General features: G+C 39.0%; 3 protein-coding genes across 4 annotated transcripts in view; 2 read left to right on the top strand and 1 right to left on the bottom strand.

The window, feature by feature from the left end:
* Positions 1-13,903, top strand: part of LOC109411191 (putative uncharacterized protein DDB_G0277255) — a 229,964-nt gene extending 216,061 nt beyond the window's left edge. The window contains exon 4 of one of the 2 annotated variants that reach the window (XM_062855853.1): positions 12,214-13,903. In XM_062855853.1, the coding sequence (XP_062711837.1) occupies positions 12,214-12,786 (573 nt within the window). In that variant the 3' untranslated portion in view covers positions 12,787-13,903. The remainder of the gene's footprint in view (positions 1-12,213) is intronic. The other variant, XM_062855854.1, reaches the window with a different exon arrangement.
* A 29,217-nt stretch (positions 13,904-43,120) lies between these two features.
* LOC109399629 (WW domain-binding protein 4) lies at positions 43,121-44,696 on the bottom strand. The gene is made up of 5 exons (XM_062860116.1): positions 44,629-44,696; positions 44,440-44,483; positions 44,298-44,370; positions 43,422-44,233; positions 43,121-43,362 (listed from the first exon to the last, which is right to left on the bottom strand). Coding segments are annotated over exons 2-5 (1,092 nt in total). The 5' UTR covers positions 44,442-44,483; positions 44,629-44,696; the 3' UTR covers positions 43,121-43,157.
* A 5,668-nt stretch (positions 44,697-50,364) lies between these two features.
* LOC109399625 (uncharacterized) lies at positions 50,365-51,947 on the top strand. Its single transcript, XM_019672122.3, has 2 exons — positions 50,365-50,573; positions 50,651-51,947. The coding sequence occupies exons 1-2, from the start codon at positions 50,481-50,483 to the stop codon at positions 51,626-51,628; spliced, it is 1,071 nt and encodes a 356-aa protein (XP_019527667.2). The 5' UTR covers positions 50,365-50,480; the 3' UTR covers positions 51,629-51,947.
* The last annotated feature ends 20,142 nt before the right edge of the window (positions 51,948-72,089 follow it).

The raw sequence follows: 72,089 nt of genomic DNA on the forward strand, positions 1-72,089 counted from the left end.
ATTAAAATATGTTAATTGTAGCGATTCAATACAAAATAAACAATGACTTCTAAAAGGTGACCAAAACATCAATTTTTCAATGATTTTTAAAAAATGTAAATACGCTTTAAAATACATCAAAAACCATTTTGAGATATACAAAACAGTTCTAAATATCAACCAAAAATATAAAAAAAAATATTTTCCACGAAACAAAAATTACAAAAATGCTCAAACTATACCCCGTCTAAAGGCGGGATTCGGTATTAGAGGGTTAAACAACTTAAGTTTAACATCTTTTCCGAGCATCCTGGATGATAATGTCAGTTGACGCAAGCATCCATAAATTTTACAACAAGTGTGATTAATTTGGTGATCCCACTCAAGGTCACTCGTAATAACAAATCCCAGATTTACAGTTTTTTCTACATATTCTACAGATTCCCCGTTTAGGAAAATTAGTGGTTTATCACCAATCAATCGTGAACGCTTGATACACATTGCCTTGGTCTTATCAACATTTATTGGAAGAAGATTTCTATTAGACCATTCTGAAATCCTTTCTAAATCTTCATTCATCAACCGGGCTAATTCATCAATACACATGCTAGAAGAAGAGATGTAAAGCTGAACATCGTCTGCAAACATGTGTATAGAACAATGTGTTAACACTGACGGAAGATCATTTATGAATAATGAAAAAAGCAGCGGTCCAAGGACTGAGCCTTGAGGAACACCACTCAAAATATTTATCGGTTGGGACAAAATTTCACCTAATGCCACATGCTGTGTACGGTTTGACAAGTATGATTGAATGAGCCTAACCGCAGTACTAGAAAAACTGTAATTAAGAGAAAGTTTACGAAGCAGCCTGTTATGAGGCACACGGTCAAAAGCTTTGGAAAAATCAATTAATAACAGTAACGCGATTCCTTTTCTATCTACTTCCTTATGAATATCATCGTGTATTTTCAAAAAAGCTGTAGTTGTGTTATGACCTGATCTGAACCCAGATTGACAATCATGCAAAAAGCCATAAAATTGTATAAAATCCAAAATTTGTTGTTTCATCAGCTTCTCAAAAACTTTTGAGAGTGCACATAAGATACTAATAGGACGTAAATTTGTAATATCAGAATTTCGAGGTTTTTTCTTAATTGGAATTACTTTCACAAGTTTCCATGATTTAGGAAATTTTGCCGTGTTTATACACAAATTAAAAACATAACAAACTTGAGACTTCAACAATGGAAAAATGATTTTTAAGAAACGTAAGGGAATGTTATCTAGTCCTATTGCATCCGACTTGATTGAATTCATAGCTATCCAAACTTGAGCTTCTGTAACGTTTGAGAAACTAAAACCTTCATGGTTTGGAGGTGGTAAAGGCAGGGAATAATGGTCTACAGTAAAATTAGATCCAAAGGAAGCATTGATTTCATCAGCTGTGTTATTGAATTGGCTATCGCGATTTGTAGAATTGTGAACACCAATGGATTTTAATTTATTCCAGAGAATTTTACTAGAACTCGACAAATTTATGCTATTGGACAGATAGTTTTTCTTAGATATATTAATAAAATTAGTTACCCTATTACGCAGTCTTTTATACTGATTTAAGTTTTCTGTCGATTTATTACCTTTCCATAATTGATAAGCTATATTTCTTTCTATAATAGCTCTAGAAATAGATTCATTAAACCACGGATTAGTTTTAGGTCTAGAAACGCGTACCGGAATAGCATAGTCGAATAATTCAAGAATACAAATATTTAAAAAATCTAATGCCAAATCACAATCAGTGATACTATACAAATAAGACCAATCAATAGATTCAACTGCTCTCTGGAGAGCATACAAATCAACTCTATTATAATCTCTATAAAAAGCAGGAGATGGCGCATTCCAATTTCGAGAGATATTCAGCGAGCCAAAAATAAAGTCGTGCCTTGAAAAACCAGGTGCAGAAACTTGATTGAATTTAAGTACAAAATCAGGAGCACTGGTAAACATTAAATCAATGAGAGAGCACCCTTCACTATAAAAGTGTGTTGGTTCAGTACTAACACAGTTGAGACCAAGGACATCAATAACACAATTTAGCTTTGATGCCAAAGAGCTACTTTCTCGCACATCTACATTGAAATCTCCAACTATTAAAGTTTGAGAATAGTTTAAATAAATATTTCGTAGTTCATCATAAATTACTTGAGAGCAATCATTTCGCGGAGGATTGTAGACAGTTCCAAGTAAAAATGATTCAGTTGGATGGCAAACTTCAACAAATAGAAATTCAACGCGGTTATTGATTCCGGTCTCCACTGAACACGCTGATTTTATGATAGTTTTACACCTCAAATCGTTTCTATAGTAGATACACACTCCTCCTCCCTGGCTATAAGTCCGATCATTCCTTATGAGGTTGTAGCCATCAATTGCAATAACTTCATCCGAAATTGAAGAGTTCAGCCATGTTTCAGAAATACAAACGATATCAAGTTTGCTATTCATAATCATATTTTTCAATTCATGAAATTTACTCAATTGCCGCGCACATAGACTTTGAACGTTTAGATCAGTGGTTTTCAACCGGTGGGGAATTCCCCCCTAGGGGGGAACTTTATCCTTCCAGGGGGGGAATTCTCCGCCCAAGAATATTATCTAATGCTCTTTGCTAAACACCAAAGAAACAATTTTCAACACTGAAATTTGTCAGTGTATTCATTGTCAAGCACTTGCTACCAAGACGCTACCGAAATCTTTGAGCATCGCTTTGGGCTAAATGATTAAAATTGTTAATTTTTTTAAATCCAGCGCTATGAATTCAATACTTTGTGCCAACAACGATTCCAATCAGCAAATACCTTTGCAGTTGAGAATAGTCCAGATCAATTCCCAGGATGAGCTAATCGAACTACAGGTCTATTGAATCGCAAAAGACTTCTTCGATCAAACTCCAATATGAGTTCTTGGTTCTCAGACATACACCCCAACATTTCTCCAGTGACCTAATGAGTTTTATTACCATTTGTGACTACATATCTGTAGGAAACGGGGTTTTCAACGATGCTGCAGATAAAGTTAAAGCATCAGAAAAGAGTGGACAACGAAGATAATAGAGTTATGCTTTATCAACGTCAGCTCTAGGGATCAACTTACTAGCGAATAATGTACATGTACAAGTTTTGCATTGATTTTTAGATCAGAAAACTTTTTTTAGCTGCTCGATGATAAAAAAATAAGATCATTATCTTCCATTGCTATAGGGTAGTGGACGTATTTTGGCCCGGGCATATATTTTGGCCCACCTTAGGAATTTTAATACATTATCATGTAATCTCTACAAAATCTTGGCAAATTATTATTGGAACTTCCAATAAAAATTGACCAAAATTTTGTAGAGATTGTATGATAAATGTATTAAAATTCCTAAGGTGAGCCAAAATATATACCCGGGCCAAAATACGTCCACTACCCTACTACAGTGTATTTTTATGAAATTGTTCGATGAAGGGGGGGGAATGCGTTCAGGAAAAATCCCAAAAGGGTCCACGGACTGAAAAAGGTTGAAAACCACTGGTTTAGATGACATACATTCAATTTGTCTTCAAGCAAAGCACAATTCATCACAATGCGTGGTATACTTGTGTTTGTAGGAGCATTAGGCGTATTAGCCAACATCTATCACGAGCACAAAACGTAGAACAGAACGAGAAAGCATTACCCAACCCCAAGAAGAATCAGCAGGCAAAAAGAATAGTGAGCAAATTTTCAAATTACATTTACAATAATAATTAAGCATTTCTATCATTATATCTGATCAGTACATTTAGTTGAAGAAAGATAAAGCGTTAGCAGGAATACCATCCAGTCTTAAACGCAGCCATCTCCACCATCAACAGCAGCAACAGAACAGCAACAGCAGGGCCAACAGCAGCAGCAGCAGCAGCAGCATAACGTGATTTAACTTTTAGGATGGAAGAAATCATGGGAAATATTCGGGATGGAATCATGGAAACAAGTGAAGGATAACAGTAGCTTAAACGGATAGGTTTCTTTGTGAGCATTGACTTTCAGGACGGAAGAAATCATGGACATTGCAGGAATGGAATCATGGAACTATCAGGTAGGAATAATAGAAAAACTAGTAGGGAAAGAGGTTTAATGATGCAGCTCCAGTTGTTCCAGAGAGTAGATCATCTGAGGGTCATCATTCTCATCAGTTTTCACGAACACAGCACCATCTCTTGTGTAGACAGAATGCAGCTTCCCGGACTTCTTGAGGTTGATTGCTTGCGACTTGATTTTGCGACCCAGCTCCGTCAAATTTTCGTTGAGATATATCCTCTTGTTGACATTGAAACCGACATGTTGCAACGTAAGATTGCGAGTCTTCAAATATCGCACATAGGAATCATCTCGTGCAAATTTGAAGGCGAACTGAAGTGCAATTGGTGGTGACGAACCAGGCTTGATAGGATTGCGTGCTAGTCGTTTGGCAATAACAAGTGGCGAATTTCCATCATCGTAACCCAAAGCATCAGCAACCATAGCTACCATTCGGTCCAATTTTTCAGCAGCAGTGAATGGCACCCCAGACAACAGTAGATCGTTAGATTTTTCCGTGTAAACTATTCGCTCGCGATCCAAGGAAACATCTGAGCGTAGCACATCAATCGATTCCGATAGGCGTTTGACATCTGCCGAGCACTTTGCTTTGAAGTCCTGGATATCGGTCCTTAGCGTAATGATTTCATTCTGCAGTCTGTTGACATTTTGGTCGATATTTTTATCGGTTTCATCAAATCTGGACTGCAAGCGAACAAGCAGATCGTCCAACGACTCAACTCGTCCTTCCCCTCCAGCAGGTAACGATTGTGATGATGCTGATTTAGTCTTGTCCATTGCTTTTCCAATCGTGTGCGTGAGTGGCTGTTGTTTACCACTCCCCGAACGAGTGAACATCGCTTCTGTCACAATAGAGATAAGTGACGTTTTGACGCACGCACACACTATACAGGTAAAAGATGAACGTCTAGTTGCTGTCTAAGCAGATGGCTGATTTGGGATGTTATGATTTCCAATTTTGATGAAAATTAGGAACTAATTGGATATCGGGCTTCAGAACTTCAATCGTTGCCGATGCGTGATAATTAGGCCGTCCTCAAAAATCCCGAACAAGCGATGAAAACGGTCGAAAACGGAGTATTCTTCAACTAAAACGCCGAGCTAATAACTTCACTCGCTATTCACGCACATCCCTTCAGAAACTGTCACTATGCCCAAAACGCAATTCACGATTGTGAACGTTTTTAAAAACATGAAATTTTACCATGTTTATAACTTTTTTCGGAATTTTATCGATTAGTTTTTGTCAGTTAAGGTTCAAATGACGATTATACGTTGAAATAACACATTAACTTCGCTTAATTTACTGGATTTGGTGACAATATGCTTGACAATATTTGCTTTATACTTCAGCGAAAACATTCACGATTCTAATGCATTTTCATTTACTTTTAGCCTTTTTGAAAGTTGATTCGTAAAACAGAATTCTGTTTTACGAACCAACTTTCAAAAAGGCTTAAGTGTCGCAAGCAGGCCATCTGTTTACTTTTCAATCAAAGTCTTTGAAAAATCTTCAAGCATCTTCGAAGACATCATTTCAATCCAACAAACCGTTTTCGTGCGCTCTATACAAAAGTTAGGTGAATATTGTAAAACCAACAATATGAAAAACATTTTCGAATAGATGCTCATAAACGAGCCAAATTTCATTTGAATTGAAGAAGGTTGCGTCTACGCGACTCGTGCGATGAACTAGAAATGCTCTATATGTATTGATCACCAAATAACATTCAGGAAAAAAATGCATTGGGCCGTTACACACCACCAGTGCATTCTTTACCATGTTACCCTAAACCCCAATTGCCCAAAAAGAAACGAACCAGCCAAGGGCTGAAAGTCTCTAGAATAAAGATAAATCAATCAAAACAATTTCCCAAATCCTCCATTTTCGCTGTCTTCCCGTTTTAATTATCATAATGTTCTTGTTCGAAAATATTCCAAAGCATGTATCTATGACGCACTAAACTGGGAGCAACAAAGCCAGTAACGGAAAGGCACACTTATCGCAACACAATCGCCAGAACAATTCTCAAAAAAGTACTTGAAGAAACCCCTTAAGGAATTCCTGGACCAATCTCTGGACATACTCCTGGATAAATTAATTAAAGAATCTCTGAAGATGAACCAATACAAACATTTTTTGAGAAATCCCTACGTTAATTCCTGAAACCCTGGAGGAATGTATGGTATCATGCCTGAAAATAAATGTTTCATTATATCTCTGAACGAATTCCAGGGAATTTTGGGAAGAATTCCAGCATTCCCGGAATTACAAGAGAAAGTTCTGGAGAAATACCATGAGATTCCGAAGCACTGGAAGAATATCAAGACGAATTCCAAGACGATGGAGACATCGCTAACGGAATTTCTGGAAGAATCCCGTAGGAATTCCTGAAGGAATTCCTTAATAAAATTCCCGGTTGGGAATTTTTGGAAGAATTCCAACTGGAATAACAGCAGGAATTTCTTGAGGAATCATAGCAGAAACTTGCAAAAAGGGATTCGTGCAAGAATTACAAAAGAAATTTCTAAAAATTCATGGAAATGATCTTGGAGAAAAATTCTCTGCAGGAATAACAGGACTATATTCTGTAGGAATCTCAATTGTATGAGTAATCCCAGAGAGAATTTTTAAATGAAAGTCCAGCATTAGGTTCTGGAGGAACCAAATCAAAAACAGCTGGCTTAAACAATCCTACAAGAGCCTAAAGAAATCGCTAGAGAAATATATGGAACAATTTTATATTTTCCGGCCTTTGCAGCTTTCAGAGCAGCAAGAACAATTTGCTCTGAAAGACTACAAAGACCAGAAAATATTACGTTTCCTTAGCTGCAATATTCAGTCGTTAAGGTGAAACATCAACAAGTCCCATTGCAATTTTGTATACAAACTTTAGAGGCACAAATATGACGAACGAAGCATCGAATTAAGCCGCACTTGTTTATCCCGGCATTGCTCACTTGCAAAAAGAGGCAGCTTTTCCAAATCGAGAGCATTTGTTTATGAATTTTCAAGATTTGTGCTATTGAAAACGTGAGTAGGGGACCAAATCGGCCATTGTGGCAGACATGTTTGTATTTTCTGAAGTTTCTCCTTAAGGCGAAACTGGATCCATTTCCTCACTTTTTGGTTTTTGATTTTTTTATAAAATAACGAAGCAATATTTTCAAAATCGGTTTTCGTGCACATGTAGAGTATGGATCAAGGTATCTCCTGATTTTTTTCCAGATGGAAAATGTTTTTAGTTTTTGCAGAAACCATTTTTAAACAAAATATCATAAAAAATGGTTTCTGCAAAAACGAAAAACATTGTCCACCTGGAAAAAAATTAGGAGATACCTTGATCCATACTCTACATGTGCACGAAAACCGATTTTGAAAATATTGCTTCGTTATTTAATAAAAATTGATTGATTTGTCTTTATTAAAGAGACTTTCAGCCCTTGGCTGGTTCGTCTCTATCCTAAACAAGAGGTGAGCCAGAAGGGCTCACCCGGGAAAATACAATATACGATACAATATCTGTCAATGGATTTAATAAAAAATCAAAAACCAAAAAAATGGAAAAATGCTTCCAGTTTCGCCTTAAGCAATCCTTCTTTCTTGCCGAATGTCTGCAAGAATCCCTGGTTAATCCCATTCATAGGAATAACCCTGCAGTAGTATCTGGAGGAATTCTTGTAGAAATTCCCGAAGGAATTTCTGTAATAGTTACCAGAGCTGCGTAGTATCAGTCATGTCAGTTGACTACTGATATTACAATATCAATACGATAATAATAGGCAACGGCAGGCTAACAAAGCTATCATTGCAACTGAGGTGATATTATGGTGTTTTAATCAAAAGCCAAGCTTTATTTGTTTGTATTAGATTACCCTAGGCTGGTTCATCTCGGAAACATTTCAATGACTAACATACAATAGTTAATATTTTGTACTACATATCCAAATATTATACTGGAAGGTCTTTATTTCGATGTTTATACGAATTTTAAAGATGACCTATTAGTAATATCCATACACCATCACAATCAATTCAGTTGTGATGAAAAAAGTAATATCTGTAGGAATCCCAAGAAGAATTCCTAAAAGAATCTCAAAACAAATTGGGGAATCCTGACAGCCACAAAGTCTAGCATGAATTAAAAACCGTAATGCTACTCCCTCATAAAAATCAAGAAAAATGAAATAAAAACCGTAACGCGCCATTCCCTCAAGCAATAGGACATTTCTTAACTCTCCTATCCACGCTAAGCGAGATGTACTTTATGGATGCTCCTAAAGTGATTGGTTCATCCATCAGTTAGAATTTTGCTGCATGGAATTACGCAAATGCCAAATTTCTCTTCCTTTTTGTTGCAATATTAAAATCGGCTTCTTTACCTATAAAAACTATGGCAAAATGCTCCGAATTTGACCAAAACAGGTGTATCGCTATATCTTTTGTTACGGCGAAAAGGGGGCTCCGAAAGGGGTATTGTGAAGCTCAAACCCGAATTCTTCTGAGCAGATCGCAAACTCCAATCTGTAGGTGTGACTACAGCTAAAAGCTGGAATTTATTATTTTTCAGTTAAATAATAACTTATGTTACTTACATAACTCGGTCTAATGAGATCTATGATACTGCTTTTCGTAAGTTATCCGTAACAATACATTATTGGCCTCACCTGTGATAATAGTTATCAAGATTAGAATTGCAAATTTATACAAGCTAGTCTAACTTACTGTGATAGATTCTGCTATATTAAAAGTTTCACAAGTATTTCTGCATGAACATAGTTAAAGTAAGTAATGACTGTAAATTGATTTAAGTATTACACTAATTTTACTATAAATTATCATCATATTTATTACAGGCGTGAAGGCTTTTAACGTCACTCAACTGATTTATTTTGACATATCTCTTTCCATGTCATTTGGCTTCGTATATTGGCCTGTGCGAATTGGAGCTTTGACAGTGTTACCAGTGGCAACATTTTTTTTTAACTAGCTGTCCCGGCAAACGTCGTACTGCCTGCCAATTGTGTTTTTTGACATACAGCTCCATAGGGACGTCCACCGCAAACTTATCTGCGTTTATTATACTAGATTATCTGTATAATTTATTATACTAAAACTATTTGCTGTAAAGTTTCAACTTCGTTGACTTATGATATTCATGGTTGAACTTATTTTAAAACATTGAGTTTGATAATTTCGGAAACTATTCAAAAAATGAACGGCGAAAACTGTGAAAAGTGATCAAATTAATCCCGACATCGCGATACTTTCATGCGAATAGAAAAATTTTTCTTGAAGTTTCCTAGATTTCATTGTATTTAAAATTCTTCAAGATTTCTATGAGTAATTCTTTCGGAGGTTTATCAATAAAATTTTCAATCAATATAATTTTTCCCTGGGAATTCCAAGCAAAATTTTCGTAGAAGAGAGACGAACCAGCCAAGGGCTGAAAGTCTCTTTAATAAAGACAAATCAATCAATTTCATAGAAACTCCACCTGTATTTCGTTCAAAAAAATTCCTTTGAGTACTATGAGGAGTTCCTACAGAGTACACTCCAGGAAAAGTTCTTTTAGAGATTACTCCAAGAAGACTTCCTTCAAAAATATATCTATAAATAGTTCCTCCAACGATTCTTTTCGGGGAAGTTCCTTACGAATTACTTCAGGGCGAGCTATTTTTTAATGAATTCATCTAGGATTTTTTTTTTCAGCAAGTGTTTGGAGATTACACCTGAAGAATTCTGTCGGGATTCCTTCAGTATTTATTTCAGGAAAATGTAAAAAATGGAAAAACTGCAACTCCTGTATACTTTTTGAGTTCCATTTTGGTCCCATATCAACTGTGCAAAATTTCAGATCGATCAAAGAAACTATATTTTAGCGCCAGCCATTCTTAGTTTTTTCATACAATTTACTATGGGGAAAATTTACTTCTTCAAAGAAAAATCGCTTGAGGTTACCCATTGATCCCTAAAAATAAGCCGTTGAATGATTTCTGTAGAAAACTTCACGAGGAATCAGACCTCCGAAGACCACAAAGCGATGCGACATTTGTGAAAAAAGTTATTAAGCTTTACCCGATCGATAAAATGACGAGATTTTATTATTTATTGTTATTCCTTACGTGTTACACAGCGTTTGCATGCCATTCGGTTTTAAGTCAATAACATTTTCCACGTGCCTTAGATCGCTTTGCGGTCTTCGAAGGGTTTGTTCCTCGTAAAATTCCCAAAAGAAATCATTCATCGATATATTTTAAGGGGTTAAGGGGCAACCTGGGGCGATTTTTTTTTTGAAAAAGTGATGTTCCCCATAGTAAATCGTATGGAAACTTAAAACGGCTTAAAATATAGTTTCTCCGATCGAGCTGAAATTTTGCACAGTTGGTATGGGGCCAAAATGGAACTCAAAAAGTGTACAGGAGTAAAAGATTTTTTTTTGTGTGTGTGTGTGTGTGTGTGTGTGTTTTTTTTTTTAATTTCTTTGTATTTGTGAATTTTAACTTAATGCTAATTCTTCACACGCTAATCTACAGTCTCTGTTGTGTGCAATGTAAATACAGGAATGCCAGAGCGGGACAGGAATTATTTTCGAAAATTGTCGTGAGCTTCGGGCACAGTCATCGGATAGATATTCATCTAATTCCACCTAAAGGAGATTTGGATTGTGAAAACGAACAAGCCATGTGCTTTAGTGCAATCGAGTTCAGATCTGTGTCTTCAGGGGACGGACATAGGGCCCATATAGCCGAGGCGGTAAACGCACGGGTATTCAACATGACCATGCTGAGGGTGACGGGTTCGATTCCCGGTCGGTCCAGGATCTTTTCGTAAAGGAAATTTCCTTGACTTCCTTGAGCATAGAGTATCTTCGTGCCTGCCACACGATATACTCATGCAAAATGGTCATTGGCAGAGGAAGCTCTCAGTTAATAACTGTGGAAGTGCTCATAGAACACTAAGCTGAGAAGCAGGCTTTGTCCCAATGAGGACGTTACGCCAAGAAGAGAGAGAGAGACATGTGGCTCCGTAGCTCGGATGAAAGAAGCACCCGTCTAACAAATTTGAAGTCGTAGGTTCGATTGCCACCGGAGCACGTGGCTTTCTTTTCATAATCCAAATCTCAATTTGATCATCAAACACTTGTTTCTATTGCGTGTATGAATGTCAGTGTAATCAAACGTTGTAACTTCCACTTGACTTGGTAAGCCTAAGTAAAAATCGAGAAAGTGACATGATCTTTATGTTGGGCACTCGCTGCGTTTGATTGGTGTTGATTGAAATCCATGCTCACTTCCTTCAGGGGTTCAAATTCAACCATACCCTGAAACTTGCCCTTCTAAGTATTTATGGTTTGATATCGTTGCACTAAAAATAGATGTTATCAGTCATTGAGCTTTTTTTCGTTCAGACGCCTTTGAGCTGGATTTGTACTGATTCAGCTGTTTCTAGAAAGTGATAGTTGAGGATGCTCAAAGGCATCGTTCTGGCTGTTAAGACGTTTAACTTGATATGCAACGCAAGTAGGCTCAGTGTACCAGTTATGGCTATAGTACCTCAAATTCGCCATAGTCAATGTGTAACCTTTAATGATGCAAATCAACAAGAAAAAAATTGTGAACAACAGATCGCGTTCACAAAAGATGGTTGCAATCATTTAAACTTCACAATTTGCTCAAATTACGATAGAAATAAATCGTTTTCCTTAATTTTTCGGCTCCCTTGCACTCTATTTCGCCATAGTGTACCAGTTATGGCTAATCCCATAAGGAATGCATGTAAATAGTGCGAAGTGGAACCCAAATTAACAGTCCATAACTGGTGCAGGGTTCCTATCATTGGCACACGCCGTAATAAATACTAAAAGTAGTTTTGTACCCGTTTCTTTATTTTTTCTGTAAAGTATGAAAACTAATCAATCATTTGACATATCGATGACATTCAACGGTCTTCTTCTTATTTTTGTAGAAATAGTTCTTAGGTAGTGTGAAAACTGGAACAGGCACCCTACTTAGATTAACCTATCACATTTTTATTAAAAATAAAATTCCCATGAAACTAGCTCACCAGCTACAAGTACCGCAACTAGACTAACATTAAATCAGTCTCTCTTGTCTCCGTTTTCCCTGCAGGTGTCCCCACTCAAGTCGCTTCTCCGCGAGGATCTCAAACGGCGAATCACGGCCCGGGCCACGAACCGCGCCAACCGCAACGGGCTGCTTACCTCACCGAACCCGGCCAGCAGTCCGATTCCGAACAGCTGCAACAACGCTACCTCCTCCCCGGCCCCGGAATGTGGCACCTCGTCGAGCAGTTCCAGCAGCAGCAGTAGTAGTAGTAGCAGCAGTGGCATCGGCACCAGCGTCAACGGTACCTCCAGCAGCAGTAGCAGCTGCGGTATCAGCAATAGCGCAACGGCCGTCGCCGTGGCAACTACCTCAAACGGGACCATCACGTCGACGGGGCCGGAAACCGACATGCTGCTGTCCGGGGGACCGAAGTCCAAGCGGCACCTGCAGTGCCTGTTCTGCGGCATCGAGTTCCCCGACCAGACGCTGTACTTCCTCCACAAGGGCTGCCACAGCGAGAGCAACCCGTGGAAGTGCAACATCTGCGGCGAGCAAATGTGCAACGTCTACGAGTTCAACTCCCATCTGCTCAGCAAGAGCCATCAATGATGTTAGGCGAGGGAAAGAGAAACATGTTGCTGGTAATGTTTCTCTTTTTCTGATCGCTTAACCAAAACCTTCAGAAACCAACACTTCAACCAAGAAAAAATCCAGACATAACGAGAAGAACAACACTCACACCAAGAACCGAACAAACCAAGAACAATAGCGATTTTCTCTGACTTTCTATATGGGTTGGACTGAATCTCTTTTCTCCTCATCCGCGGAAGCGAATATGCTTTTCGATTCTTTTAGTTTCCGTAAAATCAATAGTAGAGCAGTGGTGAACAAACTCAAAGACAGGGATTAACACAAGTGATGCAAATCGTAGTCGTAACTGACTTTAAAGTGTTTGTTAGTAACAAATCGAGAATTCACCTCATTTTCGGAGATCCTAGCTTCTAACTATTACTATGTTGCTTCTAAAATCTTTTACTTATCAACTTTACTTTATTCTCCTATCCTAAAAAAAGCTAAAAACCTGCGAGGAGAAAAGTTACAAATTGTTGAAATGCAAAAACAAGAGAGAAAAGTATATTTATTGTCCGTCCAATAGAGTTAAATCAAAGGAAAAAAAGAAACAAAGATGGGAAACACGTAGAAATGGAACACACTCACACAAACACACACACACACACACACAAATAGCCAAAGGTAGAAACAAACAAGAGTTTGAACAAAACAAACGCGAGGGAGAGAGAGAGAGAGATAGTGAGAGAGAGTTGAAAAAGAGGTTCGCGTTAGCGCGCACGAACACGGTCACGACGACACGACGGTGGTGAACGATTTCCGCCTCTTTGTGCACCACATTTGGCTTTGCCTTCCTGGGTGGCCATTTGGCCGTTGCGACAGCTAGGTATTGTGAGTAGCCAGAAAACAACGACCAAAGTGTAGGAGTATCTCAAGTGAAGTATTGTTCAAACAAAATAGGAGGTTGAGCACTCACAAACACTTGTAACTAGGAACAACAACAAGAGTAACACACGAACACTGTAGCAATAGTGAATGGCCGGTAGGAAAGCAATACCAGCGAGCCGAAATGTGGACGACAACGAAAAACTGATTGACCGAGGAAGTTTGGGAGTTGAACGATAAAGTTGAGCTACAACTACAACTAAAATGTCTAAATGGTTGATATTCTGGAATGAATCATTTTTTTTTTCAACGAGAAATATATATTTGAAATTTGTTTTCTTAACATACGTTTGCAATATACTATGTTGACGAGATCATTAGCTTACCGAGTTTAAACAGCTGTGAACTAGTGTAATTTTACCATTTTTTTGTGTTTTTAACCCTCTAATACGCAAATTTTTGATTTTGATCTAAATAGCATTTTTCGTAATCTAAAATCGATTTGAACATGTTTTGGAAGATGTTTCTTTAAAATTCTCGATTTTGTGAATTTCGGTTTTTGATGTTTCTAATTTTTATTTTCGAACATCCCTATACTTTTATATTTTTCCTGGAAGCCTATTTGGGCAGCGGATTTCTTGAGACGAAAACATTTTGAGATTTTACGATATTATTGAATTATTTTATGTATGTTTTTTTCACTGAAAATTTTATTTTCCGTGTAACTTTAAGGAAAAGATGTTTTGAGTGTATTCGATTCCCTTAAACTGTTTTACTATAAAATAATGATTTGGGAAAAAATTTAAATATGTTAATTGTAGCTATTCAATTCAAAATAATCAGTGACTTCTGAAAGGTGACTAAAACATCCATTTTTCAACATTTTTTTTAAATGTAAATACGGTTTAAAAGACACCGTTTTGAGATATACAGAACAGTCCCAAATATCGGCCAAAAATATAAAAATTTTGATTGCCCACTAAACAAAAATTACAAAAATGCTCAAACTATACTCCGTCTAAAGGCGGTGTTGGGTATTAGAGGGTTAAATTAAAATATGAAATCCTTTTGCACATTGAGTTCGACTTATACAAGAAGTACAGATTCAAGAATTATCGATCACCAGATAAAAATATACATCAGCAGCAATGCTAATTGTATCCCAATTTGAGAGTCCATTACTTATAAAAAGGGATCACATATTCTCGTCGGTAAATTATTATTAGATTTAAAATACAGAAACTATTTCAGCTAGTTCAAAGTTGACACATGGAGCGTATTTTGAATCTATCTCGATGTTTTCAGGTGATATCTTTGATAATGTCTGTATAATCTGAGTAAAGTTTAAGCTTACTCATAAATTCAAGCAATCCTCTAAGGCCAATTGTGGCTATGTCTCACATGTTCTTAAATAAAAAAGGAAAATGGTTTTGGACAATTCAATGCAATTTCTTGAACAATGCTAACAGAAATTTTTAAAACAAATTTCAGTGGACGTCCGGTAGAATTTATCAAAAAATGGACTGAATTAATTTCTTTTTTTTTTTGACGAGTTATAAACAACTATTTATGTGAATTAATGCATGTGGGTCCTGCAAATCCCACACAGGAATATCTAGGTAGAGAAGTATTTCAGGGTATTTCTGTTATTTTGTTGGTACAGGTCTTTGAGAAAGGGCCCATATAGCCGAGGCGGTAAACGCACGGGTGTTCAGCATGACCATGCTGAGGGTGACGGGTTCGATTCCCGGTCGGTCCAGGATCTTTTCGTAAAGGAAATTTCCTTGACTTCCTTGGGCATAGAAGTATCTTCGTGCCTGCCACACGATATACGCATGCAAAATGGTCATTGGCAGAGGAAGCTCTCAGTTAATAACTGTGGAAGTGCTCATAGAACACTAAGCTGAGAAGCAGGCTTTGTCCCAATGAGGACGTTACGCCAAGAAGAGAGAGAGAGAGGTCTTTGAGAAAGTTCTGGTGAAATTTCATCAGTTTTTTTTTCAGTTGTAAAAAAAGTTGTGTTGGTTTTTTTTTGTTTTCTCTTTCTGACTACATTTTTTAAAAAAATCTTGTAACTTTTTTACACATTGAATCTTTTTCATGATTCACATACCTTGCACCAGTTATCGAAATGGTCGTTGGCTTTCATCAAATAGAATTCAAGAATTCATTTCTGAAACTATTCCTTAAGTTTTTGTTTAAGAAAATTCTACATTCTCCTTCTTCTTCTTATTCTTCTTTGCATAACGTTCCCACTGGAACAAAACCTGACTCTCAGTGTTCTGTGAGCAATTCCACAGTTATCTACTGAAAGCCAATGGCAGTTTTGAATGTGCAGGCACGGAGATACTCTATGCCCAGGGAAGTCAAGAAAATGTCCTTTACGAAAAGTTCCTGGACCGACCAGGAATCAAACTCGTCACCTTCAGAATGGTCATGCTCAATACCCACGCCTTTGAAAATTTCAAATTTTTTAAAGTTATATTTTTCCCTTTTTTTGAAAATATATAAAAAAACTAAAAAGATTTATGTATTATTTAGAAATAAGGATTTCAATCACGATATATCTCCCAAGTTTTCCGATTTTCTCAAAATAAAAGCGCTCTTAAAATTTCTCAAACAATTTTACCATAAAATCACTAAACAATCTTCAAGAAAATATCAAAATATTAAATTTTGAAACTATGCCACAACTGTGTTGAGCTGCTTGTTGAGCTACTTTGTATCATTTCCGAACAGAAACTAAAATTGTTACTGTGACTTTCGCATTGATATTGTTTGTCACCTACACCTAATTGAAAAATTACTTTGAATTTGATTGACGGTAAAACAAATATAAATTTCCCATGCACACAATTTGATGGTAAAAGACTTAAAATCTGCTTCGATAACATTACTTGCGGAAGTTTAAAAAAAATTAGTTTAGTTTAGTATATTGTATGATAAACTCTTACGTTCTTGTAGAATTTTCAAGAAAAAAAATAAAAAAAATATTTAAGAAGTTTCAACGTGGCTATACAATATGCATATAACTGCCATTTTTTACTGCAAATTTTTCACAAGAGAAGGAAAGAAGAAAACTGGCGAACTTTCGAAAAACTTCTGGTACTAATCCTAAAATTATTTCTGATACAAATTTTGGAGAAATTTACGGTGAAATTTCGGAGAAATTTACGGTAAAATTTCTGGAGACATTTTTGTTTTGTGTTTCTGGGAAGAATAACGCTTGTTTTGGAATATTATTCTGACAATGTTCCCTAGGAGAATTTTTAATATATAAAAAAAAGTTTACGAAGATATATTGGTAATATTCCTGAAAAAAATATGCGAATTTTAAAAAGTGTATGTTCGAAAAGTTAATCTTTTCTTCAAGTACATTAACATTATATCGTTGGTGAAATATCCAAACAAAATGATCAATTGAAAGCTTCTGTCCATTTCCTTCTGGCAAATTTCATAGCAGGTAAAAAAATGTGCAGAATGTCAGAAATAATAACAAGTAAAAGGTTATTGATCCAATTATTTATATTTTTCACAAAGGTGAATATGTTGAAAATTTTGGAAAATCTTACGAAATTCTTTAGTTATATTTATTTTTTTTATTCCTTGAAGATTTACGACTGAGATCTTTTCTAATTTCAATCATAATTCGTATCTCATGAAATTTTAAATTTTATTTTGAAAAAATCCCTTACAATTTTAAAAAGATATCCTAAAGTTATTTTATTTTAAGAAAATGCTATTTTGGCCAAAAACAAATTTTCGGAAATATTTAGCATTCAATTCTTAGATAAATTTACATTCATGCAAAACTTTTGGAGCAACATTTTTCCAAATACCTTCTGCTGAAAATTTTCTCAAAATTTCAGAACATTTTTGATGATAATGTGGTAAATTCCGCAAAAGCTGCAGAATCTGCAGAACGATTCAACAAGAAATTTCTTCGGAATTTTACAAGAATTTCTGCAAGTTTTCAACAGCAAATGGTTCAGTAGTTTATGAGGCAGTTTTTGCCTAGAATTTCTACAAAGAATGCATGAAATACTTTTAATTATTTATTTTTTTTTTTAGAAAACTTCCTCGGAACTTTACGACGGTTTATTTTTTTTAATTTCGAACGTAATTTGTGTAGTGTTCTCAGAAATAATCTATTGAGGTTTTTGAATTCGATTCTGAAAATATTCATTGAAATCTTTCAAAAAACATGAAAATATTTAGTTCAGTGATGTTAGTTTTCAAAAAAAAATCGGATATATTTGGGTGATAAATCTCAAATTTTTACTGGCTGAACTCTTTAAGAAATTTGAATTCTTGCAAAAACTTTGGAACAACATTTTCCAAATACCTAAAATACCGTTTACTAAAAATCTGCCTAAATTTTCAGTAGATTTTTGTTGAAAATGTGGTAAATTTCACAAAAATTAAATAAATTTCACATATTCAAAAAGAATTCGTTTGGAAAATTCAAGGAAATCAATAAGAATTTCCATTAAACAAAAAATACTTCAACTTATTTCCAAAGTTGTTTAGCCAGAGTCAATATTGAAGATATATAAAAAAACAGAAATTATGCCTGATATAATACAATTTTTACAAAAAGGGCTTCTTTCTGAAAGAGTCCTACCAGAAAATAACCGATTTTTTATAAAAATATTACCAGGAGTTTCTCCAAAATCTGTCATGGAATATTCGTCAGAATTTCCTTCAGATTTTGAGTTGAGAGCTGGTAATAAAATTTCCAGTAGTAATGCGTCTAGGAATTATGTAAAGAAATTATCTAGCCATTGTATTACTAAATTTGTCCAATGTTTCACACATAAAAAACTTTTGTTGGAATACCGTAAAAATAAAGGCTAGTTCCGAAGTGACAAACATTTACCTTTTTTGTGACAGCAAGGCGGTAAACATGCCATTTTACTACTGTTATCCTGAACAACTCGGAACCGCAGAGTAATTCACCTGAATAATGCCGACCTAATATCTACTCAAGGGAATAATTTGTGTTTTTTTTTGTGCCAGTGCTAGTTTCCAAAAGTTTCCAAAAGTTCTGTAGGAAAACAAAGCGCGGCGCGCAAAAAAGTCGTAGATATATGTAGAGCACAGCATAAATTAAAATAAACTATTGTAGATCATCGCAAGACAATGAATGTCGACCACAGGAGCCACTATATCGACATACAGAACCGTTTTACTAAGATTTATTTTGTTTTTTTTTGCGAATGGATAAGTTTTTCTCATACAGTTTGGGAGTACTTACATCCACAACATGGCAATAAGCGGGAATTAGTGTTGAATGTACTTGTTTTTCTTTATGTCGACTTAAGGGGCTAACCTTAGCATCGGTGTTTGAATTTTATAATTTTATCTCTCTCAACTTACTCTTAAAATTTTATAATTTTTTCACTTTTATCATATAGTTTATGCGTTCTGCAATGAAGGTCTTAACCCGCTCATACGAAACCCATCAATTCGTATTCTGCTAATTAGACTGTTGCCGAATTAAAAAGATGTTCAAAAATTTCACTGTGATGTACACATCCAATGCAAAACTATCCAATATTTCGCTTATACTCGCAGCCAGTGTGGCTTCCTTCTAGCCGCTGCTTAAGTAAATTGGAAAATCGAAACAAAGACAAAAATAGAGTTCCCATGACAGAGGAAAGGTGACCAGTTTATCGGATTAAAGCGTTACCCGGGTGGTTTGACAGCAACAAACATTGTCAAACGAGCGGGGCAAAACGGTAGTGTCAATTATTACTCAGAAATGAATGTCGACCACATAAACCACATATGGACCGTCATGCAAAGCGATTTTACTCCGATTTCTTGGTTTTCCAGACAAGCGGAACAGTTTTTCTTATACTGTTTGAGTAGCTACGTCTGCAGCCTTACAATTAATAGGAACTAATTATTGACATTCGTTTTTCATTATGTCGACTCGAGACGCTTATCTTGGCAAAACTTTTTCGAGTTTTTTGCAGATATCGTTTCATTTCATCACTTTACATTGCATGCGGCATGCGTCCTGCAAAAAAGCCTGTAGTAACCCAAGTCGATCACTTATCAGTAGGTCGGCTCCAGAGGCACGTCGAGGCAGTTGATCAATTAGCAAGGCTGTTAGTCGACATTAGGGCCCCATTCGGTCTCAATTTGATAATTTTTCGATTTTCATTTCAGGAAGTCTGTCAGTGACTATGCCCACAAACAATTTGAAGATTATTAAGACTGTAATAGCGTTCGAAAGCTAGCACCAAACCAGAAATACTTTGTACTGGTTTTATGGTTGTAGGAATCTACTTTATCGATAAGATAACACCTTAAAACTTAAAAAAATCTGAGGCGAACTTCGTGACCTCGATTACATTATTTTACTGGCTGTGAAATCCACTAGTAGGGAACAAATACCATATTGATAAGTCTGTTGTATTGATATGTATGTCGACTTGAACGACTTCATTTTTTATGGTGTGATCCAAAACTTGAGCTTGATCCAGTCTATGTCGACCCACAAAGCTTCTTGTGCTCTCACTCCTCAATTTTTGGTGATTTATAGAAAAAAACAGAGATGTATCTCACAGTAAAGCTGACACTAAATTTTTTAACATCAATCAATAATGATAGTTTATGTCGAGTTTTATGTCGACTCCATCTTCTCATACAAAACTGAGTCCACCCTCATAAAACCTTCTGATTGATTTTCCTCAAAGATTGGTGTGTGAAGAATTAGCATTAAGTTAAAATTCACAAATACAAAGAAATTAAAAAAAAAAAATCAAAGATTGGAGTATCCAGGAAAGCCTTGATATCTTAACTCATTAGATTTTTTTCGTTGTTGGGCTCACGCGTTGTGAGCATGACAGAGCCGAAACAATTTTTATCATTAATACTGCCTTTGATGCTAGCACTCCACTTCACGTAAACTTCTCAGCCCAATAAGCTAAATTGACTTAGTCTGTACATAGAATGAAGATTCCTTCTATTCCGTTCCCTAAAGAAGTTAAGGGTCTGCTCTTTGAACGATGAATGTTGATGCTTATGGGCGCCATTTTGAAAACGTGAGGAATTCCAAGAAACTAATCAACATTTCAACTCGAACACCGAGCAACTCGTCTTTGGGCTTCGCTTGAACGCCATTTGACAAATGCAGAGGTTCGTCGAAGGCTCATCTTCACCGTTCATCACCGTTCAACTCCGCGATCCTCCTCGGTCCATCCAGTTTTCGCCCCTCCGGAAGCGGTTTCCCCCCGTCGCCGCGCGTACTGTGCGTGGACCGTGACATTTTTCTGTTCATAGCTAGATCATAAGGGCTTAGGATTTAGGATTGTTTTTTTTTATTTTGTTTTCGCTTTTGATTTGCGTTTTTTTTTTCGTGTACAGAACCCCCGAATAAATTAAGGAGTCGAATACTGATGGTGCAACGATCGATGGGATTAGGTTAGGTTTAGGTAATGTCAGGGTGACAACATCCCCAAACTTCCCAAAATCCCAAAAGTTCATTAAGTTTGATAGAGTTTTGCGTTTTTTTGCTTTTGTTCTATTTTGTACAGTTTATAGGTCAGAGTTTGTTTTTGTGTAACGTTTTTTAGTTGAAACAGTTATATTTGCATAGATTTTGTTTTGTTAGGTTAAAGTTTTCGTCAGTTGTAAGAGTTTATTAGACAAAAAGCAGAGTAAGGCGGAATGGAACTAATGAAACCGTTACAAGGATATAGCTATATTTATACAAATCTTCTTGTTGTTGTTATTGAGAGGAATTATGGATTAATTATTGAATCTTAAATAGAAGCAAAGCTTGAAGCTAGCCGTCAGATAGGAGATGTTAAAAGCTGTAATCAGGCTAAGATTAATCGACACACAAATTCTTTCACTTTGTAGTTGTATGGATGGACAAAGACAGGACAAGATACGGTACTTAAATTTTTCGGAAACCAATGGAAAACCAATAGTTCAAATAGAGAAAACAAATATCAAAAAGCACCACCTCCACCACCACCAATACCCACTGCATGAATCGAGTTGACTATAGAGAAGCCTCACTAACACTTCCACATAAATAACTATTTGCTGGACCAAAAGTTGCTCATAATAACCGTTTCACTATACCAAAAATCTAGACAAAACAAATAGCCTAACTTAGGAATCATATTTACTCCACAAAACTTTTAACTCAAATAATTGAAACGGAGACAGTTTTAGAAAACGAGTTTTACCACACAACCACAAACAAAGATACACTCTCATTCGAAGTGACCCCAATCAAACACAAACACTACTAAAAATGATGGTACCTAAATCGCAGAGAAACAAGTCAAAAATGTTCAAAATACAAACAAAAATTTATATAGATGTTTCTTTTACTCACCGAGATGATAAGCGAGGCAAAATTTTAGAAAATAACATAATTTCATTCAAATTCAGAAATTTCAAAAAAAAAATTGTTCAAAATTCACTTTTAAAGCAAAATTAATCAAATCGAATATTCGACATTTTCATAGTAAGAAAATAAACATAAACAAGCATAACGTTTACTCTTTCTCTTAAAGCTTTCTAGCTATTGTATGAACCGTTCGTTAAACGAATAAAGTGTGAAATAAATTTCGATTCTACACATCAAAAATATGGACTAATCAAGCTAAATGCAAGCACACATACAAAAAAAAATACACTCGGCTAAGCAAAACAAAATCTATTGGCATCTCTATTAGGAAAAGTGCGATCGTTTCAATTCTAGTTCTCGTTATCAATAGAAAACATTGGAAAAAGGTGTAAATATTGTTCCAATACTGAAAATTTTCCCCAGGAAACACAAAAACCCCTCTAGAATGACGTTACAAAGAACGGTGCCTTCCCTGAAGCGGATGAAAACAAAACAAACGAAAAGAAGTGAGAGGACAGAGCCAGAGTACAGAAATCAAGGGCATACAAGTGAAAGTCTCGTCACCTGCTTCGCTTCTTGGGCAGGAGGAATCGACTAGGACACACACACATACTCACATACAACACAAAGTACACACTACAGCTGTAGTGTGTAACACCAGTAGTAAGCGAGTCAGGAAACCAAAAAGAGAGACAGAGATAGCAACAACGCAAGAGTCGGATGGAACCGGGTTCAAGACGTAAACCAAGAATGATTGACAGGATAGTTATATAGGAAAAATAGGAAGCATACAAACACTAAAAGCAGATTAGCGGGAAACTAGCAAAGCAAACATAAAGAAACACAGTAGATAGACACAAATATATTTTCAAATAAAAAAAAATGAAAACAAAGTGCAAGCAAAGAAAAACAAGCAAATTTTTAAAAACAAGGGGAAATAGTAAAAGTAAAATAGCTTACACCGTAACCAAGAAAAACCAACACTGAAAAAAGCAACAGGCCTTAAAACTAGTGGACGAAGCGAGAGAAAGGGATGGCAAAAGAAGCGGACAAGCAGAAAATCCGAAACAAAGCAGAAGGAAACCAAAACAAGCAAAAAGCAGTTTCAGTAGAAAGAAGAAGAAGAAAAAACTGAAAGATAAGGTAATTATAGGACAAGCAGAGTTAGATTTTTTTTATATTGTCGTAGCATGCAAAGAGAACTTATAAATTAAAAACAAAGTAAGCGATTATTATTATACAAAGAAATAGAGACAGAAAAGTTTAAACATATTGAACAAAAAAGTAGTTTTATCGATTCGTAAGCTAACGTTTAAATTAAACCACAACCACACGTCTTACTCTTGCTGCAAGAAGAGAGAGACAATGCGAGAGAATGAATGAACATTTGAGATGAAATAAAAAAGTGTGAAAGAGAGAGAGAAGCAGAATGAAAGTGAGAAAGAAAGTGTTTAAAAGATTATTTTAAGCCGCAAGCGAAGGAAAGCTGGCGAAACAAAATACACTGAAAAAAAAAGAATTGCGATTTATTACAACATTCCGTCTACATGTGATTTTTAGAACTATAGTTGGATTGAACAAAGCAAACAAAAAAAATGTACTGCGACGAAAGAGTAACGCAAGCACACAGTTATAGGGAATAAGTGGTTATTAGTGAAATTATAAATCTTTTTTTCTTGTGTCTGACGTTCGTTATACATGTGTATACATATAGGTTGTATTTTTTTTTGCGTCTGCTAGAGGTATATTTTTTGCGAAAAGTTATTTTCTCATACACCCACACCCCCCACAGAAAGATATTTTAAGTGCGTTCTAGCTGTTAAGTGTTATCGAGTAGCAAAAGAAATGTAACTCCACTTTGTTTTTGATTTTTTAACAGAATCGAGTTCGGTTTCGTACAGCCCTCCGTAGAAATAGTTAATTATTAGAAATTAAAAAAAAATACACACGAAACAAGGGACGACAGTAGAAGAAATCGATACCAAGCAAGTATGTACTTTCCCTAGAAAAAAAAACGGCAAAGCTCATTCGTCTGATTGTGTTTGTTGATTCAAGTCGTGAAAAGAAAACTGCAACTGAAGCGCTCTTATTAATCTAAATTATTGTTAGCAGAAAAAAATGTATTATTGGACGTAATTAGTTCTAACTTTTGTTTGTTTTCGGATTTTCTTTATCAGTTAGTGTTTTTGGCAACCAGAAATTGAAACGTTTTGATATTCTTTGTTATATACTCATTCGGAATGCTGAAAAATACACACAAAAAAATACACATTACATGAACAAAATTTTTCACGGTCATCTTCTCGTGGTCGACTTATGATTAAACTAAATGCTAAGATAAGACAAAAAACACATTCAAAATTTGACAAAACAAATCTATTTCAATTCATTCGAGAAAACTAAAACAAAAGTAAGGCAAGCACTAAAAAGTTCAGAACAAAAAAAAAACAGATGAACATGAAAGAGAGACACAGAGAGAGAGAGAGCGAGAGAATGAAACCCAGAGGAAAGAATACAAACAAAAAAAATGCATACATATTACTACTATAAACGATGGTGATGGTTCAAATTATGAATTAAAACGAATTATTAAAAAGAAACTCAAAAACAAAATTTAAGAACATTACAATTATATTGACTTATTAAATATTATATTAAAGATATTTTCAAAAATTCTAGATTTTGTCGTGTCTGATTTCAGAGAATCGAAAGAAAAGTTTTCCTTCCAACTTTAACCCGATCATGCCTAATGCTCATCAGATTACGCTCCACCTCATCCGCCCATTGTGCTCTTTTTGCGCAAACGACTTCTTGTGTCAACCGAATCAGTGGCGAAGATCAACTTTACAGGGTTGTTGACCGACATTCTTGTAACATGCTCTGCTCACCTTATCCTTCCAGCTTTGGCCACCTTCTGGATGATGGGATTACCGTAGAATGAGTTGTAATCCAGGGAGTAAAACCGGGTTTCGTTGAATTGGGAAGAACAAAAATGTTGTATTTGTTGCACTACGATTATCACACGAATGACATCTGATTGGAAAAATTCAAATATAATAGCCCATCTCCACGCCTACTCTGTTTCCGCACCGCTGCTGATGTTCTTGCTTACACTTACTTCCAACACTCCTCCTCAAGAACAAAAGCTTTCCTATTTTCCTATTTTCTTTACAGCGTTTACTTATACAATTTCAACACTTACACATTCAATCGATAAAGATTTCCTTCTTTCCTTCCTACCACAATTATTGAATCTCCTTTCATGATATGGCATTCATTGGCACTAAAAACAACTGTAAAACCGCGTTTAGTGATTGCCGGTACTGACACTAGATTAACCGACAATCCGGGAACCACAATGACGTCCTGTAGCGCTACTGTAACAGAGCATCCCTTTCCATTATCCGCATGTACAGTAATTTTCCCCTTTGTATCACAGAGTACATTCTTACCATTAGCCAGGATAACGTTTTGTTTCTCCATTCTCGTAGTACCGTTCAGCAGATCTGCCCGACCCGTCATATGACTCGAAGCTCCTGAATCTAAATACCATTCACCATGCGTATCCTCCTTAAACGCTGCAAAGCATACGCTTCCGTGAAAAACTTCCTCCTCAATCGCTACTGCGGAACGCATTTTCGGCTCCACTGGAACTCTGGATGACTCATTCCGCACTTTCTTTAGCAGCTCACAGTTACGCATCACGTGGTTAGCACTTCCGCAAGCATAGCACAGGCGCTGTTCCTCTGAGCTCCTCGTCTGTTTTTGAAACACTTCCACTGCAAGGGCTTTCCGATCGATAAATTCATCACTTCGTTCTCGGCGACGCTCGAATTCTTCCAGCAGCTTCGTTTTCACAAAAATCATAGTGAAAACGTCCATCCGACCCTGAATTGATGCCACGATGCTTTCATAATATTGAGGCAAGCTTGCCAAGATGAAAGCCGCCTTCATCCATCCTGCATCCAACATTCTCGATTCTCTCGAATAGATCTTCAAATTCGACAAGATGCTGTCGCATGTCACCACCTTCCGCAAGCTCCAGTTTCGACAGCTTCTTGATTAGAGCAACTTTTCCGACCGACGAATCCTTAACGTAGTACTCTTTCAGCAACACCCATGCTTCTCGTGCGGTGCCAGCATCCTTAATAATTCTTAATTGAGCGTCCTCAATCAGGAATCCAATCATTTGCAGCGTCAGTTCATCCTTTATTTGCCACTGGGTCGTTCTTTCTTCATCTGGAGTTTCGGCACATACATAGCTCCACAGACCTTCTCGTGTTAACACCTGCCGAGCTCGAATCGTCCATGTTTCATAATTGTCGTATGAAAGTCGCTTGATTCCTAGCTTTGCGAAATCCATTTCTCCTCCTGAACGGGTCTCCAACAAAAAAAAACTGTTTTTGCTCAAATGTTAATCACCACTTTCAACAAAACACTGTCGACTGGGCCCATAACCTGTTGTAATCTAGGAAGTAAAACCGGGTTTCGTTGAATTGGGAAGAACAAAAATGTTGTATTTGTTGCACTACGATTATTACACATCTGATTGGAAAAATTCAAATATAATAGCCCATCTCCACGCCTACTCTGTTTCCGCACCGCTGCTGATGTTCTTGCTTACACTTACTTCCAACAGAATGCAGCGTTTTAGATCTAGGATAGGATGTGACAACAGAAATTCGCCTGCCTTGTTATTTTTTCGTTCGATTTCGTCGACGGTGGAAACCCCGTGTTGCTACTTTCCTTTATTCCAAATCTTTCAAACGGTTTAAATTTAACGATTGAAATTTGGATGCAAATTTCGCACCGTAAATCATTAATTGCAATTTGAATAGCATAACTTGCAAGTAAAATTGAATTCAAACGAAACGTTCTTTCATTCATAGTGAAATATATCAGAAATTCAATTGTGTTTGCACCAAATCAGTAGTTTTTATCAATGTTCAGACATATTAGTCACTTTAGGTTGATTTACATTTAAATTTTGAAATTTTAAGATCGATAAAACTTGAATAGAAAAATACAATGATTTTGAACAGTGCTTCTCAAACTGTGCGCCGCGGCGCCCTGGTGCGCCGCGAACCTTTCCCGATGTGCCGCAGGCTTTTGAGTTATGACAAAACAAACAAAAACAAACTCTTAATTTGTATTGCAGAACATCTTTAATTTTGTTTTGTTTAGTAAAACTAGTGTAGCTTCATTTTTTTTAATCTTTCCCTGAGTCTTTGATTGTTCCATAGGATTTCTGGTATGCTTTTTAAACATATCAATTGACACACAATATAAAAAAGGTTTAAATTTTAAGCTAATAAAATTGTTTTTGGATCTTATAAGCTTCAGCTTAGCTTTTGATTTAAGTATAACTTGTCCATAGTTTTTATTTCAAAAATCTTATTTGCGTTCTTTTCAGAATAATTACAAGGTCTTCGGGACAGCTAGCGGCATGCAGGTTTGCCGTTGTGACATTGTCAAGAGCTAGCTTTAACCTTTTTGACCCGCTCTTTAACCTTTCTGAACCAAACTGAACTTTGAATAAGTTTGCCATGCTCGGTTTCATCACTGAGGTTATATATGGTCCTTTGAGGCCCTTTAAGTCAAAATTTATGAAAATAAAAAAGTTCAATCAACGCCCACCTGACAGGTTCTCTACTATTTCTTCATGTGCCAAAATTTTCCAAAATAAATAAAAGTGTTGCTTTGCAATTTCCGAAAAAAATGCAACTTTGGTCAAGTTCTGTGAAGTCATTTTATTTCAATTGGAATTCTGTAATTATTGCAAACGCTTTAGAATCTTTGGCTGAATTATTAAAAAGCAACAGTTTGTTTTACCTGTACATCTGAGTTTTTATTCTTTTTTATTAAGCTTTCATGATGAAATCAACATGATTTTTGAAATCCTACAAACATATTAAAATTATCTTTGAGAAATTTATTAAAAAATCCAAATTTTCTCTGAATTCTAAGAAAACATGCTATAAGAAGTGTTTCACGATTGTTGCCTTTGACATTTTAAAGTGAAAGCTGTTTATAATTGAAAAAAAACCTTTTAAAAATCTTTGGTGCGCCGCGACATTTTTGGAAATTACAAAGGGCGCCGCGATAGCAAATAGTTTGGGAACCTCTGATTTTGAATATTGGTATCACATGCTAAACCTACAAACTAGCAACACGGCCAAACCAATAACAAAGCTATCTGATCGCAGCAAACGGATATCAATTTCGTCCAATCAGCGACTGGTCTCCGTTTGACAGCAAAATGGTCTCAAAACGGCTGATTACGTGACGCATCCTATCCTAGTTTTAGATGACTGACGGCCAAAGATGATCTGGGATAGCAGTTTGTAGGCGGCATTTAAAATGAGGATCGCTCGAAAGTTCTCACATTTTAAATTGTCGTCTTGTCTGTAATACCCCAGTTTACTCCTCCGGTAGCTGTTCGGTTTCTCAGATCCTGACTATCAATCGGTGCAGACAGATAGTCAACTTTTCAGCTGCTTTATTGGTTTTTAACTGATGGATGGCATCCTTAACTTCTCGGGAGTTCAATCATTTCAGTCCTTTGCTTTGTAGTCGTTTTCTCCATGCCTTGCAAGCCCCAACGACACCCCCCCCCCCCCAACCTTGCTTACGTTCCATGCCATTCAGATGCTCATCGAAATGCTGTTTCCACCTTTCAACCACCGCACGTCCGTCCAACAAGAAGCTCCTGTACTCATCCCTGCACATTTTGACGTAGCCGTTGCGACATGCATTGACCTTCCGGTAGAGCTTCCATATTTTCTTGAGAGTGGCACATCAGTTCCAATTCCGCGCACTCCGCCACTTACCGAAGGCGTTTTTTTCCTTGCTGCAGCAATACACATTGTGTATGCTGTGCGAGCAGCTTCTATACCACCAAGTCATAACTCTTTTATCGGCTCCTATGTAACCACTAACTTCTGGCAACCCTGCTGTGACCAAGCTGTTTGTGCTCTGTGCTCCGATTAATTTCACAAAAATCTTCGTGACAATCATCACCAAAATTCTGCCATCTACTGCTCAAAGATCCCAATTGATCATTGCTGCCCCACCGCACCAAATATCTGCGTTTCCGTGAGTAGAATCATGGATTCTAACAAAAACCATCGTGAATTACCGACATGTCAACTCCAACTTCCAATCGTTTCTTCAAACAACCGACTTCGGCTCCTTGCAACCTCAGGATCGTCTGCAGCTAATCACAGATCGATATTCCCAACTGATCCTGTCTTTTTCGTCTACTTTCTCTGTCCGTGTCAAGACGAAAACTAATGTTTGTCCATGGCTCAACTTTGATGTTTGGAAACTGGGCAAAATATCAAACAATCTGTTTCAAAAATGGAAAAGAGATAGAATGAATGAAAACCTAAAACGTCTTCTAGCTCATGCGAACAAGAAGCTGGCAGATACGAAACGTCGAGCAAAATCCTCTTATTATCAACGAATGTTTTCCTCAAATAATCCAAAACATCTATGGAGTAAAATCAATGAACTGATGGGCAACAAGTCGGGAAAGAAAAAGCAGCTGATTCTAGAAGCTAATGGAGTGGAAACGGATGTTCCAGCCAGTGTTGGAGATATCTTCAATACCTTCTTCTCTTCTATCGGAGATAACCTCGCCAGCACCCTCGCTTCTGATGGAAACATCAACAAATTTGGCACCATGACGATATCCAACACATCGATGTTCCTGCGACCAACTACACAAGTAGAAGTTTCAAATATTATTTCTGGTATGGATGCTTCGAAAGCCATAGGTATAGATGGTTTTCCAGTGGGGGCTCTGAAAAGGCACAGTGTGCTACTTTCCAGCATTTTGTGTGACTGTTTCAACGACAGTATTTCTCTTGGCATTTATCCAAGCGGTTTGAAGCAAGCTCTAGTGTATCCGGTTTTCAAAAATGGCAACCCCAAAAAAGCGACAAACTATAGACCAATATCTGTACTACCTTCTATTAACAAAATCTTCGAGAAACTTTTATGCTCCCGCCTCAATAACTTCATGCATACCACCGGCTTACTGTTCCAGCATCAGTTTGGTTTTAGACAAGGTTCATCAACTGAAGTAGCAGTCCTTGAGCTGGTCGACGATATTTCCCGTTCGGTAGATAAGAAAATGTCCGCTGCAGCCGTTTTTCTTGACCTTTCGAAAGCCTTCGATACCATAAATCATCGAATCCTACTGAAAAAACTAGAAGCTTATGGTATTCGTGGTGTGGCCAATCAATTTTTGGAGAGCTATTTAAAGGATCGTCGGCAACAGGTCGTGATAGATGGAATCAAAAGTACACCGTCCACTATTAATTGGGGCGTCCCACAAGGTAGTAATATTGGACTCCTGTTGTTACGACCCCTTGGTCGGCGCTACTCACCAAGACGACCTGCGTTGATCAACTGTGGTTTTGACGACTATTGTTGCAGCAGCCGATGACAAACGAGATGACGAGATGAGAAGTAATATGCGAGAGAGTGGAAAACGTGTTGATATGCAGTATGCAACGAACGCAACTTCTACGTTACTATTAATATCATTATTATCCAGTAGTTATTTATTTGTTCTTAATTTGAATATGTTCTATAGCATAGTGAATTAGATAAATATGCTATAAATTTGATAACCTAAGTGAATTGGATAACCTACGTGAATTCGATAGCATATAAGAATTAGAATACAACCTCGAGAATCCTGTAAGCAGATCAATTGGAATACCCACGATCTAGCCTTGTTACATTATACAAACGCAATTGGTGACGATAAGCGAAGGCAAAACGACTAAACGTAAGTGGGCAACATAACTGATAAACACGCATAATGACATTGTATCTGTTATAGGTATTTTTTAACTGTTCCTATTAAAGCTGTTAAAAAATTGGAAATTGCTATTATCGTCTACCTGTTGGCGTCAATAAACGACACCTGTTGTTTCTAATATACGTCAATGACATAGCGAAACTGAACTTGAAAGGACAACTGAGGCTTTTTGCAGATGATACGGCGATCTCATACGAAGCCAAGACTGTCTTAGAACTATATCGTGATATGTCTCATGATCTAAAATTGATTATGCAGTATCTCGAAAACAATCTCTTGGCACTGAATTTACAGAAAACCAAAATGATGCTGTTTGGAAAAAGAGAGACATTAGACGCCACAATGGGGTTGGTTATAAATGGAGCTACTATCGAAGAAGTAGACAGATTTAAGTACCTAGGAGTTTGGATTGACAACAGATTAAAATGGGATGTTCATATCCGAGAAACAGTCGCAAGCTGCTCATCTTTATGCGGAATCCTGCGGAGACTAGCATCCTACGTTCCTCGACACGTTCTCCTGAAAATGTACTATGCTTTCATTAATAGTCGATACCAATACGGTATAGCTGCATGGGGTACATCTTGCCACACGTACCTGAAAGAAATGCAAGTGCAACAAAATCGGTGTGTGAAAGCTGTCTATAATCTCCCTTTCCTGCAACCTTACGCTATACAATACAGAGAATAACATTCTGCCAGTGTTGGGACTCTTCACGTTCCAGATAGGAATGACCATGTTCAAAGTCGTTAACAATTTCAACCTACACCACAACTGGATATTCAGCGGCGCACGACATCAACATCAAACAAGATATGCTCATATGCTACAACAAAGTGGTTTTAGAAGTGAAGTAGGAAGACGAAGATTTATCAATATGGGACCTAACATATTCAATCAGCTTCCAGAATATATAAAAAACTCAAACTCAATCCTAGAATTCAAGAGATGTTTGAAAAGTTATATTATCGGTCCCGATGATGTCCTCGTTGCCACACTGCTATGTATAAATAGCATAGAAAATAGCCCGTTTTGTTTTACTCCAGACAGAGCTTTATAATTGTGCCACAATAAGATACCTTACCCAACTTCATCTTGCTGCAGAAGCTTCGTCAAACTCAATAATGTTTACATTGAACAAGCTGGGTAGTTGCGCCAACAGGTTCTGCATCGCAGCTTCTAGCTGAAAGAATGTTCTTTAAATATCCACGAAGCGCTGCTGTTATGTGCACTTGGCAACATTACAAAAGGTACTGGTGCATAAAAGCAGCTGTTTTATCTTACCTACTATTTGATTTGCACGTCTTCCAGCAAATCTTCTGGAGTTGGAATAAAGTTGAATAAACGCAGTCCAAATATTTTCACAGCGCAGGGGTGGATCTAAAGTGTTGTGTAGTAGCTATAATTATATCGCGCTTAAAGCTTGTTTTGAAATAATGTTTACATCCGACAAGCTGTGTTGGTATACCAACAGTTTCTTTATTACAGCCTCTAGCTGTAATGATATCGCATTGAGGCCTTTAAAGCGTAGCCTTGTGGATTTGTCAGTACCGTAAAATGGGGTAAATTTGATAGTTTTTCAGCGAATTTTCTTAAATTTTTTCCATGTAACAGTATTTTCTCTAGTTTTATATTTTTAAAACAAGTACTGGGGTATCAGTTATCAATTGCAATTGGAAGATCCGAAAATTTTAAATATATTAGGCGACTTTTAAAATTTTTCATATGAGTGAGAATCGCATTTTCATTTTGGGGTAACTTTGATAGTGCCCTGAAATGTGTTTTTCTTAAATCTTAAAAAATAATCACAGATTGAAATCTCAGTAGTAAGAACATGATAAAAGAAGCCTAGTGGAATATATTAGATTGAATTTTTAGCGATTTTAGTGTTTAGAGATCAAAAATCATTTTCTTTGTAAAATATATTCTCAACGGTAAATCAACATATGATTACTTGTTATTCATGGTGAATTCTCTTTTTTCGGGTTGTTTATGAATGTTTTATAAACAAATTTTGAACAAAACAGATTTAACTGCATGAAATTACAAGGGCATCGCATACTTTTAGGCGTTTATTGGTGTATGAATATTTATGTCCCAATTTACAAAATTGATTCCAGTGTAGATTCTAAATCTGGCCTTGAATCTCTTAACGAAGTGAGTTTTTACACTCCGTTAAGAGATTTAAGGCCAGATTTAGAATCTACTATGATGGATTTACCGAGAATAAGAGGCCTTTCATTGGAAAAATAGTCGCAACAAAGTTGTACAGCAGATTGTTTGAAAGGGTTGACAAATGACAAAAATATCAACAATTTTTTTTGTCCAAAAAGTTTAATATAACCTCGGTTTTAATGAAAACACGTCTAAAATTGATTTTCATATGTATAGTTTTGATCTACGTATGCCTGTTGTTTAACTGCTTGAAGGAATCATAGTTATAAGATAAACAATACCATGCCTGTCGCACTATCAAAGTTACCCGCATTATCAAGGGTACCCCATTTTACGGTACTACGAATTATACTGTATAGTAGCAGCTGTTTTTTTAGTGGGTTTAGTGGGTAGTTCAAGTTTTCACATCTTCCGGAAAATCTTCCGGAGTTGGAACAGCTTCAGTGACAAGTGATTGATTTCAGAAAACCGAGTTTGGTAGTTGTATGGTGCTTGTTTTGCAATCGTGTATTAGCTTATGGTTTATATTTGACTAACTTCTCTTTTATTCAGCGTTGGCTGCTTCAATACGATTGTTACCAGGGCCGGATTTACAAATGTGGGGGCCCGGGGCCACAGTGTTGTGGGGGCCCCATTTCCAGGGGTATATTTTTGCTTATATAGGATAAAAAAATTGCAAAAATACTATTAATTCTTATAAGGCTGACACAAATTTCGATTTTCTCTTATGTCACCACCCCCTCGGAAAATTTTGGTCGGAATCCAACATTTTGAAGGGGGACACAAATAAATTATTCGAAAAATTTAAACTTTTTATAGTGGAATTGGAGTCGTCGAAAAAATTTCTTAACAAATCCGATGAGTTTGATGATTTTGCCTAATTGTTTGGGTAATTTTGAATCAAATAGGTTTATTATTTATCGTCCCCCCCCCCCCTTTGACGAATCAACGAGTAAAGTGACAAAAGAAGAAAATGTGATTTGTTCCAGCCTAAGTACTAATGTCGTTGTGGAAGAAGTTTAAGAAATTATATAAAGAAAAATATTTTTTTTAAGATTTTGGTCGTTGCTTTAGAGTTAGTCGTAATTCGTATCAGAGTCTTTAGAGAAATGTATAGAAAAATGTATAGCAAACATCTTTGGAAAATTTCTAGTAAATTTTGTGACGCATCTGCTGGGGTAGTTTTTGTGAGTTCATGGTCGACTACCATTTTTTTTTTGTGGAGCTTAAAAAGTTCCAACGCGGCTGCCAGAGGATTCTATGGCGACTTCCCGAAAAAAATCCGACAAAATTCTGAAATCAACTTCTGGGGAAACTTCATAATGCAATAGAAATTCTGTCTTTTTAGGGGAATTCGAATAGAGACTGTTATTTTTTTTTTTTTGCGAAAATCCAGCCGAAGTTTCTTATGTAATTCCTAACTTCATTTCTTAGAGAATGTCCTGTGAAAACCTAGAAAACCTTCGAAAACTGATTTTTACAAAAAATGTTTGTAAAATGTTTAAAGTGTTTTCAGATTGTATAGGGATTTCTCCACAAATTTATTTTGCAATGTCCTTAAGAAATCTAAGGATTTTGTCGGGAGTTCGTCATAAATTACATCCTAATGGCTAGTTTCCACTTGATAAGTACTGTGTAAACGGATAGGACAAGTAATGCTCACGTAAAACTTTTGCAATCAAAATTACTTAAGCATTCGCAGTTGATAAGTAATTCGCAGCCAGAAAGCTATTTGCCAACAGATGGCACTGTCGTGCGATGCTGTCAGTCATGTTGTTGATTTTCCGTACGGAATAATATGTCGATGTATTATTCCGTGAGTAAAAGGGACATTTCTCTTTCTTTGTGTTTCTTCTTTCGCGCCTGCGCGTTCACAGTGTGCATTAGTATTTAGCCGTGTCGCTCTATAATGTGTACTCCGTCGTCCCTCAGCATGGCTGCATCAGAACACAAGATTGAATTTCTTGAGGTTGAATAATTTGCCGTTACGTAGTTTAAAAAATTATAAAGACACACCAAAACTGAATTCTCGCGTTCAGTATCATACAGGCGTATCTGCAATGATCGATTTCTCTTCATCGATTTTCCCTTTGTATTATTCCGGGTAATACGATTAGAATTGTGATAATCTCTCGGTGTGTTTCGGTAAAGGACGACTAAGAGTAGCATCTAAAACATTAAGAACAAACTAAAATGATTTGCTGGCTAAGTTATTAATCAAAGAGAATATCGATGAAGAGAAATCGATCATTGTAGATACGCCTGTATGATACTAAACGCGAGAATTGTTTATAAATAGTTCGACAGTTGAAAAAAGGAAATAGCATTTGAGTTTAGCTGATGAGGAAACAATGATTCTAAAAACTGTTGCATCATAATCATTTTATTTCGTTTGTTGAATGTTCTATGGTGCACTAGAACCAGGGAAATAAAGACTGTATTCGATGAAATTTGGACACAGAAAATAATGTATAGCTTTTCATTGCGTTCACAAAATCAAATATTTTTTTGAACAGGAATAATATATAATGTGTAGCTAATACCATAACAATCGCAACAAATTCAGTTTGGTATTGGCGCAGATATTATTAATATCATAAAATAAGATTTTAGCAATTTTTTTCAGGCTATAATTTTGATGTAACTCGTCAAGACGTCTGAAAATTTGACTCGAAGTTCTTAACAGAGTATCAATAAACTGGTAAAAAAATCTCAAAATCGGTTCAATACGTTTTCCTAGTATTCAAAACTCAAATCGCTTCAAGGCTAAAATATGCCTACTGGTACTTTTTAATCATTTTATTCCGTGTGTACTATTTTGTTTGTACAACTGTCATGACTGTTCCGATTTTTATTAACATTTGAAACTGTAAATCCATTATAAAAACTGTTCTTAGCCAAATTGCTTGAAAACTTTTCAAGTTATAACTGTTTGAATGTCACGATACACAAAAAAAACATTTTTGCTTATTGTGACTTTGTGCCACATATATGTATATACGGCTATAACTTTATTACGGCTAGATCAAATTGAATGAAATTTTTACACAATATTTCTACATCTGTACTTTACAAACAGAACAGATTGAAATCGGTTCAGTATTTTTGGATCCAGAGCTATAACAGTGAAGAAGTGATATTTTTTAAAACATTCGTTTGCTCAAACTTCTCAAATGCCAAAATTCTTGATTCAACGATATCTCCACCAATATTCAACCGATTTTGATGAAATTTGTATGGTATTAGCTTTACGTAATACACTATTCCTGGTAAAAAAATTAGTCATTTATCATTTTATTAGGAAATCTTTCTGAATTCCAGGAATTCGTTCCGAGATCCCTACGAGAATTGCTCTGAGATTCCCTCAGAATTTCTGCTTGGGATTCCTCCAGAAATTCCTTCCTATATCTCTCTAGAAATTAATTCAGGATTGCTCCAGGAGTTCTTTCTGGGATACCAAAGGGAGTTCCCTCAGAGATTCTTCCAGCAATTTGTTTAGGGTTTGTTCAGAACTTCCAAGAGTTCTCTCTAGGATTACTCCTGTAACTCCATACGGGATTCCTTCAGAGATTCCTTCATGAAATTCTCTAGAAATTCCTTCATGGAATTCTCTAGAGATTCCTCCAGAAGATTCTTATGAAATTATTCTAGAAGTTCTTTCAGGGATTCCTTCACGACTTTTTTTTTTAGGATTTCTCCAAAACCTTTTGGAATGTCTTCAGATTTTTATCTGGGAAGAAACTATTGAAAGAATCTCTAAAATCGCTCGTGTAGATATTCCCTACAAAACTGCTGGAGATATTTCTTAAGAAGCTGTTGGAGGAATTTTATAAGGAACTCAAGAGCAAGTCTTAGAATACTTCCATAAAGAATAAAAAAAAATTCTAGAGTATTTCTATGAGCAAAATTTAAGAAACTTCCAGAATGAATTCCAGAATATGTAATCTGCAAGGAATCCCAGTAGAAGTTCTTGGAGGAATCCCGGAAGGATATCCTGGATGGATTATTGGACAAATCTTAGAAGGAACTCCTGGAAAAAACCTTGACTTATTTTCCAGGAGTCTGGAAGTTCTGAAGAAATTCCGGAAAGAACTTTTGAAAAATTCCCGGAAGATATCCCGGGTAAAATTTCTGATGCCACCCCTGGTGTAATCTTAGAAGGAAATCCTGGAGAAATACCAGAAGAAACTATGAGAGGAACCCATAAATTTACTCCTAGAGGAAACCTAGAAGGAGTTCCTGGAGGAATTCTGGAAGAAGCTATAGAGATTACAAAAGGAATTCTTTGAGGATTCACATAAGAAACGTCCAGATAAAACCTAGAGGAATCTCAAAAAGTTGTATCTTAGAAAGAACTCCTGGAAGAATCACTGAAAGAACTCCAGGACGAATCTAAGAATGAATTCCTGTAGAAATCCTAGAAGGAACTCTTGAAATGATCCCGGAAGGAATTCCTGCGGGAATCTCCGAATAAATATCTGAGTGAACCCCGGATAAAAAATACTAAAGAAATCCCGGATGAAATAATTGTAGAATAGTTCGAAAAAACTCCTGGTAGAATCTTAGAAAACACCTCTGGAGAAAACCCTGAAGGAACTCCTAGAAGATCCCAAAAAAAAAACAAAATAAATAAATAAATCCTGAATTAGAAGGAACTCACGGAGGGATTTTTTGTAGAACTTATAATGAAAATCTCAGAGACGTTTTATGAGAATCCCCTGCGAACTTCTGGTGGAGTTTTCGGTGGAACATCTGGAAGAATTTCAAGAGGACTTTCTGCATAACCCCAAAGAAAAGCCTTCGTACGGAATGCCAAAAGATTCATCACAAAGAATCTTTCGTGGATCTTCATTAAATTCCCCGTGAAGCTTTGTCCTACCTCGTATTTCGTCTAAAACTCCACAAGGTAACCGTCAGAGTCCCAGCAGAATTCCTCCCACCGTAGTCCGAACTCCAATATTGCAGAATTTATAAATAGTATCCAACCATAGTTCTCGCTGTAATACCATTAAAAGTTCCCTTAGAATCCCAGTGCAATGTCTCTCATTAGTATTTCCCTTGGAACTCCGTTGAAATCTCACAATCTGGATTTTCCCCATACGCGCGCAAAAATTAAATTTTAATTTCAATCACACTTCCTGAGGAAATGAACGAAATTTCTCTAAGTCCAAATCGTAAACAACAAGGCCACGAAACGCCACACGAACAACGAACAATTTATCTAGCAACCGCCGTATGCAGTGCCCTATGGTTCACATCCTTCTTACAGCATCGTTTCGTAAAAATGCTGTCGGTTAAACAAATGTCAAAATTACTTACGGAAAAAGGAGGAATTTTACTTGAGCGCTCTACTTGGGAACTGGAAACTTACCATAAGTGAAGAAATGTTTCAAGAACCCCATATTATTCCAATTAACTTTCCGAATGTTTCAAAAAATAAATAAAACAAGAATATTGCTGCAATTCTATTAGGAATTCCTGGAAAATTCTTCCAAAACATGTCTAGAATTTTTATAAATAAAGACGCGGACACCGTCTTCAGCCAGAGGCTGTACAGACTGAATGAAACTAAACATTAGACAAGGGACACACGGAGCATGCACCAGTGGATACGGAGAAGAAACTATTCTCACGAAAAGTTTCATCGCCCGGAGCGGGAATCGAACCCTCACCCCATAGCATGGTGCGATTAGAAGCTTGGTGACCCTAACCGCACGGCTACGAGGCTCCACAGAAATAAACGCGAATATTCAGCAGGAACTCTTCAAGTATACATTCTACAAAGTTTATGAGTTAACCTACAGTTCATGCGATGTTTTTTTCCAGGATTTCCAATAAAATATTATGGACAATTCCACAAGATTGACTAGTTCAAACAAAAAATTTTAGCATGTTTTGGAGGAGCTTCGAAAGCTGCAGTCCTTCAAATAAGAACCACAATATATCACATTGTAGTACATTAGTGACCCAATTTTGTCAGCCCTTATGCGAAACACGTTTTTTTCTCTCCCTTAAAACTAAAAATTATTTCGAACATTGTATCCCTCTATCTTCTGTTTTTTTTGGTACTCAGTCATTTTTTTTTTGTTTTACATTTTTATTCGTGAAGTGGGATTTTGTGGGGGCCCCTGAATTGTGGGGGCCGGGGCCATGGCTGCCCCCCCCCCCTTAAATCCGGCCCTGATTGTTACAAAACAGGAATCAAATGACTGAAGCTTATAGCGCTGAAAATGTTAGTTGGTAGATAGTGGGGCTGCTATATCTGATCTGATATCAAGAGACATGTACAAAAATAAGTTTTCGATGTGGAAGCTAAGAAAAACGTCGGTGAAATTGATGGGTTACAGTGGACAATCGCTTGATGTGTTAGGTATTTGCCCAGTTTTATAGTATAAGGGACAAAAACGGTCATTGGTATTCGTGGTGATCGAAAACGATGGGCCGCCACTGTTGGGCAGACATTTCATTAGCGCTTTAGGGATAGTGTTTTCGATAGACATAAAGGTGCAACCCGTGATGGTAGTCCGAAGCACCTTCTTCCCCCGCAAAGATATCCACAAAGCCACCTGGAGATCACCCGACCACCAAACAGAAAACCAAATCGACCACGTTCTAATCGACGGTAAATTCTTCTCGGATATAACCAACGTCCGCACATACCGCAGTGGGAATATAGATTCGGATCACTACTTAGTCGCTGTATGCATGCGCTCAAAACTTTCGACAGTTATCACCACGCGTCGAAGTCGAACGCCGCGGCTCAACATCGAGCAGCTGCGCAACGTAGAAGTGGCTCAAGACTACGCGCAGCAGTTAGCAGTGGCCCTACCAACGGAAGAGCAGCTTGGCGCAGCTACACTTGAAGATGGCTGGAGGGACATCCGATCCGCCATAGGTAGTACCTCGGCTACAGCACTAGGTTTCGCGACTCCGAATCACAGAAACGACTGGTACGACGGCGAATGTGAACAGTTGAAAAACGAGAAGAATGCAGCATGGGCGAGAATACTGCAACACCGTACGAGAGCGAACGAGGCACGTTACAGACAGACGCGGAACAGGCAGAACTCAGTCTTCCGGATGAAGAAGCGCCAGCAGGAAGAACGAGATCGCGAAGCGATGGAAAAGCTGTACCCCGCTAAGGACACACGAAAGTTCTACGAGAAGCTGATTCGCTCCCGCAGAGGCTTTGTGCCACAAGCCGACATGTTATTTATTTATTTATTTATTTATTTATTTATTTATTTATTTATTTATTTATTTATTGTTAATTTTAACTGACCTCTTCGGTCTTATTAAAATGTGACTTAATTCTATACAATTACAAAAATTCAATTACAAAAATTCACACGGATAACAGAGGAAGTTACAACAATCACTATTTCATATAACATCAATAAACCTGAGCGAAAATCACATATAAGCAATAATAACAAAAACAGGCACACATAAAGTTGATTTCTTTAACTATGATTTGGTTTCCAAAACACGCGGCGATCTTCAAATTCTTTGAATTTCAGGTATTTTGGCCATGTTGAAGGCTGTATTGCCAACGATTTCAGTTCTCTATCTAGTGTAATTTTAAATGAAATAAAATCTCTTTCAATTCAATGTGCCGAGATAATCACGGAAATATTCTCACGAGCGAGCGTGAGGTGGTCGAGAGGTGGCGGCAGCATTACGATGAGCACCTCAATGGAGACGTTGCAAGTACCGAAGGTGGCGTGGTAACAGATCTAGGAGTATGTGCACAGGATGAAAGACTTCCGGCCCCTGACCTTCAAGAGATTGAGGAGAAGGTTGGCCGGTTGAAAAACAACAAAGCCGCTGGAGCAGATCAACTTCCAAGCGAGCTTCTAAAATACGGTGGAGAAGCACTGGTGAGAGCACTACACTGGGTCATTACCAGGATTTGGGAGGAGGAAGTATTACCGGAGGAATGGATGGAATACCTTCCATCCATTCCATGTGTCCCATCTACAAAAAGGGCGACAAGTTGGATTGCGGGAACTACCGCGCGATCACACTACTGAGCGCTGCCTACAAGATACTCTCTCAAATTTTATGCCGCCGTCTATCACCGATTGCAAGAGAGTTCGTGGGGCAATATCAGGCTGGATTTATGGATGAACGCACTACACCGGACCAGATGTTCGCCATCCGCCAGGTGTTGCAGAAATGCCGCGAATACAACGTGCCCACACATCACTTGTTCATCGATTTCAAATCGGCGTATGATACAATCGATCGAGAACAGCTATGGCAGATTATGCACGAATACGGATTCCCGGATAAACTGATACGGTTGATCAAGGCGACGATGGATCGAGTGATGTGCGTAGTTCGAGTATCAGGGACACTCTCGAGTCCCTTCGAGTCTCGCAGAGGGTTACGGCAAGGTGATGGTCTTTCGTGCTTTCTGTTCAACATTGCGTTAGAGGGGTGTAATAAGGAGAGCGGGGATAAACACGAGTGGGACGATTTTCACGAAGTCCGTTCAGCTGCTTGGTTTCGCCGATGATATTGATATTATAGCTCGTAAATTTGAGACGATGGCGAAAACGTATACATCCGACTAAAGAGTGACGCCAGGCGAATCGGATTAGTCATTAATGTGTCGAAGACAAAGTACATGATGGCAAAGGGCTCCAGGGAGGAATTACCGCGCCCGCCACCCCGAATTCATATCGACGGTGATGAAATCGAGGCGGTTGAAGAATTCGTGTACTTGGGCTCACTGGTGACCGACGATAACGACACCAGCAGAGAAATTCAGAGGCGCATTGTGGCAGGAAATCGTGCCTACTTTGGACTCCGTAGAACTCTACGATCGAATAAAGTTCGCCAAAACACGAAGTAAACCATCTACAAAACGTTGATTAGACCGGTCGTCCTCTGTGGGCACGAAACATGCACCCTTCGTGCAGAGGACCAACGCGCCCTTGGAGTTTTAGAACGGAAGGTGTTGCGAACCATCTACGGCGGAGTGCAGATGGAAGACGGGACTTGGAGAAGGCGAATGAACCACGAGCTGCATCAGCTGCTGAGAGAACCAACCGTCGTCCATACCGCGAAAATCGGAAGGCTACGGTGGGCGGGTCACGTCATTAGGATGTCGGATAGCAACCCGACTAAAATGGTTCTCGAGAGTCATCCGACCGGTACAAGAAGACGTGGAGCGCAGCGCGCTAGGTGGGTCGACCAAGTGGAGGACGATCTGCGGACCCTACGCAGAGTGCAGAACTGGAGACAAACAGCCATGGACCGAGTGGAATGGAGGAGGCTACTATGTACAGCAGAGGCCACCCCGGCCTTAGCCTGATCGGTAAGGTAAGGTAAGTACATTTTCAACATAAATTTTCCCTACTTAGACTGTTCTTTCGAATTGAACTTTTCAGAAAACTATGGTAATGTCCGGTGTTGAAATTGCTAAAATATTTATAAAATATTTTTTTCAAATTTCTGTACACCTGTGCTTGTGTTACCTAAACTCGAAAGAACATCCTATGTAGATAAGAAGGTATAATTTATGTTGAAAAAGTAAGCAGTTGTGATGCCAATAATTATACTACCTACAGCCTAAATTGTAAAGGCAAATCATTATGGCCGGACTATTGTTGATTATGTCTTATTGAGCAAATAAATGTTTGGAATATCCTTGCCTAATAACAGTTGAAAATAGTATTGCCAAATACAAAGACAAAAAAAAAATAGCAAAGTTCTACAGAAATTTTGAGATTTCAACATAAGTGTCGGAGAGAAATATGTTTTGTCTAATATTCCCCTGAATCGGTCAAATTTATATCTGTGATCACAATCGTAAGGATCAATTTATAAACCACGTAGAATTTTTGGGGGAGGTGATTCTTGACTAAGTAGTCGTCCCTTACAAAATTCAAATTGTTGTATGGGCAACACTGCCCCCACTCTCATAACAGTCCCATCCTTGCTGGGTTTCCTATTCATATGGGACTGTTATGCGAGTGGGGTCAGAACAGTCTACGAGGGGGTGGGTGAGAGTGTCTGAAATAGCCAAAATTTGATCTACGTAGTTTGGGAACAGCCCCTAAGGAGATGTGATATAAGAGAATGCTCAGAAGTACTTACATGTACCATCGTCGTCAGTTTATTCGTCTCTCATCAATCCACATCCAGTCGTTGCCGGGCGTTTCGATTCACTTTCCGCTTTTTGAAAAATGTGTCGTTGAGAGCACTCTTCTCATCCGCCGGAATATGGCTAATGGTTTTCTCCTTAAACTTTTTCTCCGGCACTTCCGGTGCCGCACTCGGAACATACAGTGGCTCCGGAACCGCCGGCAGCTCCAAGTCAACCGGTTGTTCCTCCCTAAAAAAAATGACTAATTTTAGTGACATGTGGGGCAAAAGAAATCACATTATACAAACCTGTGCTCCACCGTTTGCCATCTTCCATAGGGCCCGGCGGCCGCCTCGAGCGCTGCCTCCTCCTCTTGCTTCTGCCGTTTCGTATCCGTTATCGTTTCGATTTCTTCCTTCACCCGCCGATTGTGTTCGTACATTTTTGCCATCTGCTCTCGCTTCAACCGGGCCGCAATCTCCTGGGCGTTGTCCACCTCGTATTTAACCTCCTGCTTCAAAGCATCCTCTTGCTTCCTGAGGACCACCATGGAAATTTTCTCATATTCTTCCTTCTTCATAAAGCCTTCCTTCGGTGGTTCCCAAACGGATTCGTTGGTCTTCACATGCCAATAGTAGGTGTAGCCCTCGTCGGTCACCGCCTCAACCCAAAGCGATCCGTGACCCATTTGACTGATCTCTTCCAGGCGCTTCTTTTTGGCTGCTTCCGCAATGGCAGCTGCGGTCGCTTTGCTTGGTGGCGGTCCCTCTTCGTCACTGAAGTCGCCCGGAATGTAGAAAGGATCTGCTTCACGCCCGATTTTCTTTTTTGGTACCCGCGGACCAACACTGGGTCCAGCCGCTGGTTCGGCTTCCGCCACGGCAGCAGCCGCTGCCGCAGCTTCCGCTTTCTGTTGCTCGGCCAGAGCCCGGGAACTGATATCCGCTCCTGCGCTTATGTCCTGCATGTACGCCTTCATGGCAGCATCATTCATCTTCCGCATTTCGGCATCCACCTTGCTTTGCTCCTTCTGCGCCTTGTAACTGTTCCGGCTGATATCCGTGATGCGCTTCTGGACATTTTGTTTGTGACGGCGACCGCTCTCGTGGAATTGGATGCTCTATATAAGGATGAGACTGACCTTAGGGGCGTCGGTAATTAGAAAGTAATGAAGAGTTACTTACCGGTTTGTTGTCCGCAATCCAACATTGGCAAAAATCGCAATACTTCCGATCATTGGATTTCCAGTAGTCTGCCCTGTAATTGATTCCAAGAAAAAAATCATTACCAGTTATTCTTATATGTTACTTTCCTACAAATACTCACATTTTAGCGCACAACACACAAAAATACGAAAATAATTGATCCAAATAGGCCTTTTCATGTGACAGATCCGTGCATGCATTTGTTTACAAAGCTTGAACAACAGCTGCAAACAAGAACGTGTCATCTTCATAGAAGAACTGTCAAACGCCCGAACAATCAGCTGATTTAAGACGTCAAATGAAAAGGCCCATTTCTAAAAACTTCAAACGTTTTTGCGATTTTTCTTCTGGCGAACTGAGAGAAGAAAACAAAACAAAATGTAAAACAATCACCCGGCAGTGAAAATGAAACCAAGGCTCACACACGGAAACTTAATACTGCACACTAAGAAGAATTTACTCAGAAACAAGTAAGATTCATACAAAACTGGAATGGGTACGCCAAAATGAGTAAATCGTATTTCCAACTTGGCCATGCGTCGGACGTACGTCGGACCGACGTCGGACACAGTGCGCTGAATAGAGGGCCAGGTCCGCTGTCCAGCGCACTACGTCCGACGTTAGGTTTGGCGTATGTATTTTGAGAAAATTCGATTGTCGGATGTGGGGAAATTTCGGGTTTCAACCGCGACAATACATTAAGGGGACGTTCAAAAATTACGTCCATCATTTGGGGGAGGGGGGGTCTACAAAAGTGTGACACTATGTGTATGAGGTATGGGAAAATGCGTGACAGAGGGGGGAGGGAGGGTCTAGAAATCCCAAAAATGTATGGACGTAATATTTGAATCTTCCCTAATCTGAATTGAAACGAGTCTGCACAAATTTAGTGGCATCGTGCATTTAAATTGACCCTCAGAATAGTCTATTTTACGAGGCTAGTCGAACGACAGAAGTACGCGCTCTGATGATTTACGTTTTCAATCATCATCCGGTTGATGATGGTAATGACTGCGCGCAAGTCAAACGCTGAGTATCGCGGACTGACTCAATATGCTCTCTCTGCGGGAGCCAAACATTGGGAGCCAAACATTGAAGATAGAGGTTATGTTAAACCTTGTTGTACCTGTGTGCTTGATTGAAGAGTATTGTTATCTAGGTGCTGCGGATATAATCAAAACTGTAGTCACGATATCTCCATTTGCCCCTGTCAATCCGTTGGAAAGCGAGGAGAAGGATAAGCATTGTTTTGAACCCTTTTCAGCTAATTTTGTAATAACTATCCATCAAAATTTCCATCGCGAATGGAAAATAATAAACTTTGCACACGAAAACAAAACTGGAATAATGGTGGATTGATCATGTTTACCATTTCCGAACAGCGTCGCGACGGTATGTTTGACAACTGCGCTGAGAGAGGTGTTTGCAAGAAAATTGAACGCTCGTGCGTGTTTACAAGCTGTGTGCCGGGAGTGTGTTGGTGTGTGTTAGCTAGCTTGAAAAATAAAACCGTTTCTATTCGCAGCACCTAGGTCAAACGTAGTTTTTGAAAGTGGCTGAAACAATTACTAGAAATTTTTATTTAATATTGTTCGTGCAGTTGAAAATCGGAATTTTTGACACGCGAAAATCGATTTTTCTTCTAAACCGTGTGTCGGACGTACGTCGGGCACAGTGCGCTGGATAGAGGGCCAGGTCCGCTGTTCAGCGCACTACGTCCGACGTTAGGTTTCACGTATAGATTCTGAGAAAATTCGATTGTCGGGTGTGGGAAAACTTCGGGTTTCAACCGCGACGACAATAGGCCTTTTCATGTGACAGATCCGTGCATGCATTTGTTTACAAAGCTTAAACAACAGCTGCTAACAAGAACGTGTCATCTTCATAGAAGAACTGTCAAACGCCCGAACAATCAGCTGATTTAAGACGTCAAATGAAAAGGCACATTTGTCCCGCATAGAAAAATACAATTCACAGTATCATGCATATTATAAGAAGTTGGTTCGTGGAATAATAACTGTACCACAAATAATTGTTTTATGATTGCATGATTGAGAATGAAAAAAATGTATTATTTAATATTTTTCAAGAATCATAACAATTATAATAATGATTCATTGAATGATACATGAATAGTTCTGAATCATACGTTTTCGTAAATTTTGCGGCCGTGACTTGAGGTGTGGCATGTCTTTTTCGGTTTCCTACAGATTAGAAACCCCACAATATTGAGTCATTTCTTCTTGCGCTTGTTAATCAGGCCAATAAATTGAACCTCCAGGCGCGGAACATGCAGGTCATTGTAATAAATGTAATGAACACTGCAACGAAAATGCATCACGATTTCACCGCACCCAAATCCACAGTACAGAGGTAATGATGCTCCGTAAACCTCGCCGTAAACTGCCGCCCTCGCTCCTGCTCGTGCACATTGGGGATCAAATAACAAACGCATCAGTTGTTGCTGTGGCCGCAGAGTATTTCCGAATAAGTTGCCGGGTATGCATGTCATTTGGAGAGCGCTGACTTACCTTGCATCGGCCTTCAATGATTGATCCTCTGCCAGCTCTGCCACCTTCTTAGGAGCATTGTTGTCTAACTACCCGCGAGCACTAAGTCGATATGGCCTCATGGATAAAGACCGCACGAGGAAAAAGGAACCAGCCGAATACCAAACACCGCAGTTCGAGTCCCAGATAGTTAAAAAAATCGCACCCAAATATAAACAGAATGGGTTACGTCATGCACTTGACAGATGGTTCCACAGGGGTGTGTATTTTTTTTTTCAAGTCGATAATGCAGAATAACGAAATATTTCAAGCTTGTTTATATTATTCAGTGTATCATAAAGTAAACGACAAAGTGATTATAATGTGAATGATTTGACATTTTTTTTTGTTCGTGAAAATTGCCATTTTTGAATGGTAACGATACTTAACAACCCATTCGGTCTATCGTTCAAACTCCGAATATGATACATGTTATCACCAATACGATCCACAGTATCATTGATTTATCATACATTTTATTATACCGTGAATAATTGGAAAACGATAATTAGAATCATAAACGTATAATACCATTTTATTCGGGGTATTCGCTAGTTAACGAGTCAATCGCAACGAAAAAAATACCTGATTAATTAGGGAACGTTCAAAAATTACGTCCAACATTTGGAAGAGGGGGGGGGTCTAGAAAAGTGTGACAGTACGTGTATTGGGTATAGAAAAATTGCGTGACAGAGGGGGGGGGGTCTGGAAAACCCGAAAAATGATGGACGTAATATTTGAATCTTCCCTTATTGAGTTTTGTATTGCTTCTACGACAGCATTTGAGCCTATTTTGGCTCAAATTTCTCATAAATATCTCCAATTTGTCGAACAAGTACCTTTTCAAAAATTACACGATATTCCAGCAAAACAAACGTGTGTGGAATTCTGTCAGTTGACGCCGCTGCCCGGATAAAAACTAATCGTAGGGTGTATGGTGAAAACCATTCCTGCACCATACAGTGTACCAGCTACAATAAAGTGTATTGTAATGAAATGCTTCGCTATACTATATATTTACATTGGATTTTTATGTAACAATATATTATACTGTTTTTCTTACGTTTGAACCATTCACTTTTTCGAAACATTATTTTTCCGTGAATTTTTAATTATTTCTGGTGTTCGATTTGAATAGGTCGTATGTTTGCTGTGATTCCTATGCAGATTCGACCTATTCAAATCGAACATCAGATTTATTCAGTTTAAGATTTTTTCCGTGCTTTTTTTGTTGATGTTTGTGACTTTTTTGATGCAAATGAAAGGAAAAAGAAAAAAGTGAATAAGTTGAAACATCAATTTAAAGTCAATAACATGTTTAAATCAGTGGTAAACCAGATGTCCTAAGAACTGCAGGTCCAAGCAGGGGTCCAAGAGATATGGCGGGCTAGGTGTGTAGAGTGCGATGAGAGAAATACGAATGTAGGCCAACCCGGAAAGATGCAGGTCACATTACCGTAAATCAGTGGATGAGTTCAACACTATTCTTTCTGTATTTGCATTTAGGGGAGTTTTCTCCTCTTCTCTCATGTGAGATTGTCTTCGACCACAATTGAATCAAATGCGATTGACAAACTTTATCTTTGACGTAGAGCCATCTTTAACTTATGGACTGGACTGAACACTGAAATGACTTTTAATATAGGTTCGTCTGCGGGTTCGCTTTTTAACCTAACTTATATTTGAATCGAACTTGACAGTTATCTCATGAGTTGTTATGTATTTCAAACTTTAGCCAAACTGGTTCCTCAATATAGCAATAACGGTTAAACACGCTGTAATGATACTTATGTACCTCGTCACCCACTTCATGCAACTACATTAGTAGTCTAATAACACTTAGCGCGCTCGGCATAGTTCCATCATGCCGCTCAAAGTGTTGCCACAAATAATGCTAAATTTGCAAAACCCAGTTATCTGGCTGGTGGGGCATGGGAGCCTAAGCTTCAACTGTTAATGCAATCGGAGACTACTAAGACTTAGACGTGGGCGATCCTATATATGAAGGGTTATCCAAAATGCTCTGGAGAATTCCCAAAGCGCATTCTAATAAATGTAGTAAGCCTAAGATGCCATTAACAGGAGGAAAATGGCAAGATAATATAACAATATATGGTTTATGTAATATAAAACAATACAACATAACAAAAGAGAACCCTCGAGAGAACCATTCCAAAACCACTTGATTAAATGTATAACCAGTAGTGAAATTACAATTAAAAACAATTTATTTACGGTACATTTTATTGTTTGAAACCATTCATGTACCATACAATGTACGGTATATTTAATCCCACGTATCAGTATTTTGAACAATTCATTAACAATAAAATCTATGGTTTTGCAAAAAATATATATGGAGAAAAATATTTTTTTATATTGTTACGATACTTAACAACCTGTGTTATTGGGGTGTTATTGGGCTACTATTCCGCGCGTTTAGAGTACGACGGGAATGCACATTGTGTGCTAGACTACTACAATACATATTAGAGGACCTGGGATCGAATCCCACTCCCGACATACTCACAAAATGTGGGTTCTTCCTTCGGAAGGGAAGTAAAACGTGGGTCCCGAGATGAACTAGCCTAGGGTTAAAAATCTCGTTAATACAGACAAAAAAATCTTATTTACAATTCACGGTATGGTGTCTATATTACATCTTATTGTTTTTGTATTTTTATTTTTACAGTGGTGTCTATTGTAAAAATATGGTTCTAAATAGTACTGTTACAATACAACGTTCGGTTTTTCTACTGTATTTTTTATTCGGGTGCTGCGATCAGCTGTTCTGAAACGTTTTTGTATTTTTATCTCGTGAAATGGCTTATATAGGGCACTGCACTGTTTTGATTTTGTATGGGTTTTTGACGTTTCTTGGCCTTGTTGTTTACAAAATTTCTGTAAGACTGAAAGAGAAGGAGAGAATTTCATGCAGTGCTCTATAGTATAGTAATTTCAAACCGCAAGCCACAGACAAACAGACGTAACACCTTAAACGATTTTCATGGAAATCCATCGCCCAGTTCACACTACCATCACCTGGTGGAAAAGTTGCATGAATCACTGTTTTGTGCCATATCGCCAACAGAAGGCGCTAGTGTGAAACGTCAAACGCATAGAAAAACGATGCGCGCGCCTCTGTTTGTGAAAGCCACAACTATGAAAATTTAAAATGATCGTTAAAAGCGTGGTCGATGGAAATTTCTCAAGTGTTACGTCTGTTTGTCTGTAGCCATCTTTCAGTGAAGAAGCGTGTTTTTGGAATAGAGTTAATAAACTATAGAGGACGAATGTCGCTGCTGTTCCCTTTGTTCTCGTTCGCAAACATCCCGGGTATCTATCTGTCAAACTGCATACTTTTTCGCTTTGACACTTATATACCTCCCTATCTTCGCCAGCAAGAGATGTTGCGGCGGCGACGCCAGCGACATTCTCCCTCTATAGTTTATTACCTCTATTGTTTTTGGTTCAGCGTGGCTAAACGTCCTTGCTTGTACTTTTTCACCACCGGGAATTTGTTTACGGCCATTTAGCACCAAAATATCTCCTTGCATCGGAATCTTTTCTAAATTCTGTTTGCAATTTGTAGATTTTGAAATCATAAAAAATCATGGGATTAATTGAAGACGAAGTGAACGAAGTGTCCCGCTTATGTGGCAATGTCCTGCCTCAATCAAAACTGATAACGTGCATGAGTTCTCTCGTAAGTAGTCAACAAAATGAATATTTTAACATCTTTCTAAGCTAATGTTTGTTTCAACCCGTTCCGACTGAAAGCAGATTCGTATCGACATCCATCAGACAGAGTCCCGACAGCTGACGGTCTGCTTACGGTTTCCCACCGATTACCCCAACAACAAGCTTCTGCTGGAATTCAAAAGCAAAACGATGTCGCTGGCATTCTTGGAGCGGTTCACCCGGATCTGCGACGAAAAGACCGCCGAGTTTGTCGGCAAGCCCCAAGTGATGAAAGTGCTGAAATTCGTCGACGCCTATCTCCGGGATAATCCGCTCTGTATCGTTGCGGAGGAAATTTTCAACATCAAAAAGCTGCTGGATGGAACCGGCGGGGAATTGAAACCACGACAGAAAACTTCCTCCGTTGGATTGACGACCAGAGGCGGTGGATTCTACTTTACTGCGAAATTTCACGTCCCGGAGCTGTATCCGGTTCAACGAATAGATTGGGAAGATTTCGACTGCAATCTTCCGCTGCCTTTGGTTCGGTTTGTCAATGGACAGGCGAAGGAGATAGCCAGGCAGTGTGTTGAGCCTCCGCTGAGACAATCGAACTCAAGTCCGGCCTTCGTCCCGAGGCCGAGCTTGGAACGAACCCTCCGATTCATCGTGGAAGCCATGAAAGGCTTTCCCGAAGAGCGATGTCCTGTATGTGCGGACCTCTCGCTACCCCCGGATCCGGCTAGTGTGGTGCTCTCCGAGGAAGACGACCGGTTTGTGATCCGGATGTTCTGCGGCCATGTCTATCATCAGGCTTGTCTGAGAAAGTTCATGAGCGAGCCACCGTTCCCTCCGGGAGGAAAGATTTGTCCAGCGCCGAAGAAGCATCCACGATCGGATAGGAAGGCTGGTGCTGGAAAATCGGCGGCGGTAATGTCTGGTGGAGGAAGTGAACTTTGCCAGCAGAGGGTCACCCACGACAAGTGGGGCCTGAACGATGTGAAATCGGCGGAAGCCAAGTGGGCTCACCAGCAGGCAAGGATTCGGGAGCTGGAGGAAGTGATTGATTTTCTACAATAGCTGGTCTTGGGTGTTGTTTTGGACAAGCAAAATTGGCATGTGTAAAATCTACACAGGTAAAATTCTGGGCATGAAGGATTCCGCTTCATTACTATTACGATTGGAAAGTGATTCTTTGTTACGCGGAAAGCAAATCGAGGGAAGGAAGTGATTGTGATCTGGATGACCAATGATCTTACGAAACGGTGCAGGTACGCACATAGATGAATATTTGAAGATATTTGTAGATTCAATCTGTATCTTCTTTAGCACCAAAAATATCGTACTAATTATTATGATGAATCAAGTTTACACAATATACCTACTGTAATACTATGTATTCCAAACGTGATGATCTGTCCTAATGCGAACAACAAAAGAACTCCTTGAGTCTTGTCAAAAGAATGGCTAAATCGCAGAAAATCAAGTAGAATTATTTCAAACGTTTCTTCAAAAGATGGGATTCCAAGAAATTCTTCTCAGAGATTCTCTTAGATTTTTTTCTAGGGTTATCCGTTAGAAACTCAGAAATTTGTCCAGAAACTTTTTTAAAAACGTATGCTTGAATTTCTCCAATGCCTTCTTCAGGTATTATTCCAGCAATTCAGGGATTTTTTCGTTCTACTAGAAAATTCCACATTGATTTTCTCTGAGTTTCTCCAATTGTTCCAATTGTACAGAAATTCTGTCAGAATTTATTTTTCCAAAGATTCTCTCTTCAATTCCTGCAGAAATTACTCCAGGCTTTCCTTAGCAGTTCAAGGAATTGGTCAAGATATTTTCCAATAAATGCCTGCCCATTTCTTCAGTTGCTCACTAAAGAATTTCTCTTCGATTAGTTTTGTTTCAGAAATGTCTCCAGGATTCAGTGATTTTTGTGTATAAATCCCTTCAGAAAATCTATAGGAAAAATTTCTAAGAATTCCTTCTGAGGTATCTCCCGGTGTTTTCCAAGGATTTCTTCGTAAAACCTTCCGAGGATCCCTTGGAAGTTTATTGATGGATTTCTTCAAGATATGCATCAGTACCTTTGTTGGATTGCTATCTGCAGATATATATTTTTTAAGTCCTTCAAAATTTCTCAATGGATTTCTGCTGGAATCCCTCCAGAAATTTCTTGCAAATTTTCTCCTTGGGTCTCTCATGATTATTTTCTAGCAATTATGAGGATATCTTAAGAAATTTCTCCAGGTATTACCAGGTATTACCTAGGCATTTATCCAGGAATTGCTCCAGAGATAACTTTAAATATTGCTTCAGGAATTTTTACCTAGGAATTCCCTGGGCTCGGTTTATATCTTCCAGGAAGCATTGATTTTCGTCATATGACCATTGTGCTTTGCAGTGTTGATTGGTTGAACTGAATGTAGATTCAATGGTAAATTTTAAAATCAGATAATTCAATCCTCTGATGTAGTGATTCCAATTATACTACGGCATAGTGTAACGGTATGTTGTCGAAATCACTTATGTACCGGGAAAATATAATTCCAAGCTGGTGAGAATATTACCACTGAGGGGGGTTATGAGCCCAGTCAGACCCTTGATGGGACAATAATGTGGGATAGTATAGGGGAGACTGAGGAGACTTGATCCCTGGGGAGACTTGTTCCCCCCATATTTTCTCGGAATCAAAAACATTTTTCTTCTAGCATAATTTTTCCAAAACTACTCCTAGACAAACGACTATGTTTTGGCTACAAGTGATTTCGATTCTACATTGCATTATTTTTTACCGGCTGATGGTTTGTTTTCAGTCCTTCAGAAATCTTTTCAGCGATTCCAAAAAATCTCAATAACTTTGTGAAAATTGAACCAAATTGTATCAAAATTTCACAGCACATAGTTTAAATAAAATACTTTCAAACTTATTTATCCAAATAAGGCTGTTGTTAACATATTTTAATTAAATCAGCTTAGTATACACAACAGTGACATGGGGAGACTTGATCCCTCGAGGATTACACACACATTATATGTGTGAAAAATAAAATTATATTTGGAAGCCTCTGTTTACTTGGAATTCTAGTCTATTCAACGATAAAATGTGTCAGATAATTATAACTTCAGTACAAACCATGAAAAGGGGGATCAAGTCTCCCCATTTTGACAATACGGCATATCCTTAAAAATTTAGGGAAATTTTACAATTTCAAACACTCTATATTCATCGAAAATACAGGAAAACTCGAAAAGAAAACGAATAGGAAGACTCTGGAATTATTTTCCCTTTAAATAAACAATGTGCTCAAAGGGGGATCAAGTGTCACCCATTTTTGAAAAATACATCATAAGATATGCCTCCATAAAAACACAGTTTTGAAAACTTTAACAATAATTTAAAGGCCTTCTGTTGTGTAATAACTTGCAATGGATGTTTACCTGCCATTCTGTACGGAAATCGGATCTAGTTTTGTGTTTTTCTTAGAGTTACAGGTAAATTAAGAAAAAGGGATCAAGTCTCCCCAGTCTCCCCTATGGGAATACCATTGAAGGTGGTAATAATCTCCGAAGCTTATGAAATCCGACAGGGCACGTGCATTAGGCTGCGGATCTATGCTAAGGGAGATCAGTAGCATCTGTTTGTTATTAGTAGAACAAAATGCCGTTCTATGAAAACGCAGTGTGAGTGATCTCCTATGGTGCTGTAGTACTATAAATGATCTCATTCTCTGTGAATTCTAACTTTGGCTATCTAGTCAGTAAATAGTAATATTATTAAGATAGCTTAAGAGCTAAACCTTAAAAGCATACATTTTCTAAATATGACAAGGTTTTGAAGGCAAACATGAGATGAGTATCAGATTTTAATCTTTTAATGAGCCATTAGCATAATCGTATGTGAGACATAAGGTCATGTCGAGCAATTGATTCAGTACTACAAATCCACGCGGACAATTTCATTACAAACTATTGGTTTTCGTCAGTCTTATGACGGAAAGGCTCAGCTATGCTGCAAATCCATATATTAGAGTCCGTTCATAAACATATAGACCGATCCCTCATAAAGTTTTGTCCATGCAAAACCAAAATTGCATGAAGTTACAGCTTTGCCTCTCCTCATGAAGTATATATGATTTATGAACGAACTCCTAGTTGAATCAAATTAATGGATCTTTATTTCTGGGGCACCCATTGGGTATATCACTTCAATAATACAAATACCGCTAACTCTTCTGTAGTTTCTGTAGTAACACTATCCATTTGAAGATGTAGTGGTAAATATTAGTGGTTCATATAACCAATATCTATATAACTTCCTCAATCCTCTTTGTAAGATTTGGTAGATAGTATGACAGCATTGATAGAAACACGAGAGCTCTTATATCATGTTATTATTCGCATGGTTAATTATTTTATGAACAATTATTTTTTTTTGACGACTCCGATTTAAATATTTGAATAGTAATTTTTGTTAAGCCATATTAAAATAATCGCTATCATTATCAATGAATGCTATCCACTCAAGATCTTCGCTTCATTAAATTTTGAATTACTGGAGGCTTCACTAAATTTACCTACAACAAACACGCTTTAACAGTATCTAGAGAATCGTGGAGGGTGAGAAACCTGAACTAGTAGCAGTATTCATATAGATTAACAATTATACTCTATTATTTTCAACATTATACTAATATGTGCGGGTGGCCCATTTGCGGAGTTGTGCGGCCAATTATTCTCTTTCCATTCCAGAAACGACCGTTTTGAAGCAAGAAGTGTCCTAATGGCCAACACAAACGGGACTTGTCCGAAACACACAAGATAAGTACAACAATTTTATAATCAGGCACCCAACTCTTTCTACTACTTTGCTAATAGATAATGCAATATGCATACTTCAATATCAATTATTTGTTTGTTTGCGCCTTTATTTATGACACTATTGAAGCATTCGTGTCGCCGCGAAATAGTTTACAATTTATCTTATTCACATTTTCCAATTCACTTTAAAGTATCTAACACTGTTTTTACAATTGTGTATGTAAACTTGTATCTTAATTCTCTCTCTCTCTTCTTGGCGTAACGTCCTCACTGGGACAAAGCCTGCTTCTCAGCTTAGTGTTCTATGAGCACTTCCACAGTTATTAACTGAGAGCTTCCTCTGCCAATGACCATTTTGCATGCGTATATCGTGTGGCAGGCACGAAGATACTCTATGCCCAAGGAAGTCAAGGAAATTTCCTTTACGAAAAGATCCTGGACCGACCGGGAATCGAACCCGTCACCCTCAGCATGGTCATGCTGAATACCCGTGCGTTTACCGCCTCGGCTATATGGGCCCTTATCTTAATTATGTTCATTATTAATATCTTAATAATGTATCTTAATTATGTTCATTATTAATAGTAGTCTGATAATCTAAGTCTAGTGATTTTTTTCCCAAGGAATAGAAACAGTTGGTGTCATAATCAATACAATACTTGAAACTGGAAACTCCTTATTTCCCCCTATGGGTTATAGGGAGGGGCGGGACATTCGAGCCTACTCATCAGTGGAAAGGACTTGATATGCTAATCGGTTTAGCATAGGGCAGATACAAGTCTACTGGTAGACGTATCGCCCAGCGAAACAACGCAGATTGGCCACGGCCCGGGGGTGCGTTGATTATAACAGAATAACAGGAATTTTTACCTAGGAATTGCTCCAGAAAATGATCAAGAATTCCTTCTGTGAAACTTCAATGGTATCTCCATGAGTTTTCAAGGCATTTCTTGAGACAATCCTCCACAGATCGCTTAAAAAATGCTCCATACTTATCTTACCGATCTGGCTAAGGGGTGTTGGCCTCTGCTGTACATAGTAGCCGTCTACATTCCACTCGGACCATGGCTGTTTGTCTCCAGTTCCGCACTTTGCGTAGGATCCGCAGATCGTCCTCCACTTGGTCGACCCACCTAGGTCGCTGTGCACCACGTCTTGTACCGGTCGGATGACTCTCGAGAACCATTTTAGTCGGGTTGCTATCCGACATCCTGATGACGTGACCCACCCACCGTCGCCTCCCGATTTTCGCGGTCTGGACGATGGTTGGTTCTCTCAGCAGCTGATGCAGCTCGTGGTTCATTCGCCTTCTCCAAGTCCCGTCTTCCATCTGCACTCCGCCATAGATGGTACGCAACACCTTCCGTTCGAAAACTCCATGGGCGCGTTGGTCCTCTGCACGTATGGTCCATGCTTCATGCCCATAGAGGACGACCGGTCTAATCAGCGTTTTGTAGATAGTTAACTTCGTGTTACGGCGAACTTTATTCGATGGTAGAGTTCTGCGGAGTCCAAAGTAAGCACGATTTCCTGCCACAATGCGCCTCTGAATTTCTCTGCTGGTGTCGTTGTCGGCGGTTACCAGTGAGCCCAAGTAGGGTAAAAGCTCCCTTAGTGGAGGTAGTACCAATAGTGGTGGTTGTGGCAATTTAGCACTATTTCTACCAAGAAGCTTGCAAATGGCACTTTTAATAGATGTATCATACCCAATCAATAACATTAATTCAATTGAGTGTTCAGGATTTAGCGGAAAACCTATTTTAAATAATTATTTTCCTTAACTTTTTTGCTCCTTTGCACCTATAGTGGTGGTAGTGCTCCTATAGTGGTATGGTGGGTCCCATAAGAATTCAATGGGATGCGCCACTATAGGAACCAATGTTAAATTTTACCTCCATTATAGGAACCGTATACCTATAGTTGGTGCAAGTAGTTTATTAACAAAATCTAAAATAAACAATGGTTTTTACATTTTTCTTAGCAAATTTAAGTGATAAACTACCGATTAACGTTTTCAGACTTTCTATTTTGTGGTATTATCAATTTTATTCAATTATTGTACTACAAGGAGCTACTAATAGCACCACTATTGGTACATTTACCCTACACAAATTCTTCAACCGCCTCGATTTCATCACCGTCGATATAAATTCGGGGTGGCGGGCGCGATGATTCCTCCCTGGAGCCCTTTGCCATCATGTACTTTGTCTTCGACACATTAATGGCTAATCCGATTCGCCTGCCTCTCGAGAGAGATACTCGAACTACCCTCATCACTCGATCTACCGTCGCCTTGATCAATCGTATCAGTTTATCCGGGAACTCGCATTCGTGCAAAATCTGCCATAGCTGTTCTCGATCGATTGTATCATACGCCGATTTGAAATCGATGAGCAAGTGATGTGTGGGCACGTTGTATTCGCGGCATTTTTGCAACAGCTGGCGAGTAGCGAAAATATGGTCCGTTGTAGCGCGTTCATCCATGAATCCAGCCTGACATTGCCCCACGAACTCTCTTACAATCAGTGATAGACGGCGGCATAAAATTTGAGAGAGTATCTTGTAGGCAGCGCAAAGTAGTGTGATCGCGCGGTAGTTCTTGCAATCCAACTTGTCGCCCTTTTTGTAGATGGGACACACGATACCTTCTCCTCCGGTAATACTTCCTCCTCCCAAATCTTGGTAATGATCCAGTGTAATGCTCTCACCAGTGCTTCTCCACCGTATTTTAGGAGCTCGCTTGGTAGTTGATCTACTTCAGCGACTTTGTTGTTTTTCAACCGGCCAACCTCCTCTTCAATCTCTTGGAGGTCAGGGGCCGGAAGTCTTTCGTCCTGTGCACATACTCCTAGATCTGTTACCACGCCACTTTCGTTGCTTGCAACGTCGCCATTGAGGTGCTCATCGTAATGCTGCCGCCACCTCTCGACCACCTCACGCTCGCTCGTGAGAATATTCCCGTGATTATCTCGGCACATGTCGGCTTGTGGCACAAAGCCTCTGCGCGAGCGGTTTAGCTTCTCGTAGAACTTTCGTGTGTCCTTAGCGCGGTACAGCTCTTCCATCGCTTCGCGATCTCGTTCTTCCTGCTGGCGCTTCTTCATCCGGAAGACTGAGTTCTGCCTGTTCCGCGCCTGTTTGTAACGTGCCTCATTCGCTCTCGTATGGTGTTGCAGCATTCTCGCCCATGCCGCATTCTTCTCGTTTTTCAACTGTTCACATTCGCCGTCGTACCAGTCGTTTCTGTGATTCGGAGTCGCGAAGCCTAGTGCTGTAGCCGCGGTACTACCTATGGTGGATCGGATGTCCCTCCAGCCATCTTCAAGTGTAGCTGGGCCAAGCTGCTCTTCCGTTGGTAGGGTCACTACTAACTGCTGCGCGTAGTCTTGAGCCACTTCTACGTTACGAAGTTGCTCGATGTTGAGCCGCGGCGTTCGACTTCGACGCGTGGTGATAACTGTCGAAAGTTTTGAGCGCATGCATACAGCGACTAAGTAGTGATCCGAATCTATATTCGCACTGCGGTATGTGCGGACGTTGGTTATATCTGAGAAGAATTTACCGTCGATTAGAACGTGGTCGATTTGGTTTTCTGTTTGTTGGTCGGGTGATCTCCAGGTGGCTTTGTGGATATCTTTGCGGGGGAAGAAGGTGCTTCGGACTACCATACCACGGGAGGCTGCAAAGTTTACGCATCGCTGGCCGTTATCATTCGATACGGCGTGCAGGCTATTTCGCCCGATTACCGGTCTGTACATTTCCTCCCTTCCTACCTGCGCGTTCATGTCGCCGACAACGATTTTCACGTCACGCGGCGAGCACCCATCGTATGTTTGCTCTAACTGCGCGTAGAACGCTTCTTTCTCGTCATCGGGTCTCCCTTCGTGTGGGCAGTGGACGTTGATGATGCTGTAGTTGAAGAAACGGCCCTTAACTCTCAACATGCACATCCTTGCGTTGATCGGCTGCCACCCGATCACACGTTGCCGCATCTTGCCCAACACTATAAATCCTGTTCCCAGTTCATTGGTGGTGCCACAGCTTTGGTAGAAGGTAGCCGCTCGATGCCCGCTTTTCCACACTTTCTGTCCAGTCCAACAAAGTTCCTGCAACGCCACGATGTCGAAGTTGCGGGGATGTAGTTCGTCGTAGATTATCCTGTCACATCCTGCGAAACCTAGTGACTTGCAATTCCATGTTCCAAGTTTCCAATCGTAGTCCTTATTTCGTCGCGTGGGTCTTTGCCGATTGTATCGAGTCGAATTTTCTCCTATGTTATTCGCAATGGGGATTTTTACGGGTGGCTTATTGGGCCTACGCCAACACTCCTGTCTCGCCGGAGGGCCATCGTGCCAGTTCTGTTTAACGTCCCAACCAACACTGGGACGACCACGCTGATGGGGCTGCCACCTTTGGTATACCTTTTGGTGGACGAGCATTTCACTCAGCCGCAGGATGCCAGAACTGACCCTGTTTGAGCCACACATCCTTGGTGAACAGACGCTCGGGACGTACCTCCTCAATCTAGCTGAAGTCAGAAGGACAACAGTGCCCAGGCTGCACTACCAGCTAAGCACAAAACTCTTAGCTGGCGGTCTTTGTCATCACTTGACCCGTGGAAGCATGAGGTAGGAACTTGTGAGGACCAGAGCTATGTTGGTTGCCCTCCTTATCGACTCACCGTTTTGCAGCCCAAATTTAATAACCGGGTGCTCCCACTGAAGTTGAGAGATTGGCAGTTCCACGTACTGAGTCTCCATCCAATCGATACTGTGGTCATTGCCGTTGGTCTCGGTTCGCCAGACTTTGTTGCGGATTTTCCATTGCAATTCGTTTTATGGCTGGTCCGCAATGCAATACCAGACATTAATCTACTACCTCCCGGAGGACCACAGTGCACAGTTAAGTCGGTACGCAATCAGTCAATCAGAAACAAATTATGAAATGTTGATTATTTGTCGTATTGTTTCAAATTATTTATTGATAAATTATTTTCCTTAGATTTTCCTAAGAAAACAATTTCTCTTTACAAATCCGCATTCTCTACATTAGTATTCCACCGAAGTATTTTCAGCCGTGATAACATATGGGTCCAACTGACTGTCTGATGTTCTCTATTATATGGTAATTGAATTCAGATTCTTCGAATACCATGAAACCTTCTGCTTCGTCCAGCGCACGTTTTAGACAACAATGTTGCGTGTGACATGTGCACTCGGCTAGGCGCCATATCATGCATTATGCTTGCATAAAATTGGAATACAAGTATAGGAATAGGTAGCCGAAAATTGGCATCGTAAATCATATTCCAACAATTGTTCGGTAAGAAACGTGACTACCAGACCTTCGCAAAGAGGATCGAAAACTCTCGAGTTCTCCTTCGACCACCAAAATCGACATTTAACACACACTAGTTGTCGCTCGCACGTCGTAAAAAAATATTTGCGCACCTGATTAGGATTCATGATCACGTATTCTAAGACCACTGTTTCGCGGACGTTCATCGCCAAAGCGTGTGCGAACAACCATTAACGATGCCATTTGGGATCAAATTACAGTATACGATGAGGATCGACCGACGGTGCAACATTATGACTGTCGTTTGCAAAATTCGAATATTTAGAAGCGATGAACATCGGTTCAGTCGTGTGCAACGAATGAATACCTGCTGAATCATTTGTCAATCGTTTGCATACAAATTTCTACTTAAGATTTATGATTTTGGTTTGATTTTAGTTAAAAGTGCACTTTTTGATACAGAGAGACGTATCATGAAGTTTGCATCGAAGGTCAAAACTATTATCCCTATACTCTAGGTTAGAGTTGATTCCATACATCAATCATCTGTAATTAACCTTTTCACTTATAACGAAGCACCCGTTTTTTGGACTCAATCGAAGATGGCTAATAGCTAATAGCTATTAGCCGTCTTCGACTTAATGCTAATAAAGTGCCAATTGAAGTAATGGCTATTAACCATTTGACACGACCTCATCCTGTAGCGCTGTAATATCCATATTAACGAGATATGATTAACGGACTCGGCGATTGGTTCAGACCTCAGACGGAAGCGCACTCGCACTGGTGTCGATTTCAATCTCCTACTACTCGTGGAAGCTCTCGGCGAAAATAAAGCTAAGCAACTTGTTATGCTAATCATAATTCAGCCGGGGAGACGCAATAAATCCACGCCAAATAGGTGTCGATAGAATAATAATACAGGCAGGGCACCGCTGCATACAGAGACCCGTGGCCCGAATCGCATATGCATGCGCATTTTGCATGATAGATTTGCCGGACTTTTGCTGGACGTCCTGAGATCATAGTTCCAAATTGATTTCTTCGGCCTTCGGCACAAATAGCTGCCCGTGCCGCCGTGCAGCATATGGGAAACGCAGCAGGATAGCATCCAAAAGCGTCAGCATGACTAATGGGTTGCAATTGTTCCGAGATGCGTCCCCAAAAAGCGCAGGAATCTCCCAGGGGCAGTTGGATTAAAGCGCCCATAACACACAGATGACCGAATAGTATGACATGTATGTGATGCGAATTTTATTTCAAGCTTTATCTTGAAAATATGGGTAAAAGCTCAAGTACATACTATCTTCTTGACGGAAATTAAAAGCATCATCCTCGGAGAAAACTGTCGCGTTTGTCTATCTTTATAATAGCTCTAGCACAATTAAAAACACTACATGATAAAAACGATAAAAATGGAGTTCAAATTGCTTGAAAATCCAAGAATTATTTCATTTATTTCATTTGAACATTTTTCAAAATTGTGCTGTGCATTTGAAGAAATGAAGGAACATTTTCAAGGACTCCAGTAGAAACTAGGAATCTCCAGTATTTCAAAAGATCATATTGAGATAGTAGAGATTGCTTGTTTCTGTCATTTCGGCGCGCGTGCGTATTTTAGTCTATGTGTGTCAACTGTGTGTTGGGAGCAAGCAAAACTGTTGAAAAATGTAAGAAAAACACCACGACTGAATGCTTGGGAATCAATGTTCATCGCCACTGCTGATTTTCCACTGATGAATGAAGATGATGCGCCAATATTGTTACCATTCTTCCATTTGACGAAGCTGAAAATACAGTAAACATTTTATCTACTCTCGATGCACACCGTGTAAAGTATATAATATATATATATATATATATATATATATTATATGTGTGAGCAACTCGACGTAATTTATAGGAACGGCCAAACAGGGAAAATAAAAACCCTTTAAATAGTTTTAATAACAACAATACGTGTTGTGTTCGTTCTCGTATCGCGTTCCGTGTGTCAATCATTTTTCCTTAGAATTACTTGCAGCGTTCTTCCATAAATCTCTCATTATCTTTTTTTTTCTTCTGAGAATAGAGGGGGTATTTTAATGTGTTTATTCAAATATTCGCCTAGATATTATCCAATGAATTTATCCAGGAATTGCACCAAAGATCACTTCAGAAATTGCTTCAGGATTTATTGTTCAGGAATTTCCCAAAAATTTCAAACATTTCTTCTAGGAGTTTACAAAGGTTTATTTTTTTGGGATTTCTTGTGACGATACTTTGCTTAGAAATTCCTTTAGGAATTCTTAACTTATTTTAGTAATTTTTTGCACGAATTTCTAAAAATTCCCTGAAGGACCATCTGGAACAATTTCTGCAGGGAATTCTAAATACATCTGATTTACACAATTAAACCACAACAGCAATTTCTAAAAAAAAAAACTTGTATTATTTTTTGCAGAAATAACTAAAGGAATTTCACAAATAATTCTTGGAGAAACGCTGGGAAAAATTCCGAAGCACTCCCTGTCGAATTTGTGAAGACGTTTTTATTTGAAAAAAAAAAAAACTCCATGGATAATGTTTAGAAGAAATTCCTTGCCAAATTTCCGGAAGAAATCCCTAAAATGTTGAAGAAGTCTCTGATGATACAAATCTTCTCAAAGGAATTTCAGAAGGAATCCCAGCAGTTCTGAAAGAAACCCGAAGAAATTTCTGAAGAAATCTTCAGTAGAATCTTTTTGGAAATTCTAAGAAGCACTTTTGAATGAAGCAATGGTCGAAGAAATACCGTGGAATTTTCTAAAGGAATCTCACGGAGGAATTTATTAAGAACTTCCCGAAGAAATACTTCTCGGTAAACCCTTGATGGAATTCCCAGGAAAAAATATTGATTAATTTACAGGAAAATTCATGGGGAAATCCTTTAATAAAACTATTGGAGGAATTTCTAGAAGTATTCTTGGAGAAGTCAGTGGACGCATTTCTCAAAAAACCTAAATATTTAGAGAAATGCATACATAAGCATATCAAAGACCCCTAGAAATAACTCGTGAGATATTTCCGTATGTATTCCCAAGAAACATTTTTGAAAGAATTTTTTAAAGAACTCGTGTACAAATTATTGGGGTTATCCTTAGATAACATGCTGGATAAATTTTCGGGGTAATACATGGAGGAATATCTGAAAGAAATCCTAACGGAATTTCTGCATGAACTCTTGCAGGAACCTCTGGAAGAGTTCATGCAGAAGGATGAATCCTTGAAAAAAAAAAAAAATTGAACACATTCATGTGGAAATTTTTAGAGGCAATTCCTGGATAAATCTCTGGGGGAAAAATACCCGCCTGAATTTTTGAAGGAATATCAGGAAAATCTTGTGAAGAAATCACGGGTAGAATGCATTGAAGAATGTATTGAAGAATCATTGAAATATTTGTTAAAGAAATCCCTGTAGAATATTCAAAAAGTTTTCGATGATTTTTTGTAACGAATCTCTTGAATAATTTCTGAAGTAATTGCTGGTTGAGTTTCAGCAGGAACCCAAAGAAATCCATCTAAAATAAATCTTGGAGAAAGTTTTGGCGAAATTTATGACGGAATATCTAAAATTCTGAAGGCATTAATAGATTAATTATGTAAAAAACCCAAATAGATTTCCTTGAACTTCAAATTCTTGTACTTTATAGATAAAGCCTATGGGAAATTTTTGAAGGAATTTCCAGGTACCTGAATTTTCTTACATGTAAAAGTTTCTTACATAGCCCAATTATATTTGCAAGGTCGCTCATACTGGGAATTAAAAAAAAAGTTTGACCTCAAGAGCTGGTTACTCATTGAGTAACTTGGAGTAACCTCGATGACACCACTGGTAACGGACGAGCACGCTAACGCCGCTCAGCACAAAAGTGCATAATTTCCAGACTACACCAAAAATGTGTAACCCTTGCACATTCACAAAATCAGCTCCTGTGTCCGCAAAATCGTTAAATTCGCAAACATTTTTGTACAGCAATCTAGCTAGGTTTACTAGTGACCTTGGAAAACAAAAAAAAAATCGACATTTCGCATCTAGACGAGCATACGAGCTGTTTTTTCGGAATGTGTATTTGTAACACATTTTTGTGTGGTCTGGAAATTATGCACTTATGAGTAGGGCTTACACATTTTAGTGCTGAGCGGTTTTACTGTGAGAAGAATGTTGCCAGAAGCCGGATGCCTGATAGAGCAGAGAGCGACATAGGGAAGTAAGAGTAGGCGAAAAACGAATCCACCGCAAAAAGGAAAAAGAGCATGAAACAAATGTGATTGTTCAGGCGCAAGAGAGTATGGAACAGAATGTTATGCGGAGGTTTTATTAAACTGTCAATGGCGTGCGGTGAAAAACAGTGCCTTCTCCCGTCATCTGCAACGACTGTGATGGAAACATGCCAAAAATCCAAAACAATGGTGCTGCCAGATGGGAAGTAGGTATATGCTTTGAGGATTTGTTGAACAGTGGGAACGGAAGAGCGACAGACAGAATTCAAATCGACGATGACGGACTGACTGCAGGATATATATAAGTAAACGGGTATGAAGATTGGTAGTGCGCGTGGCCGACGGCTGGTGAATTTTCCCGTTTTTCGATGAACTTTCTGAGTTTCTTATTCTTCTTCTGTTCTTTCGGTTCACGATTGAAATTTGTTATGGAAACTTTTTGCACCATAAAACAGAAAATTTCTTAAAATGTGCAAATAAAGCAGGAAATCGTAAGACAATCACTAGCAGGCATCCCTCTGATGCGATCTGATTGCAAATACCGATGCTTTGTGCTACTTTTCTGTGATGTTTCAAGATTTTAAGAAACCTCACCAGCAGCTGATTGGGTTTGCCATAACAAATTTCGGCTCTCTTCGGAGAAACTTTTTTCGTTGCTAACGAAAAATTTCTCACGCATACCTGAGCGTTCGTGTACATTTTCCCCCCTGGACTAACTGTGGAACCTCCAACGCTAAACGAGGCCAAGACAGGGCTTCGTGGCCTAGCGGTTAGCGGCGTCAGTCGTTTAAATGTCTCGCAAGCCTCGGAGTGTGGGTTCGATTCCCGCTCCAGTCGGGGAAAACTTTTCGTCAAACGGAAAATTCTCCATTTGGCCACTTGGTGTTCTATGTGTTGTCCGTTGTCGAATGATTGTAATGTTTAGTCTGTAGAGGCCGCAAGGTCGAAGACGGTGTAATTGTCTTTTTTTTAAGACAGCTATTAGACGGCTGAAGAACAACAAGGTTACTGGGAAGGATAACTCCCGGCCGAGTTTCCCCATGACAAAATGTAGAATGGATCACTAAAATAACGAAAACGACCGCTATGAAATGAACAGATAGCGCCACCGTAGCCTTGTGTGTTTGACGTAACTCGACTGCAGTCACTGTGTTACCTTCCATATACAGTGGCGCTTTTGTTTTGATGCGGTGAGTAGCGGAAAAGTCGGCTTCAATGATCCATTTAAGTTCCACAAAGTTCAGATAAAGGTCCGAAAGGGACTTTCTAGCTGCTTAAGAGGCTAACAATGAGCTTTACTGGAACTTCGCACATAAGTTCCAGTAAGGCTCATTGATAGCCTCTTAAGCAGCCAGAAAGTTCCATTCGGAACTTTATCTGAACTTCGTGGAACTTGAAAGCTGCTTAAGATGCTACTCGGAACTTCGTTGGAAATTTCTAGTTCCTTGTAGTTCATTTCAGTAGCTTGATGTTCTAAGGATTTATTGTTGCCATTTAAGCAAAAACATCGTTATAAGCAAATTTTCATAGACAACTTATTAAATTCACGAAATCAATGAATATTTTAGGCGAAACTGGAAGCATTTTCTCATTTTTTAGGTTTTTGATTTTTTATTAAATAACGAAGCAATATTTTCAAAATCGGGTTTCGTGCACATATAGAGTATGAATCAAGGTATCTTCCGAATTTTTTTGAGGTGGAAAATGTTTTCCATTTTTGCAGAAACCATTTTTGAACAAAATTTCACAAAAAAACATTTTTCACTACCAAAAAAATGCCAAACCCCGGACCGACAAAACATCGAACCGAACACTCTCAGGATGCTTTTGCTGAATACTCGCGCGTTTAGCATTTCGGCTGTATGTGTTCTACCTGTCAATCAATCATTCATTAATGAACTCGTATGGATATTATCTTTCAAACAAGTTATTTGTCAACTTATATGGTCACTCAAGCTTTTTGAATGTTTTTTTTCATTCCACCCCATTGTACCCTAAATTTACAAATTTCATAGGATGCAGTGATATTACTGGTTAGCTCTTCATCAATATTAACTCATATCATGCATAGAAGTTTCAAGTTAAAAAGACAATTGGGTTTTTAAATTTAGAACAATTCAATGATTTTATATTTTTAAACAAAAGAGCACATTTTTCTAAGCCTCTATGATTTTTTTCAGATTTTTAGAACTTTGTTTTGATACCTAAAATCAATTTCAAAAAGATTTATTCAAATCACCTTTTGACAGCTGGGCAACTGCTTGACAGCTGCGCCCAGTACAAAACCCGACGAGGGGTGATTCGACAAATCGCTCCCATACAAATTTCAAATTGATTTTTAAATAGGTTCCCGGGCTCCAAAATTCATGAAAATTTGGATTTCGGCTCAGTTTGGCGTGCAGATTCAAAATATGGTATTATCTCAACATCGTTTAAAAAGCCAATTCACACCGTCTTCAGCCAGAGGCTGCACAGACTGAACACATTACTTACACTAGACTACGAACAACACACAGAACACCCAGTGGCCCAGTGATGAATTTTTCGTTTAACAAAAAATTTCCACCGACTGGAGCGGGAATCGAACCCACACTCCGAGGCTTACGATACGCCTAGACGACTGCCGCCGCTAACCGCACGGCCACGAAACCAAAAATAGTTTCTTTAGGAATAAACCATGTGTGTTCGATCATTTATTTAGTTATTGTCACGTAAAAAATCATAAATAAAAATAAAAAATGAATGTCTACCTTGAAAATATACCATTGCCTAATTGACCACACAACACCCTAAAATGCCAACATTTTAATAACTTTTTGTATGTAACGTTACTCAATGGGAGTGGGGCGATGGTATCCCAGCGAAATAATCATTAAAATCATAACAAGTGCCGTAAAATAACAGAAATTCACAAATTTTAGGGGGAACTGGGGTAAAACGGGCTCTATAACTCGCTTCAGAGAAGTTGTCCGTTCATGAATCATCCACCAACCAATTCTTGAGAAAATTTGCTTTCGAATAAGCCATTGATGGTCACATAGTGTCTTGTATTAAGAAAGTTATTATTTTTTCCACCTTTGAGCTTGATTTTGCCCAATGTGCGTTGGCTTTTTGCAGTTGTGAAGGACCTAAGGACTCTAAACGTTCAGAACGACTGGAAGCGGTTGGCCCAGGACCAAGGCCAGTCGTGGAGGCCATTTTTTTTTCGTCGTACTCACCGCTACGCGTTTTAAAATCAATCCTTTCAGTTTCTCGGAGATTTCTTTCTTTAATTTGTCAATAATTTCCTAGAGGTTTGAGTTTTTTGTCTGGATTTCTTCAGGAGTTTCTCACAGGATTCCATTCAGAGTGTTTGCTCCCAAAATTCCTTCGGAGATTTTTCTGGTGTTGCTTCCTGGATTTCTGAGAGTTGATTCTGGAATTTCTACTTGGATTAATGCAGACATTTTTCACGGGGTCTATGCAGGAGCGCCTTCAGGGATTCTTCTATGTATCAGGTTTGTTCGACAGGCTGCCAGAGCTTCTCGCTGATTTCCTTCTTAGGATCCTTCCGAAATGTATCTAAAGTTCCTTAAAAAAATCTCTTTGTGGTTTTCAGTGATGGCTTTTCAACAGTTTCTTCCGCGAATCATGCTAAATATCTGCAGGAGTTCTTCCAGGCATTTCTTCCAGTGGGTTTAAAAAAAAAATAGGAACCCCAAAATTTCTCTCAGAAGTTTTCAAATTTCATTATGAAAATTCCCAAATATTTCGTATCGGGCTGAGAGTTGTTTTTTTCCGAATTGTCCCAGTTTTGTTTTCAGGGTTTCTTCCAAAGTTTCTCTGAAGATTTCTCCAATAGGTGTAACCAGATTTTCTCTCAAAATTTAGCCGGAATTTCTTCCCACATTCCAATTTCTTGCAAAGAATTCATAGGTTATCCAAGGAGGTGTTCTAAGAAAAATCCCTGCAAGTACTTCGGAATCAACTTTTAGAGAAATCCCAAGAGGAATTCCGGGACAATATCCTTCAGCAGAGTTAGGGAAATTCATGAAAATATTATTTGAAAAAATTCTCACGGAAATAATTACTTGATGGCAGAATTACAGTTGGTGCAAAAAGAAGAAAGTCCACACACAGTGACTCAAAGTTTTACTCAATAATTATCAAATTAGGCAAAAAATCACTATACCCACGCTGTTTGCACCTTTTCATTGCAGAAATTGAGAATTTACCATCTCACGATACAAAAAATCTGCTTATTACCTCTATTTGCTATAAATATAGTACTACACCGAGTATGCCCCATTACTTAATACTAACTATTTTTCAACTTGTTATTCAGCATATTAGTCTTTCGATTGTCGCATCAATTTTCCACCTCTCCCAGCTGCATGCATCGTTTCATCTTCATTGATGTATGCATAGCGAAAAGATTGAACCTAGCGATACGGAGGAGGTAGCAAAAACGACGCATCGCTTCGACCGACGACGACGACGACGACGGGTGGCACAAGAAATTAATTAAGACCTTCTCGGTGCAAAATTGGTGCTATTAATTTTTCGCCAACGTGGCCAAACGAGGCGGGTCTCTTCCACCAATACCGACCGTCATGGCGCATGGCTGCCTCCACTAGACGGTCGGCGGCCAGCAGCAGGATCATGTTTCCTTCCTGGCGCAACGATGCGCCCCCGGTAGGAAAACAGCACCGGCAAGGCAAGGTTGAAGGTCCAACGTGTACCCGAAAACGGTTGAAAATTGAACCCGACAAAAAAGGGCCCACCAGTGAGGGAAAACCGAGGCAAAGCACAATTTGAGCGCCCCATTCAAACGTCGATGTGGATCATTTCAATGAACTCCGCAGTGCCGAAAACCGAGTGCGAACTTGTGCTGAAGGCGCGAAAATTGCGTAACTGTATGTTTTTTTTTTCTGTGTTCTCTAGTGGGGTTTTGGTCTTTTTGATTCGCAACGGTAAGCGACTGGATCAACAGAAAACGATTTTAACCAGTTCGATTTCCGTGGGAACGAAAGCTGTCAAAATAATTTTTGGTTCATTCAGCAGGTCGATTCAGCTGTGTTGTCAAGTACGGCTTGTACCAAGCCACACAAAATTTGCAAGATTGAGGAATGGACTTTGGAACTTGTGGTGCGCCGTACATGTAGAAGTACAATGACAGCACTGTATTAATTCTGATAATTTGGTGACAAACTTCAGTGACTTCGTGCTTGGTAGACGCAGGACTGTTAAACGATGTTCTGGCGATCCGCCTGGCGCGTATTATGCCACGTCGCTCGAAGCACTCATCATCCTCTGTCAGCACTAGTGCTATGGGCATCATGCCCGCTAGCACACATACCACGCCCTTTGAGACCGTGCACTATGCGCTGACCACCCTAAGGCACATCAGCCTGTGGGTACTCTCGAGCCGCTTCACGTTTCGATTGACCACTAGTGCATTCGACCATGCGGCGGCGCCATTAAGTGGTATGGAGACCGCTACTGCCTCGAGCAGCTTATGCTTACTCGAGACTATTGTCGAGCTATTTGACATTGTCTTTGACAATGCCATGCTTGACCTTTTGCAGGCATATTCCATGAGGCTTTCGAATTTTAGCTTATCGTCGATCATGGTCCCCAATTACTTCAGTGAGCGCTTAGATTTGATCGTGCACCCGTCTGCGGTGATCACTGCCTGTTGTTCAGACTTGCGGTTGTTCACCACCAACCACCTTGTTTTGTGGTGCGCGAGTGGCAGCTGTCTCGACCTCATCCAGTCCTCCACTATGACAATTGCGTACGTTGCTGTCAATTCCACTTCCTCTATCGACTCGCCGTATACCGCGAGGGTATTATTATCGGTAAAGCCTACCAGCTTTACGCTCGGTGGAAGTTTGAGCCTCAATACGTCATCAAACGAGGTGTTCCATAGTACTGGGTCCAGGAATCCCCGCTGTGATGTTGTAGCTGCTCTAGCCTTCCTCGGGTGTCATAGAATAGCACCCTATTCTGGAAGTAGCTCTCCAGTATCCGGCATAGGCTAACCGGGACTCCTAGGTAGTGTATGGCCCACTCGATGGCGGCGCAGCTGACGCTGTTGAACGCATTCTTTACGTCCAGCGTGACAACCGCGCAATAGCGAATTCGCTTCTTTTGGAGCGCTATCTCGTCTGTTTTGGTTACAGCCCTAAAAGCACCCACCGTCGATTGACCCTTCTGAAGCCGAACTGGTTATCCGATAGGCCAGAGACATCGGGTTTCTCGGTATGGACCATCGGCCTTGACAAAATGATCCGTTCTAATAGTTTTCTGGCGGTGTTCAGAAGGCAGATAGATCTGTATGCTGACGAGTCGCCAAGTGTCTTCCCGGTTTTGGGCAGTAGAAGCAATCTTTGCCTTTTCCACCTCTCCGGAAATTCGCTTCTGTTTAGGCACATCTGCATAGCCATTCTGAACATGTCAGGGCTAGCCTCGATGGCCGTCTTGGCTACTGTCGGGATACCGTCCGAACCGGAGTCTTGTTCAACTTAAGCGACGTCGCTATTGCAATAAGTTCGTCGTTCGTCACCGGGGTGACCTCGCTATGGTCGGTTTGGTCATAGGGAACGGGGGCCCATGGTATTGTATCGTGGCGCGGGAACAATGTTCCCACGATACACGATACAGCATCTCGTGGGAACGTTCTGGGGGTGCTGACGCGCCCTTCGTTTTGGCCATGACTACCCTGTAGGTATTGTAGTATACGGAACCACTTTCGTTAAAATTCTAGATTCAAACCGCGTCTACTTTACTTTTTTCCCCGAAATTTAACACGCGTCTATCCGTCCTGAAAATCGTCTACAGAATGACAAGCTACAGCTCGTTCGTGTCTTGCTGGGCTGGTCCATCTATCTGTCGCCCTCTAACACTCTTGCTTGCTTTTCCCATTTCAATCTCTCTCCCTCATTCGTCTCCAGCGGGCTTACCGCCTGATTCATGCTTCTTTCGAACACGCACACGCAAGCAGAGCGCTATTAGCGCATTTGCCCAAAAGTACACGCGGCAAATCCCTGAGGAAAGGAACAGCCGCGTTTTTTGCACTCCTTTTACTCCATTCTTATGGGAGATAACATTGCGGCGTTTCCTCAAGTGCGGCTGTTCCTTTCCAAGATGATTTGCCGCGTGGAATTTCGTGCAAATGCGCGTTTGGAACACTACAAAG

The sequence above is a fragment of the Aedes albopictus genome, chromosome 3, assembly GCF_035046485.1.
Source record: "Aedes albopictus strain Foshan chromosome 3, AalbF5, whole genome shotgun sequence".
NCBI lineage: Eukaryota > Metazoa > Arthropoda > Insecta > Diptera > Culicidae > Aedes > Aedes albopictus.

Bases quoted from the DNA above. Each gene is read 5' to 3' on its own strand.
- LOC109399625 (XM_019672122.3), top strand. From the start codon at position 50,481: ATGGGATTAATTGAAGACGAAGTGAACGAAGTGTCCCGCTTATGTGGC. The intron at 50,574-50,650 runs GTAAGTAGTCAA...GACTGAAAGCAG, and splicing joins TAACGTGCATGAGTTCTCTC to ATTCGTATCGACATCCATCA.
- LOC109399629 (XM_062860116.1), bottom strand. The intron at 44,234-44,297 runs GTAAGTAACTCT...ATCCTTATATAG, and splicing joins GGATTGCGGACAACAAACCG to AGCATCCAATTCCACGAGAG. The intron at 43,363-43,421 runs GTTTGTATAATG...CATTTTTTTTAG, and splicing joins TGGCAAACGGTGGAGCACAG to GGAGGAACAACCGGTTGACT.